The sequence below is a fragment of the Nelumbo nucifera genome, chromosome 6 (genome assembly GCF_055504915.1).
Source record: "Nelumbo nucifera cultivar China Antique chromosome 6, China Antique-T2T, whole genome shotgun sequence".
Lineage (NCBI taxonomy): Eukaryota > Viridiplantae > Streptophyta > Magnoliopsida > Proteales > Nelumbonaceae > Nelumbo > Nelumbo nucifera.
Genome location: NC_142654.1, coordinates 12630408 through 12702139, shown reverse-complemented (window position 1 = coordinate 12702139; position 71732 = coordinate 12630408). Strand labels below are relative to the sequence as shown.

The 71732-nt window shown below is 36.9% G+C and overlaps 5 protein-coding genes, 1 long non-coding RNA gene and 1 pseudogene across 7 annotated transcripts; 2 read left to right on the top strand and 5 right to left on the bottom strand.

The window, feature by feature from the left end:
* Positions 1–1730: 1730 nt before the first annotated feature.
* Positions 1731–5809, bottom strand: LOC104588441 (shikimate O-hydroxycinnamoyltransferase-like). Its single transcript, XM_010246381.3, has 2 exons — positions 5172–5809; positions 1731–2730 (listed from the first exon to the last, which is right to left on the bottom strand). The coding sequence occupies exons 1-2, from the start codon at positions 5580–5582 to the stop codon at positions 1819–1821; spliced, it is 1323 nt and encodes a 440-aa protein (XP_010244683.1). The 5' UTR covers positions 5583–5809; the 3' UTR covers positions 1731–1818.
* A 3201-nt stretch (positions 5810–9010) lies between these two features.
* On the bottom strand, positions 9011–12613 carry LOC104588431 (shikimate O-hydroxycinnamoyltransferase-like). Its single transcript, XM_010246369.3, has 2 exons — positions 12179–12613; positions 9011–10016 (listed from the first exon to the last, which is right to left on the bottom strand). Exons 1-2 carry the CDS (start codon positions 12611–12613, stop codon positions 9129–9131), a joined length of 1323 nt encoding a protein of 440 aa, XP_010244671.1. The 3' UTR covers positions 9011–9128.
* LOC148790610 (uncharacterized) lies at positions 12559–13734 on the top strand. Its single transcript, XR_016077472.1, has 2 exons — positions 12559–12697; positions 13118–13734. It is a non-coding gene; the product is annotated as an uncharacterized LOC148790610 (long non-coding RNA).
* A 12239-nt stretch (positions 13735–25973) lies between these two features.
* LOC104588425 (diphosphomevalonate decarboxylase 1-like) lies at positions 25974–35466 on the top strand. Its single transcript, XM_010246357.3, has 11 exons — positions 25974–26561; positions 27951–28183; positions 28291–28489; positions 29631–29694; positions 29903–29966; positions 30083–30163; positions 33067–33153; positions 33512–33669; positions 33818–33866; positions 34735–34859; positions 34967–35466. Exons 2-11 carry the CDS (start codon positions 27968–27970, stop codon positions 35187–35189), a joined length of 1266 nt encoding a protein of 421 aa, XP_010244659.1. The 5' UTR covers positions 25974–26561; positions 27951–27967; the 3' UTR covers positions 35190–35466.
* An 11310-nt stretch (positions 35467–46776) lies between these two features.
* On the bottom strand, positions 46777–49457 carry LOC104588419 (uncharacterized). The gene is made up of 5 exons (XM_010246344.3): positions 49116–49457; positions 48372–48625; positions 48047–48258; positions 47684–47948; positions 46777–47357 (listed from the first exon to the last, which is right to left on the bottom strand). The coding sequence occupies exons 1-5, from the start codon at positions 49204–49206 to the stop codon at positions 47058–47060; spliced, it is 1122 nt and encodes a 373-aa protein (XP_010244646.1). The 5' UTR covers positions 49207–49457; the 3' UTR covers positions 46777–47057.
* Positions 49458–55552: 6095 nt separating this feature from the next.
* LOC104591326 (uncharacterized) lies at positions 55553–61268 on the bottom strand (annotated as a pseudogene). Its single transcript, XR_016077231.1, has 5 exons — positions 60963–61268; positions 60168–60338; positions 59862–60073; positions 59466–59730; positions 55553–56054 (listed from the first exon to the last, which is right to left on the bottom strand). The product of XR_016077231.1 is annotated as an uncharacterized LOC104591326 (transcript).
* A 6527-nt stretch (positions 61269–67795) lies between these two features.
* On the bottom strand, positions 67796–70424 carry LOC104588412 (putative lysophospholipase BODYGUARD 2). The gene is made up of 5 exons (XM_010246330.3): positions 70152–70424; positions 69539–69792; positions 69249–69460; positions 68303–68567; positions 67796–68183 (listed from the first exon to the last, which is right to left on the bottom strand). Exons 1-5 carry the CDS (start codon positions 70201–70203, stop codon positions 67887–67889), a joined length of 1080 nt encoding a protein of 359 aa, XP_010244632.1. The 5' UTR covers positions 70204–70424; the 3' UTR covers positions 67796–67886.
* Positions 70425–71732: the final 1308 nt, after the last annotated feature.

The window sequence follows — 71732 nt, the reverse complement described above, 5'->3', positions numbered from 1 at the left end:
CGAGCCAGGCCGGGCGAGCGGGCCTCATTCTGGGCCTATAGGTTTTGTGCAAATATAATCTACAATGTGACTATAAAATAAAAAAAAAAAGTTATGTGGGTGGGGGCTGGGCCTGAAGTATTAGTTCCAGGCCTGACCCTGAGATTTGCGGGGCTTGTTCCACGTACAAGAGCTGTCAGATCAGGCTGTACTGTTGTAGCTCCAAATACTCAATGGTTGATCTCAAGTATTGGAGCAACGGCACCAGATCAGCGCCACATTGGAAAAAATGGTGCTCCAGGAAACAGGCATTTGTTTGGAACCATTTTTTCATAAAAAATGATCCTCCAAGTCATGCTTCGGAAATCAATAAGTCATAGCTTGGAGCAATGTCAAATTTGGCGTTTCCTAGAGCTGCGGCTCAATGCTGCCATCAGGGCAGTGATGTGACATTGGATAATGGGTATCAGTGCTAAAAACGTTTCCTAGAGCAATGATTTCAAACAGAAAAAGTTATTGCTGCTCCTGGCAGCAACGATTCCAAACAAAAATAAAGACACCCTCCAAGCCACGCATCAGCAGCACCATTTTCTCTGTAGCATCGATTCCAAACATATATTTAGTCGTTCATATAGCGCTCGCTTAACATGCGAGAAGTCATTACACACTGACACACAGCAATGAGCGTGGTTGTCAAAACCCCCTAATTTTTAACTTGTAATCTGATGTTCAAAAGTTGTTTATATTTGAGAAAATATGAATGTAATTTATATAATAGGGATAGGTGGCAGTTATTAATATTTTAATTTGACATTTTTATTACATTTATTATTTATGTAGCCATGCATATTATTTGGGATTTCTAATTGGGTTAAATACAATGGGATGACCCAAAACTATATTAGGAACCAGAATTTCTATACTAATATAATTTGGTTTGGTCTAAGAATTTTTCAAACCGTAATTTACTGGTTTGGTATGAGATCTTCTCCAAACTTAATCATGAATGCTCCTAGTTGATGTTATTCTGTTTGGTTTATGGGTGCAAGTCAAGTACTTGATTCTAGTCCCCATGAAACCTAAACATATGCTTAACCCAAGCCCACTCAAGTACGATTGGCAACCGGACAGGGATCATATTCCCCATCCCTAACCCCGATTTTTAAGTAACTTGCTGTTCCTAGCCTTGATCCTTATCGAGGAGAAAAATAAAATTTCATCCTCAATTCCCAATAGATGTGGGTTGCTCATTGGGGACTCGAATCCCTGATTCTTTTTTAATTAAAAGCTTCCTTGGAAAAAAAAGATTTACTTAAAAGAACAAAAAATATTAATATGAATTTGTTTAGCATTTAACTAACAATATTAGTCATCAAGATAACATAGAAGTTGAAATTTGTCCAATATATGTAGTGGTATTATGAAAGTTACACAAAGTATTTTCACTCCCTATCCTTGTTCCGGTTCCCGATCAAGTATCCCAAATACTCTATCTCCGTTTTTAATTGGGATTTGTTCCTCATTAAGCGCACCTCACACTAACCTTACAGCACTATCCCACCATGTATTGAAAACATCTTCCTATGAATAACAAGAGATGTTTCCAATGTACAATTGGAGTCACTGTGAAATTTGTGTGAGAAGTAGATCGGGACTCCCCCATTCTTTCTGAAACCGTCTCCATCCTAATTTCATTTGGTTGGAGTTCAAAATGAAAATTGTCATCCCTACACCCAAATGGCATCCACTAATTTGATTGAACTCAATTTTGGAGCCACTCTGGAACAAAAAACAAGATTTGCAAAAATAATTTGTTGCTAAAAACACATAGTTAAATAACTAATTATAACATATCCTTAGTCCCTTAAAGTCGTAGAATATCTTCTCAAAGAGTTGCATGTGATCCGATTGCAATGAAACGGCCAATGTGGCGCTCCCATCTTGGGCTGGGCTGGGTAGGATATATGCCATACCCTCATGGAGAACAGTAGCTGGGCCCATATATATGGGCCGGCCCCATCCAAAATCTGCATCATATATTGGTAGTTGAGTCCAGTTCACAATCCCCATATTAGGGCATCGAAATGTATCGGCCCCACGTACGAGGGCCGTCAGATCAGGTTGTAACTCTAAATAATCAATGGCTGATCTGAGGTATTCGTCGTTCATCCGCATCAGCTGATCATGGATTCTTCCCACAGCATACGCCAGAGGCTTGGACCGGAGGTCACCGGCCACGCCAATGGGTGAAGTTACCAAGGTTCCATTCCCGAAATAACCCTGAGGGAGTGGGGGCCGCAGCCTGGACCGCAAATCAACGGCCATGTAGAGTTTGGTATCTTGATCATCACAGAGGCCACGTGCCTTACACACGCAGCGCCACACGTGTCCAACGAGCACTTCGTAGGAGCTGTAGTTGAGTGTGTTGCTATCCTCTTCGGCCTTTGCTTTGAGGGCGTTGATTTGATCAACGGTGATCTTGAGCTTGGCCACAGCAACGTGGGTGGGACCGGATTGGGATGTGGGGGTTTTCATGGATGGAGGGGGAAGATACTCGATGTGGTGGAAGGCAGGTGTGGGTGGGTGACGCGCGTGTAGCTGGGATCGATCCAATGAGGATGGGATTTTGAGTTGGAGGCCACGTGTCAGTTCAGACCATGAATTGATGAAGTGGATAATGGAAGCTCCGTCCACCAGGGAGTGGTGCATTGCCACTCCAAGAGATACTCCACCACACCTGAATCGAGTTACCTATAACAATTGGGACAATTGAGAGAGTTCAGGCGGTAAGCTTTTTACAAGGAAATAAAAATTTAGGATAGTTTAAGCCTTTTACAAAGAAATAAAAATTTAGAATAAATTCTTTAAAATAATCTTTTTGTCACATTCCCTTCTCAAATTTTGTATATTCCTAAGGGGGCATTCTTTTTTTGGATTTTGAGAGGCCGAAAGTCGGTTAATGGGATTTTGGTTCCCATTGATTAAGAATCCCATATTTTTTTTTCATATTTATGTGGAGACTAGTGAAAGTTTATTTTCTTGGGTATCACTTACCCGGATAAGTGATACTCACCTGAGGGGAAAACTGGCAACACTTGAATGGGACAAAAATGCCCCTTTTAATAATGAAATTTTATGGATAAAATGACCATTACCTTATTTACATGGAAAATAAAAGAATATGGGTAAATGTATTTACCCGGGTAAGTGTTTCCCAGGAAAAACTTACCTAGGTAACTACATTTACCCGGGTAAATAACTTACTGAAAAGCGAATGAGGCCTAAATGTTTTAAAAACCCATTCATAACTAGAACTGCTTTGATCACCAGTTTTTGGGTCTATAAATTATTGATCCGGTTTCTGGGTCAATGGTTTTTGGGAAAATAAAGCTTTGGGATTGAAATGAAAGCGGTATATATTCACCAGTTTCTGGGCTGAATGGTCCAACCATCCGAATCAATCACAAAATTGCTCATTTTCACCAATCCTAGTCATTCTAATAGTTTTTTTTTTAATTAAAAAAACTACATGAAATACAGCCACGAAAATGAAGTACCAAATAAAATTTTTACCTAGATTAATCTAGACCATCAAAATGGTATCATAATATTAATGAATTAGGGTCTATTAGGTTTACGGTCCAAATCGGAATCAAAATTTTTCAGAATTGGAATTAGGAATAGTCTATTCCCATAATCTGTTTGGTTCCGACAGAAATGGAAATGGAAATTAAATTTAGAATCAGCTGAAATAGAACTTCATTCCCCAGGAAAAAAGGGAGGGAGGGGGGAGAAAGTGAGGTGCAAAATTTTCAATTAATCTAAGCCTTGCAATTAAAGCATTAAAATCTCCAAAAACTCTAGGTCATCTAAACTAGAGTGACTTTAGACCATAAAAAAGGCTTCTTAAAAAATCAGTTCATGAATCTCAACCATCGAAATGGTGTATCAAATTAATCCAAAGATCCAGGTGTTCTAAATGGTCTTTAATATCAGTGAATTAATATGAACCATCCAAATATGCCACATATAACAAATTAAATCAAGGCCATAAAAAGTGTATCAAATCAACCTAAGAGGTTGGGCCATTAAAGCAGTCTGCTATAGTAGTGTATTAATATCATCCATCCAAGTTATGTATTGATATTTTTTGCTAAAATCTAATGACATTCCAAACTTAAGTTTGTTTGGTAAACAATTTAAGCTGATATATCATTTGCATATTTTTACTTATAGATTATAGGCCTTTTCTAATACACTATTTACATAATTTTATTTTAGAAAATTTCATGCAACAATTGAATAGTTGACATCAATTGAAATATTGATTGGTTAATGATTAATTCACTATTTAAAGAGACCACTTTGATAGCATAGAGCCTCAGAACATCACTTGGATAGTTGAACTTAAATCACTAATCTTAAGAGATTACTCTGATGATTTGGATCACTGGGTTGATTTGGTATATAAGTTGCATGATCTGAATTTGATACAGCACCTTATTTTTTTCTAAGAATTTGATATAAAATTTGTAGGAGAAGTACTATTGGATAGATATTAGGACACCTAATGATGTTCATGGTCCAGTTCGGTGTGGTTTGGAGAAGATTTAGACCAAACCAGTAAAATATGGTTAGAGATTTGCTCATACCAAATCAAATCAAACGGTTTTATTTTGGTGTGATTTCTAATCTTGTTTAAGCCATTTTACTGGGCTTTAATCAATTGGAAAGCCCAACCAACATTTATGCCTGTATAAATAACAAATATAGTCTTTTAATTATGGCAAAATCATTTAGTCATTGATAATGGTATCCTATGTAAGCATCAAGTTTGGTTAGAATAATATATTTTTAAGAACTTATGGTCAATTCTATTGATCATCAAATATTGTTTTGAGAATATATATATATATATATATATTTATATATATATATATATATAGATAGATAGATAGATAAATAGATAGATAGAGAGAAATTCACGGACCAAACCAAACTGCCAATTTCAGTTGGACCATATAATGAACACCCCAATCGGTTGATTGGGGTTAGGGGTTGTAATTTGAGTTGGGTCATGGTTAGGGTTCTAATTCTTTGGATTGATGATCTAATTCCAATCAACTATAGCCTGATTTGCACCCCTAAATTCCCCAACTACAATTGCTTTGCTTCTATAATGTAAAGTGTACCTGTAACAGAAGGAGAGGATAAGAAGAGATGTGTTGGGAGTAATCCACCACCGGAATGAGCTGCCTGAGTTCCTGAGTAGCAGAGAAGTCTCCGAAATCATCGATAGTGGAACCTGTTTCAGCCTCAACGAGTAAGACGCCCTTGCCATTGCAGTTGATCTCGAGCCGACCACCCTCATTATTTCCGTTCAACCTTCCGGCGACGGGATAGAAAGGAACAAGAACCTTGCTCAAAGCCTCCTTGAGGAGATGAAGGTTGAAGAAGTCGGCAGAACCATTGGACCTGAAGAAGTAGACAATGGGAGTGTGACTTCTTCGCACCACCAGATCCGCGTTAGAGATCCATAGGGTCTGCTCCGGTGTAGACTCGGCTGGCCGCACCATTGTCGACTCTTTCATGTTAATTATCATCTTGTGAGCAGAAAATTTCGTTGAATCAATAATCAAGAATAACAATTGCCACAAGACTCTCTCAAATTAGGTTGGTATGAAGAAACAGTCATACTGTCATACATGGCTGATGTAAGAGTATGGGTGAAATTATTGCAAAGTTTAAGAGTAAATAAGTTTCAATGAAGGGGAAGCATCTCAAGTTGAAGAAACATTTAGTTTAGTAAAGGCAAGAGGGGTATATGTCCAAGAGTTCTGGGCAACCCCAGAGATTATTGAAAAACGTGCTTGCAACCTTTGGAATCTTTTGTATGATTTCACTTTCACTGTCAAAATTATAGAGGAGAGTTGGGGGACAAAGGCACAGAGCTGAGCTGTGTTTTCGAAGAAGTTGACAAAAACCACTAAAGAAAGAGGACAGACGAATAGTTGCCCATATCAGCTATAATCCTTTTATTAAAAACCAATCAATAAATGGATCACATAATACAAATAGGTTTTCCTTTTTCCTTTGAACAAAAAGAAAAATATATCACCGAATTTCAGGTAAAATTAGTTGGACCCATGAAGTATTATGACAATTCTAATCAGTTTAAGTTAAATTAAATTTACCCTTTTTTTATATAGGAGGGAAAAAGGCTCTAAAATAAGGGGTAAAGCAACTCCAATGATCAAGGGCAGAGCCAGGGTGTCTCGGGTGAACCATAATCCCCACTTAGTACTATTCCTTTTCATGTAAATTTTCTCTTTCCCCCACTCATGATTTGCCCCCTAATGCCTCATCCATATTTATCATCCTATCCCCATCTATTTAATTATGTTTTGGCCCTGGTAGACAAAATTATGGCTCCTCCCCTACAAAAAGTCATTAAATTACACTTGATTTTGGTCCATGGACCTTTGATCCAGGTTGTATAATTATTGAATTGACCCAGACAGTATAATTATTGAACTGTTCGAAGTGGATAACTATTGTTTATAATTTAAATATTTTGTTATATTTATGATGTATGTCATGGTTTTCGAATCATCATTGACCTAGATGGTTGGACCGTTCAGCTCAAAATCGTTGAGGCAACCGGTTCCTTTTCACTTTTAACCCATATTTTGGCCAAAAACCATTCACTTGATCAATAACTCACTGACTCAAACAGTAGAACCATCAACTTGTTCGACCTGAATAATGGTTTTTGGTTGTTCTTTTTTATTTTAATTGTTTTATTTTTTAAATTGAAATGGGCCATCAGTTTGAACCTAATGGTCGAATTGCTAACCCAGAAACCTGTGGCCAAAGCGATTCCAATTTCAAGTCGGTTTTTAAAACAATGATGAATATCATAAGTGACCCATTTCAAATCCAATGAACCAAAAATGGTTCCAATTTCGGTTTGACTTTTAAAACATTGGGCTTTGAGGTTCTTCATTAATGAGGTTATATAGGTTAACGAGGGTAACTTAATTTAAAGTTGATTAATTACATTATTTAATTTAAGTTCATTTAACTTAATTAAATGAACTAATTATGATAGTTATGTTACTCATTTTAATAAGGTAACACTTTAATTAGCTAATTAAATAAATTATTTATTAATTAGTAATTTTAATTAATTTGCTAACTAAAATAAATTAGTGCCTTAATTTAATGAGGTAACTTTACACGTAGTTGATAGTATCAAGAAAAGATTAAACTTGAATTAAGTTATTATGTTAATGAAACTTAGTTAAGATAATTAAATTTAATTATGTTAATTAAATTAGCTCTATTTAGGGAAGTTTAAGTTAATCTAAGTTAAACTTATGTTAATGTTAATTTAGGGTAGTTCAAGTCAATTGTGTAATTTTACATGTAGCACGTGTAATCCTACATGATTAAAAGCAATAATTATGTTTAATGGGCCATGCTTATGTTTTAAAAATGAGAGAGAGAGAGAGATTTTAGGAATATTTTTAGGTAATTGAAAAGTGATGATTAATAGAAACAAACAAATTTAAGACAACATGTTTCCATTAGGGGTGGGAAAGGGTGAGGGAGCATGTTGAGGTAGCAACTCTAGAGGCTTGGAAAGGGAATAATACACCTCCTCTTGAATTGCAGGGTTAGGGTAATGGAGCAAGAAGAGGCCATTTATGTGACCATCCTTGTATTAGTGTATGTATTGTTGGAATTAGGATGAAAAATATTATTATATGTTGATTGATCATATGTTATATAGTTGGAATCAATGTTTTGAAAACTGACCTGAAGGTTGAACTGGTTTTACCTCCGAGTTGCATGCCACCGGTTTGACCATTTGGATCGAATGGATCAAACCATGCCACACCAATATATGTATGTATGTATGTATGTATGTATGTATGTATGCATTGTTTTATATTTAATTTATATTTTATTTGTAAAGTCTATTAAGTATTGTGATTTGAGGCAAAAAAAGGGTTTTGGCAAAAACAGTAAAGCAATGCATAGACCTTTAAAAGTAACTCAAAAAAAAAAAAAAAAAAGATTGCCCAAATCAGACATGGAGTACACAGTTATGGCCTCCAAAAATTTATATACACATTTAGTATGCAACCCATGATCCAGTCACTGGGTTGAAAGGCCAATAATCCAACCACCTGGCCAACGGATTTTGTTGAAATCAATAATGTGTAGCCAATTTTCAGGTTTTAGTTAAACTAGATCCAAAATCATAGCCAGATAACAATTCAAACAATTCAACCAGTTGGGTCAACCATAGGTTTAAAACACTGGTTGGAATTATCATTGAACTTTCATGTATTTTTGAACTGTCTAATTGATGTACTCTATAGATAGAGAGTTGGTATGGGATTTTGATTGATTAACTATATAAATATGAGTATGTTGTTCTAATGCGTTAATAATATGGATCATTCATTTGTCTCTTGGGTCACTTTGGAATCACCTCTTCACACCTATATATCACACCCATGGTCTAGGGATCTAATCATCTTCATTAATATCACATATATGGGGCCAAGAGAGAATCAAGGTGTAATTTTTATTTCTAGGAATCAAGGTTCAAATTTTTGATACGATACATTTTATATCGGGCATATCATATCGTATCCTTTGGGTCTTGATACGTCTATTACGAGTATTTAGGGACCCTAATCCTTTTTAATAAAAAATATGTGTATTTAACTTCTTAAAAGCCAAATTTTGAAAATTTACTAAAAATATATGTTTTCACGTGTACCTAAGTACCATATACGATACACAAAGACATATAGATATTTTAAACCTTGATAGAAACAAAACCAAAGATCAATAAATCCACAACTGTGAGGCCCTAAAAACAGCACAGATGTTTCACTCTTGGAGTTTCCACTCACCAGTATTAGAAGGGAGATGAGGAAGGAAGAAGGTTATTTGTTGGCAGTTTTTGAGAAATAAAATTTGCATTGTTAGTAAGTGCAAATGGGACAATAAGTACAAAAATTTATATCATATAAGAGTGCAAATCACAATTAGAAGCACATAGATACCAAACTGAATTTAGAAGATTTGCAAACAAAGCGCTTTGGCAGGTCCATCCGTTCTCCCTAAAACTAAAAATCATACAATATCTTCCGAAAGACTTCCATGTGATCAGATTGCAATGAAATGGCCAATAACACGCTGCCATCATTGGTCGGGCTAGGTAGGATATAAGACAGACCTTCAGAGTAGACAACAGCGGGGCCTACATGGATGGGGCGGCCCCACCCAAAATCTGCATCATACAGTGGCAGTCGAGCCCAGCTCACCATCCAGAAATTAGGGCTTCGGAACATGTGGGGCCCACGTACGAAGGGCGTCAGATCAGGCTGCAACTCCAAATAATCAATGGCTGATCTCACGTATTCGTCGTTCATCCGGGTCACCACATCATGGACTCTTCCCACAGCGTATCCTAGGGGCTTGGACCGGAGCTCACCGCACAAGGCATTCGATGTAGTTAACAAGATCCCATTTCCAAAGTAACCCGGAGGGAGTGGGGGCCGCAACCTGGACCGTCCATCAACGGTGATGAAGAGGTTGGTATCTTGATCATCACGGAGGCCGCGTGCCTTACTCACACAGCGCCAAACGTGTCCAGCGAGTACCGCGTAGGTGCTGTAGTTGAGAGTGTTGTCATTTTCTTTGGCGTTGGTTTTCAGGGTGTTGATTTGATCAACGGTGATCTTGAACTTGGCCACAGCAACATCCGTGGGACCGGATTGGGATTTAGGGGTTTTGATGGATGGAGGGGGAAGAAACTCGATATGATGGAACATAGGTGTGGGTGGTTGACGCGCGCGTAGCGAGGATCTATCTAAGAAGGGTGGGATTTTGGGTTGAAGGCCACGCGCCATGTCTGACCATGAATTGATGAAGTGGATGTCGGAAGTTCCGTCCACCAGCGAGTGGTGCATGCCCACTCCAAGACAAACTCCACCACACCTGAATCGAGTTACCTGTAACCATTGAAAGTAACTGTAAATTAGGGTAAATACCTTATAGTTTGTGGGGTCCATTGGCGGAGCCAGGAATTTTTTTTGGAGGGATTAAGTTAAACAATAAAATAAAATAAGAAGTGTAGGTAGAGTTTCAAGGGAAATGGGTCGGGAAAGTTTGGGTATAGAAAAAATAAATAATTTTTTTTTTTTAATTTTGGGAGTTGGAGGAGTATTGGAGAGTGATCATTAACATCTCAGTTAAAAGTTTTTTTTTTTTGTGGGGGGTGGGGAATATCCCACTTTAGTGTTTTTTAGCTCTGCCTTCATTTACTATTAATTATATAAAGGGAAAATTCTCCAATTTTTTTGAATGGAAGAATCAAAGATTTGAGACGGTTAATTTTTTATCAACGTTTAGATGATTGATAAAGAAAATTAAATGATACTCGAAGGGTATTTGTATCTTTTTAAGATGTCACTTAACGGGTGATTAACAGCTTGTTAACAGCAAGTACTGGATTGTTACATTTTAAAAGTTCGAATACTGAATTGTTGTATTTTAAAGCTTGGGAACCAAAGTGACACTAGACCCAAAATATAGGATATTAATCAGGAAATTTTTCTTATATAAATGGTGATTTTAATTAATGTATTTGATTTAAAAAATGTAGAAAAACCATTACAAATCTAATATAGGTTTCCTACTTTTTCCTTTCTTTCCTTACATTTTCCTTTAAACCAAATATAACCTAAAAGTTTTTTTTTTTTTTCCCACAAGTATACTTGGCTCCGTGTATAATCACTTGAGGTTAAGCGGATGGAAAATGGGCCACCTCGTTGTCTAATCCCATTTACATTTAGAAAAATAAATGGATTTGATTAATACCGGATGGTGGCTGAATTGATAGGATCTTTGACTTATAGGAGTAGAGACTTGGGTTAAATCTCGATACCACAAGGATTGGGGGTCAAAGCCCAAGCGAGGGGGATGGACTATCCTTATCGTATAGCCACATAAAACAATAAATGAATAAATGGATTCGATACCGGAAAGACATAATATCTAAAAATCTTATGACCAATCTATCTTTATCATAAATGTGGTAATCAAGCATGTTTTATTTTTTAAAATTCAAGGGTGAGTTTTGATTGGTTAAAGTTAATACCATATCTTTTCAGCATCATAGATTTTTTTTTCTAAATAAATAAAATCTTTAATTTTTTTTTTTGTGTGCCCAGCCCGTTTTCTCCTGATTTCCAATGCAAAAATTAAATATAAATGCAATAGACATACACACAACCATATCAAACAGCCCCTAGATTTTGAGCATCCATTTTAATGGTTTAGATTCACATCTTTAATTAAAAAGATAACAATTGAAATTGTTTAATAATATTAATAGGAAAGGGTAAAGGCATCCTATAAATTAGGGTTTTGTCCATTCCTATCAGGCATGTGAGCGTACCACATTTTGCTCACATGTCTTTCATTGAATGACAGAGTGGGCCCTAAGTTACGAGGCAATGATCCAAGGCCGGGCCCAGGCACGATGACATTTTGCTGCCTTTTCCTAGGCACCCATTCTATGGTGCTGGATTTGTTGTTTTGGTTAGGGTTTGTTTTTTTTTTTTATTGATAACACAGTTGTTTTGGTTAGGTTAGGTTTGTGGAATTCTAATTTGAGTTGGGTCAGTGTTTGGGGTTCAATTCATTGGATTGACGGATCTAAACCCAACCAATCTCTAGTCTGATTTGCATTCCCTAGTTTGACCATCATCGTTTCCCCAAAATCTCATGAACAATCCCACCCTATCAAATTTGCATTTTTCATCTGTCTGATTTATATCAAATTCAGTGTAAAATGAATTTAATATTGTATTTTATGAACAAAATGAAGAAAAAAAATTCATGTTGTAGCAGAGACTTGGATCATTTTCCATTGTCATCGAGGTTAGGCATTCCTTATTTTAAGATTTATCTCCTTTTTACAGTTAAAATGCTCCTATAAACATAAATTTTTAACAGAAAAAAGGAAATAAGTGATGGAGTGCCAAATGCAGCATTAATCTTGTTGTTTGAGGTTAGAATTCAGATCACCCTGCCCTAATTTCCCTCACTACAATTAATTGCTTTTAATATGTAAACTGTTTACCAGGAGGTTAACCAACGAGATCAGTACCTGTAAGAGAAGCAGAGGATAAGAAGAGATGTCTTTGCTGTAATCCACGGCCGGAATGAGCTGCCGGAGTACTGGAGAAGGTGTGAAGTCACCGAAATCATCGATAACGGAATTTGTTTCGGCCTCAACGAATAACACGCCCTCGCCATTGCAGTTGATCTCAAGCCGACCATCCTGATCATTTCTGTTCAGCCTTCCGGCAGTGGGATAGAAAGGCACAAGAACCTTGCTCAAAGCCTGTTTAAGAAGATGAAGGTTGAAGAAGCCGGTAGAACCATCGGAGGTGAAGAAGTAAACAGTGGGAATGTGAGCTCTTCGCACCAGCTGGTCTGCGTTAGAGATCCATAGTGTCCGCTCTGGTGTAGGCTCTGCTGGGCCCACCGTAGTCGACTCCTTCACGTTGATTATCATCTTCCACAGAAAACTCGAGTGCATCAAGAATGACAATTGCTACAAGCTTTTCTCCCTCTCTTCTCTCACTTAGATTTTCCCTTCAGTTCTCGGGATCTAGAAAAAAGGGTAAATTACAAAGACCCCTGTACTTTCTTTTGTAACAAAGACTCCCTTATCCTACGACGGGAAAACGTTAAATTATCAAAATATCTCATTAAACTTTTTCTTGCCCTTTTTCTCTTAAAACCTTTTTAACCTAGGAAATGAATATCTGGTCCTGCAGAAGAAATTGCTTCTGAAAAAAGGAAAAAATAATAAAACAGTAAGGTAAATTGTCTTACCTAGCCATTTTGAAGAAATTGTTCAGTTCATCCCATCTATACATTGGTAAGCAGTAAGCAACCCTGTGTGAAGCCAAATAGCTCGGAGGGGTTGGTCACGAAGGAGAAATATTGAAAAGTTATGTCTACTCACATAGGCTTACTGAATGTTTACCATTGGTTAAAAGGACTCACCTTCCATCTCGATCTTTATTTACTTTTGCAGTTTGTAGCGATCTGTTCTGTTCCTATCTGTATCAGTGGGTGTTTTCTGTAACGAAACCGCTTGGGAGGATTGTTACTACCGTCACAACAAACCCAAATCCATGCCATCGGAGAGCAGCAATAGCAAGCCATGTCCCATCAAAACAGTGGTGGACTGGTGGTTTTAGTGCAAGAGAACCGCTCCTTCAATCACATGTTGGGATGGATGAAGTCCCTCAATCCTGAAATAGATGGCGTCACAGGACAAGAATACAACTTGTTGTCCACAACCGATCCCAACTCAACGCGTATTTACTTCGGTGATCGGTCGGAGTTCGTTGATCCCAACCCTGGTCACTCATTTGATGCAATATACGAGCAAGTGTTCAGTGTCCCATGGGGGCAGTCATCTTCTGGTGATGATAAGGTTGCGACGACGAATGGGTTTGCTCAGCAAGCAGAGAGCGTACAGAAGGGGCTGTCGGAGGTAGTGATGAATGGGTTCAGACCAGAAGTGGTGCCGGTTTTCAAGGAGTTGGTGATGGAGTTTGCTGTGTGCGACCGGTGGTTCACGTCGCATGGTATAGTCACTCTGCAACATCGCATGGTATAGTCAACAATGACACCAGGAAGCTGATCCATGGGTTGCCACAGAAGACCATTTTTGATTCGCTTGATGAGGCCGAATTCTCTTTTGGGATATATTATCAGTACCCTCCTTCCACGCTTTTCTACAGGTGAGGGTCAGCTGCCTCTCTCTCTCACAGAGTTGGGTGGTATGAGGATTAAAAAATGGTTATGAAGATTAAAAAATATTGCAACCGTTGATTTTTCATCTTTTTTGGATGGAAGTCTAACGGAAAGGGCCTTTTATCTCACAATCATAGGATAGGTCTTTGTCACAAAACAAAGTACAGAAAAAATAAATCGGATTTATTCTTCACACCATATTTGATAGCCTCTTGCAGCTGTGTGCTTGAAAAGATCTTATTATTTCTATGTTTTGTTTTTATTCATAGAGAGATATTCTTAATAAACGGCTACAAGGGATGTAAGCATGGTTTTGTGAGGATCCTGTAAAGTGGTTGTTTTGGCACAAGCAAATAAGCGATGTAAGATGGCATTCGGCATCCCGCCACAAGAACCATATCCATAGTTCCATACATGGTGGGTTACAATTACATCTAGCAATTGGGTTGGGGTGCATCGGGTTCGGGTTGAATTTCGGGTTGGGCTGTTAAATGCTACACCCTAACCCTAAATATTCGGGTTGGGGTTGACCTATGGGTCAATTCGGGTCATCCCAAAAAATAGCTGAAATTAAAAGAATAAAGAAGAACTACATATAAAATGTCAAAATTAAAAGAATTAATCTTCAAATTCCAAATATAAAATAAAAAAACTTGAATATTTAATAATTTAAAGAGTAAATAATAAAGAATAAATACAATAGAAAAAATAAAGAGTGGAAATTTCTAATAATGCATAAATAGTCCCAATTAGACTTGACAATCGGGTCAGTGGGTTGACCCATGACCCAACCCAACCCAACCCAGTTTTTTTCTAGGTTGGGTCGGGTCAGGTCATTCTCACATTCAGGTAGCTAAATATGAGACGCTAACCCTATTTTTTCGAGTTGGGTTGGGTCAACTTTCTGCCAGGTCTAGTTACAATCATACGTACATAGATGAAGTTGGAACATTATGTAGGCTATACAGTACAACCATACAAAATTCTAAAAAGTAAAGGTGCCCAAGATTCAATTAACTAAAGAGGGTTTCTCTCTCTCTCTTGGTGGGAAGAGGGTTATTCTTTGCGCGAGGGTCTCTCTTGGTGGGAGGGTTTCTCTCTACATGAGGGTCTTTCTCTTTGCGGGAGGGTTTCTCTCTTACATCTATAGATGTGTTTTTCTCTCACACTCTGCGTAAGGCTTTCTCTCTTACACCTATGGATGTGAGTTTTTATTTATTTCTCTTCATATCAGTGTTTGTTGGAGAGGTTCTTTGGACAGATTTGAGAGACGACAATTTTGATCCAGGCCTATGGAGCAAACTTGGGATCTTTGGTTCTATTCATTCTAATCTCCATTTTCTCTTTGCTTTTTTACTTATTTCTATCGGGCCTTGGTCGTAACGATGTTATCGTTCCTAACAAGCCTTTTTCTAGCAATCTTCGAGTTCTCTCCGGCAACGTTTATGCTCCAATTGTTTCGGTTTATATAACGATATGGATGGATGGTTTTTTTGCACAATTTATGCCCCTATAGTTATAGGTTACAACTTCTTTTGTGCACGTTTGGCTTTTTGTGGGGCCCATTCCTTGAATGTTTGGAAGGTGGAGCATTAGGGAGAGTTTTGTAACAAGAGGCGATCTTGGGTGCCATGGTACCTGTTTTCTCTATACCCCTTGAGGGTTTTGCGTAGATTCGAACTCATTTGGTAGGGAGACACACTTGCTGACTTCATCTCTATTGGAGGCATTTAGCCGACCTTTTTGGTGTTTCTTAAATTTGCGTCAATTGTAGAGATTTTTCAAGTCGTTTTTCTCCCAATGCTTGTGGTTACCTGTTTTTTTGTCTCAGCACGCTTAACATGTTTTTTTCGTTGTATTTTTCATTGTTGTTAATTTTTCTACTTTATAACCTAAGGCTCAGTTTAGAAGTAATACAAATGCAAATATGTACAGTGTAAATACATACAAAATAATACAAAATATAATGTTTTGTACTCTACATATTTGCATTTGTACTCCTTTCAAACTCAACCTAAGCATTTATGAATGAATATTTCCTTTAGGTGTAAAGAAAACCAAATCTTAGCACATATTTAAAAAGGGTAAAACACTTAAACCTGCCTTGGTTTTTCATATAAATACTTAGACCTCCCCTCATTTTTTAAAATTGACTATAACATCCCTTATTGGTTGATGTCATCAAACAAACACCTCCCCTTCTTTTAATTATTTATTAAGATCCGAACAAATTAAATTTTTTTAAATCCCAACTTTATCCCTCTAAGATCCTTTGATCATGTCTAACCACTAAAATGAAATCTAAGAAATAGAGATATCTGAATAGATACAAGGAGATGCAATAGCTCAATAACAATTATTCTTTCAAGATTTTTGTTCCTTGTAGACCTGGTGTTATTAGGTAGGACCTGTCAATATATATATATTTGTATTCTGGTTCACTTTTGCTCGTGTTTGGCAACATAACATTTTTGCATTGACAAATGACAGATCAATGCATATTTACATTGATAATAAAATTAAAAGTGCATCAATAAAAAAGAAGTAAATTTGCATTCAAGTGGGCTTTTGATAAAAAAATATATATATGCTTTATTGGAATTCGTGTTTGCATCCATTACAACTAAAAGTCTGTTTGGTAAGAAGGTAAATTTGTCAATGCAAAACTAACACAAACTTTACAATTTATATGAACCATTTTACACTCTACATATTTGCATTATTTCCAAATGTAGTCTTAGACACAGGGGAGGATTTAGTTTAATTTGAAAAGAGAGGGGAGGTATCGGTATTTATAAAAATACTAGGGGAGGTTTAAGTCTTTTACCTGTTTAAAATTTAATTGAAATCAAACCAAACCAGCCAGTTAATTAATCGATTGGTTGATTTGTTTGTTTTATATATCAGTTAATTTCGATGATGATTTCACAGAAAATGACACTATGTAACATCAGAATTTGAAAAACTAGTGATTTTTTTTTCTGGTTTTTGGGAAATCAGCCAAAAATCAATTATTGAAATCAACCCTTTTCAGAGATCACTTTTTCTGGTGATTTCCTGATTTTTATCTGATTTCGATTTTTTGAGGATGATATGGCATCCAACATAACATTGAATAATAACTCTAATACAAAAATAATCGGCCCTTGAAAATCAGTATCAAACAGACTCAAAACTGATTTTTCAAAAATCAGCTTACGATACCAAACAACAATTTTTGATGATTTTTCAAAAATCATTGATTCCAGAAATCACCTATTTATAATTTTTGAATAATCGGCAAAGAGAAATCATCATAAACGGTGCCAAACATTACCTTAGTTAAACAGATTTTAGATTCAGATTACTAATCTTTTCGGTTTGGTTTTTCAGTTTCTCAGTTTGCAGCTGTAGTGTCATGTGGGTGGGAGATATTAAGGCATAAAAGGGTAAATTTATTGAAAGAATAGTTCGATTGTCCAAGTTTGTTACCAGCAAAAAGCGTGATAACACGGCATCCGTGGATTGGGAACATCTCACATTATTGAAAAATCTGCTGGAAACATTTGTAATCTAGCAAATTCATTAGACGAGTCTGCTTAAGTTGGATATTGCTCCATGCACTAATAGCTCTCGGATGAATCAGGAAGAAAATTTTGGATGTAGAAATTGTGGCTCTAAATCCACCTCATTCCAATGCCACACAGCTCTATAGAGGTTTATATGTAAGAATTCAAGTTTAATTTTCTAATTCAAAGACAAGATTCATTCTGTTAATTACAAATTAAACCTGATTTAATCTCTTAAATTAAAAGCTTAACTATAATATTAGAAAGGCACCGTAAGTTAAAAAGGAAATTCAACCCAAACCCAAGTTCATTGCATGAAAAATAGATCCCACACAAACAAACCAACAAACAAAAACTTACTGAGTGACAAGCATTTAGAAAACGAGATCGAACGAGTCCCAATTAAGAGATAGCTTACACCCCAAATCAACAGGATTAGATTGTCATTAGACCACTTGATTCATGCATCATCACTTTCAGAGCTTTTAAGGAATTCAAATAGAGCATTTTACCAATCACCACTGTTCAAATATTTGTTTTAGAAACATGACTTTTAGATAATATTTTTTAAATCAGATCGTTAAAGAATAAAAACATATTCAAGAACCCTTCCCAACAATTTAACCTTTTAAGTCGAATGATTCTTTGATCTGTTTGATCAAGTGGTCTAGTGTCTAATTTTCACCACCCCATTATAATTAATTAAATTTCAGTATAAGAAATGGGTAGTTTTACGCTTTATCCCGTTCTAAGCCTGATTGGCTTTCATATCAGAGGGTGTATTAGAGAATAAAGGTCTATTCATGGACCATACCTAATAGATTAAGTTTTTAAGTTGAATGATTTTTTGAAAAATATCCCAATTCAAATCCAATGGACCAATCTGATCTTAACAACATTGGAGATATTCCCAATGTGTGGCTGTAGTATCCTTTGGGTAGGAACGTGAGAAGAGTTTGTGGGTAGGAGATCTGAGCTCAATATTTTTAGATGAGTTGGATTAGGCAATAGTGTTGGTATCTTGGCCTGACTTAAATCATTTTGGTCAATGGGATTTTGGTTCCCATTGACTAAGAACCCCATGCTCTATTTTCAGATTTATATGGGGACTAGGGAAATTTTATTTTCCTGGGTATCACTTACCCGGATAAATGATATCCATCCCCTAGGTGGGTAAAATGGTCATTGCATTTTTTACCTGGGAAATAAAAGAACATAGGTAAATGCACTTACCCGGATAAATGTTTTCTAGCAAAAACTTACCCAGATAATTGCATTTACCTAGTTAAATAACTTACCAAAAAGCGAACGAGACCTTAATTCACAAGGATTAGTTTGGGAAGAGAGTTTTGCACTTAACATATTTGTATTTGTACTCTTCCTAAACTGAGCCCAAGGAACTGCTATGTCTGTGATGTAAGGATTAGTTTGGATGCAGCAGATCTGAGATGTAAGGATTTGAAGTTTGGTTCTATCAACTAGGGAACAAAGTTGGGTTGTGTTGAGCTTTTTTTTTTTTGAACTCTTAATCGGCCCAAACCCTAATCAGGAACCGATGTAATTGAAGTTCTTTGGTTTGGGTAATCTGACTTTCACCCCTAAGGCCAACTTCTTGGACACTCGCATGCACAAAGACACCTTCTGTAGTGTTAGTGAATTAGGTTTGGGTTGGACCAGTTCAAATCAAAATCAATATGAACAGGTTGGATGGTCCAATAAAACATTGAATTGGACTAATCTAGACTTAATGGTCTAAAATATTTATTGGATTGGATTAGATCTGGTCCATTTGTAATGGATTTGTATTGGACTGGGCTGGGTTGAATCAATATCCAGTCCATTAACAAAAGATAAAAAATAGGGATGCCACGATGTCTGGGTGGGACACAATCTGAATTCGGACCAATTTGAACAGATTGGACAGTCCAATAAGACATAATAAACTCATGTTGGATCAGATTGGGTTGGCCCAATATCCGGTCCATTGACAGTCCTAACCTTAAGCAAGGTTAAAGAAGCATTGAGGTGGTTGGGCCCAATGCATTTTGTTTAGGGGTTTTTATCATCTACTCCATCTCAGAATTCATAATTGATCGTACAGTTTGGGTCAGTGTCAAAGGGGAAAGATGCCAAATTCACGGGAAGATGGTATTTATAGGAGGAGTTGGGAATAAATACATTTGGAAAAATAATTTCTCAATTCGGAGGTGGACTGAACACTAAAAATCCCTTTTGTTTATTGGGCCCATAACAGGTTTGGTTAATACGATTTTGGGATTTTACACATGTTAGCTCATGCAGCTGATCCCTAAAATTGATTGCTCAGATGATATTTATTCATGCCATTCCGTTGTACTGTTGGGTTTTGGTTGGTTAAGTTCTAAGAAAAAGATGGTAAAGAAAAGAAATCAAGAATTTTTTTTTGTTCTATTATAAATAGAGTCTCACTTGAAATGAGAGGATGCTCTAAGAACGGTATGCAATGAGCCATTTAAATCGAGGTCGGATATATTACCCATAAGACCTATCCACACAGCTTCCAACATGATCTACAAACCCAATCAAGGTTCAAATTTATCATGTATTGGTCTGTATCTTCTAATACGTATTATAAGGGGTTTTGGGTAGAGGGGCCTAAAGCCTACCCTTGATTTATTTTTGAAAAGAATTAAAAAAAAAAGATAGGCATAAGATACTTGTACATACATTGCATCATATCGGGTGTATCGATATTTTGAACCTTGAACCTATTCAATATTAAATGAAAAAAAGAAATTGTATGTACAAACATGTTTGAAATTATGCAGCTATAGATCAGTTATCCCCAAGTCATTGGAGCCGCAAATTGAGAACATCTCTCAATGAATGACAACATGCAATTAGGGAGATGTTCCCGATGTATAATTATATTATTGTGGGTAATGGCTTTTTATAAAATCATTCTTTGAATAACAATTATTTAGAGTAGAATTTTGATTCTATTTCTCAAAATTTAAGGCTGTATTTGATTTGAAAGAAAAGATGAAGAAGGGAAGGAGTACAAATAACAAAAGCGTAGAAATGTGGAATTGGCTTTTGCTCATCCATGCAAATGAGAATTTCCTTGTATAAACCAATCAGGCGGGTACCCAGTGGTTTTGGAGAGTCCTCTTTCAGTAAGTTCCCTTTGCACTAGGTTGAATAAACACAGAAATTTCCTCCACTACAGAATAAAAGAAAACAAACTCTGACTAATGGTGGATTGGATTTTTCTTTTCCGGGTTGGGTTGTGCTCAGGTTGATCTAACCCAAGTTGCATCACTTGTCACTAGGTAGGTATCCCCTTGATTCAATTTTGGATATTGGATTATTAATATGTCCTCCAATAAGACTCTTTATTCATCTATCGTGGACAAGTTTTAAGCAAAAGAAAAAGAAGGGTAAATTAGCAAGAATGCAAATCTATTGCTCTCTAGTGAGAATTATCAAAATCTGCAATCCATCCAACAGCAGATCCTGAGAGATGGTTGTGGGACTTCCTTGTGTGCTTGGTTTATTGTTTGTGAACTAAACAATCTTATAGAATTGCACTTTAATAAAGTGTGTAGAGTTACTGTGCCCATACCCTTTTCATAGAAAATGTCAACCATTTTTTTTAATACAAATTAATTAAGCTTGCATGTGGAAAGGTGAATGAAAAAAGTGAAGTTTTAAAATCTTAAAAAAGGAGAAATGGACAAAAAATGTTATAAGTACTGGCATTTAATATGCTATTTATTTTGAGAATAAATTTGTTAAGGAAATTTATGAGGAGAATTTCATGATAATGATATTAAATTGGCTGGGCAAAATTGTCCTAAAAAATCATTAAAAGCATAATTTGTTGATTATGCTTTTGTGTAAGTTAATTAGAAATAAATTGTGCATCAGCTATCAAGATTCTTTTATGTAGTATTGACATTGTTTTTGTAATTAATCACAAATTCACATGATCCTACCAAACTATTTATATTTGATGGTCATATATATTTAGAGCCTGCTTACCCTGTTGTAGTTTTATAAACTATTTGTGACATCTTTTATTTCTGTTTCTTAACTACCACATAAATTGGAACACTTTGTAAAAGGAAATAAAGAATTTAGGTTAAACCCAATCCAACCTGAAGTTTTTAGATTGAGTTAGGATTAGGGGGGGGGGGGGGGGGGGGGTCACAGCTTGGGTTGGGTTCGGGTTGACCTCAACCCTACCTAACCTGGCCTGACTTGTGCCCCTAAAGCTTCATGGTCCCTAGACAAAATGTTCAGACACCTAACTTGGCTCTTTGGCCAAGTGGGAGGGGTAGCCCAGTTGGTGCGATAGATGGATTGTCTCAGCAGTGGTGTGGTTTCGAATCCTACTATTGTCAAAGAAAAGAGCTGTCAATTATTGAAGCTGTTATCAATAATATGAGGTTGGCTACATGAACCCTGTTTTTCCATTCCCTTATATTTAGTATCATAGTGGAAGCATTTGCATTGAGCTGAATCCTTTGAAATATAAATGTTATTAAACTAGGCCTTAAATTGGCATAAAGGTGCTAGCTATACTGTTGGTTATTAATGAATGAAAACTTATTAAGAGACCTCACTTAACAATTTAAACTTTTAAGTTGAACAATTCCTTAACATGGTATTAGAGCCTATTTGATCAATTGGTCAAGTGTTCGATACTTCAAATCTAATGGGCTTTTCGTATAAGAGAGTATATTAGAGAAAAAAAAACCTATTCAGGAACCTCACCTAATGGCTTAAGAGGGCAACTAGGGGGTTTTGGGGAAACTGGCTAGTTATGTTTTGTATAGTCCACTACCAAAAGAAAGGAATTGACACCAAGAGGAGTGGGTGGCCAAAGCAGTATATAGCTTCTTGGCACTGTCAAGCTATTTAGGTGGACCATCAGCTGATTGCTGAAGCAGTTTTAGCAGTTAACCATTTGTTGCATTCGTAGGTAAAATCCAATCTGTTAACTCACTTCCCTTGTGGGTGTGTGCCTGAGAAACTTGTATTGGAATTGTTAATAGCCCTCCGGATTGTATTTTCATCCTTTGAAAGTTTAATAAACAACAGTTTTCTTTTGTCATTTCTATCTGCTAAAAACGCTGAAAAGCGTTCAAAACGTAGAATGGAATGACTGCAATTAAAGGTCAACAAAGCACAGGACAAGAAGCAAGCAACCACCCTCAGCTGCAATGTTGAATGGTTCCTCAGTCGTGAACCAAACTAAAAGTCAACAAAATAAAGCCTAGAAATCAGATACATTTACAAAATTTGACTGGAATAATTTGGTTTCACTTGACTAACATGCAAGTGATCGATTAAGCTAGAATTAAGAGGAGGTTTCAAACACGTTCCTTTGACTTTTTAGGGACAATTTGTCAATTTCCACAAAGAAAAAGATGAAAATTAAAGAAAATAGGTGATTGCTTGGTTCAATGTACTGGAAAAAGTATTTTTTTTTCTTTTTGAAAATGATAATATATATATTTTTTGAACCAGAGTTAGCAGACAATACAAAAGAGGTTGTTCTTCTTGTAGTTTGGCCCAATTATACAGTAAATAATATACAAAGGCCTCCTGCAGGTTTTGTAATTTTTGTTATAAATTATGTTTAAAAGGTTAATTTCATAGGCAAATTAACATAGATAAACAATTTACTATTTAATGTCATTTTAAGGTTGTTTTTATCAAAAGTGAAGTTCCAAATTATTATAATGTTATAATTATAGATGCCAAGTACAATCAAGTCTAGTTGAGTCAGGCCCAACTATCCCAATTAATAACTGGTCCAGTTTCCACATTATCTTGTAGAGCTAATTAATAATCAATTTGAAATTGGTACACCCTTTGATGAATTCGAACCGGATTAGTTGGAAGCAAAATCATGCACATTGGGCTGGGCTACCTATCATGAGTGAATACACCGGTGTTTAGTACAGATGGGGTCTATAGTGAACACTGATATATTCACTCGTGATAGGTAGCCTAACCATGATTTTGTTTGCAACTCATCTAGTTACTCATGAATTAGACAGGTTGACAACAGCACACTTGGGTCTAAATTTGAGACACACCATATAACTGCCATGTTATGCTTAAATTACCTATTTGATAAAAAGATTTGTTTTATTTTGCTAGCTATAACACTACTTCCCTCTATATCAGCATTTTTGGACAAGATGAAACCCAAATACAATGAGACCGGATCTACTCCCCACACATGGCACCTTACATCAGCCTCACAGGCACATCCCATCATGCATTGGGAACATCTCCTATACTTATATATTATTATTTAGGAAGAATGACTGGTCAGTCTAAATTAGAATTTTATAGCTTCAACATACAAGGGGATGAATCCTGACCGTGAATTAATATCAAATTCACCGACAGGATGTAGTTTATAGGAGGGAGGGGCTACTAATAGACTATGGGGACTGTCATTCAGAATTCTGCATTGAGTTACAAAGTAGTTAACCCTATTATTTAGGAGAAATGTTCCCAATGGTTAGTGGGATTTACTATAAAATCGTTGTGAGGCGCCCAATTCAAATACAACTATTAACTAATCACCATGCTCTTGGCGAAGAGTGTGCTGTGCTTTAGAAGAAAGAATGAGCTCTGTGGACATCTGGGTAAAATTCAAATTAATTTAATAGTTCAACTACCATGCGTTCACTAAAATTGGATGTTACGTGAATTCCAAATCTCAACCAATCAATCACATTAATTTTCATGTTTAAGAAATGAAATTACAAATCTCAACCAATCACATCTTTGGATACACCGTCCAATGAATGCATGACTTAAAATAGGGAAAAGAACAACTTTTTTCTTTCTTTGAAAAGACAAATTTTTAGTTATCAAAATAAAAGATGTAAATTTTTAAATATATTTTATTCTATTTCTTTTTTAAATGAATAAAATCTAGAGTTTTTACTGTTCAGTCCCCATTAGAATTAAATAATTCTAACGGGATGTTGACGTTCACACAAGATTCTGATTTTTGAGTCTAACATAAGCAGAGAAAATGTGCAAAGTGTTCCAGCCGTCCGGCGGCTCCCAACCTCCCTTCCAGTTCACAAACCAATTCCGCAAGGAAAGCCTTTGTCAAGTCAGATCCTATTGTTATAATATGTAACTTGCTAATTAATGGTCAAGATGTATCATCAAACTACGATGTGCACCACTCGATCTAATCTTGTTTATTATTATTTTATTGAATTTTCCATCAAATGGCCCCCCCTCACCAACCACGACTATGACTACAACTTTGTTTGAGTTCACATGATTCCCAACTTCACATTCCAAATAGACACAACACATGTTCTCACTCTTGGTGGTATGAGATATGTTAATGTGTTTGACAACGCTATCCACTTCTATGGACCGTTGTGATGGTTTTGCATTTAAGTCTATCGGTTTTGAGGTATGACCTACCCAAAACCGACGGATGGACAGTAGCACTTACATGAGAAAAAAAGTTGGTGAATATTGCGGGTTGTTTCTGGTTTTGGAGCTATACTAATGTGTTTGACAACGCTACCGACTTCTATGGACCGTGGTGATGGTCGTACATTTAAGTCCATCGGTTTTAGATATGACCTACCCAAAATCGATGGATGGACAGTAGCGCTTACGTGGAAAAAAAGCTGGTGAATATTGCGTGTTGTTTCTGGCTTTGGAGCTATGTTAACGTGTTTCACAACGCTACCCACTTCTATGGACCGTGGTGATGGTTGTGCATTTACAAAACCAACGGATGGGTAGTAGCGCTTACATGGGAAAAAAAAAATCTAGTGAATATTGCGGGTTGCTTCTGGTTCTGGAGCCAATGACGGATGGGCACCAGGGGTTCACACAAATTTTCCAGTATGAGCGCTCCTGTTGGATACTTAGGTTTCCGTTATTGAATTTGGTCTATAGGGTTGGGTTGGGTTGGGTTGGGTTGGGTTGGGCAGGTTTTTTGTGTGAAGACAACAAGAAAAATAGACTAGAGGGAAATTTGGGTGCTAAATTACAAAAACATCCCTATCGATTTGCTGAAATGATGACAGGAGTTGCCCGTTCAAACATGGAATCCTCTTTGGAGTACAAGGACGTCCAAGGTCCAATCAATAGAGCCCATTCGGTTGAAGCAACATCAATTGGGCCTATGAAGATGGCCCATTTCTTTAAGAAGAAACACTTGATGAGGCCCATATGTAGTAGTTCCTAAGCCCATCAGTGAAAAATCTCTCATCTCTAAAATAGTCTAAATAACTATTTTTCTTTTTCTTTTTCTTTGTACAAAAGAACTGTCAGGATCTATGCTCAAGCTCTTCTAAAAAGAAATGACAAGATGTAGTTCCTGAGCCCAACAGTGTTAACTCAGGAAGCTACTTTTGGGTTGACAAATTATGTTATTTTATTGGGCTTCACCACAAAAGGATTTGATGGGCATCAGTGGCAACGGAAAATGGACTCTATTTTCTTTGTCAAATCAATGTCCAATTGAAACTACAAATTGGTTGTAGTTCGGTAATTTTGCTATATAAATGAACCACTCACGAACCCGAGTCTCCCGTTGTATTTGTCTTGCTCTCGAGACTGTGGAGTCTGAGTCGAGACTTGCTGTTTCCTTCTTTCAATCCTTAGTTGATTAGAGATATATAGACCTCAAGTCATCATTTTTCTGCAATTACTCTCTGACATTCTGCTTTTTCTTCACCATTAATTTCAATTAGTTTAGAGATTTGGAACCTTGAACAATTGGGTTTTTGTTTCTTTTTCTTTTTATTTTCTCGTCTCTAAAACCGATTGGAATCCGTTTTTTCTCTTATTTATAATTTTTAATTTTCAAATCAGTAAATTATCATCTTTTACGGTCCGTTTGGTTGTCGAAAAAGAGATGAAATAATTATCTTTAAGGAATATTCTCTTTGTCTTTGTGATGTGTTTGTTTTGAAAAAAAATGGAATGAGGAGAGAAAATTTTGAGACGCGAGTTCCAAAAGCCTTTATATGCGAGGTCACACCAAAATGGTGCGACGCCACTGAGAAAGGGAATAAGTGAGAAAATTTTGTCGAGAGCACCATTCCGAGCGTCGTCTTCCTTCCACACGCCGTTCAACAGTCTTCTCGTCGGTGCCATCACCGGTGATTTCTTTCGCCGGTAAGTTCAGATTTGCAATCCTCTCACTGTCCTCTACCTCTTCCTGTTCGTCCAAACCAAACTCCATTGCCAGAAAACACCTGAACTGCCGTTCAAAGTGTTCATTTGAACGTTGGAGCTCTAGATCTGCTTCCGGCGTTTGCCTCGTCCGGCTTCCGACGTTTGTCTCGTCCACATAGGCTTCTTTTCATTTCAGGTTCAGAATCTTGATGTGGGATCTTGCCAGTTGGGCCCCCTTTTTCCAGCTTGGCTTGAAACCCAAAGTAGAGTCATGTATTTGGAATTGGATATATCAAATGCGTGTATTCAGGTCCTATTCCCAACTGGTTCTGGGATCATCTATGTTATCTTTGTTAAATGTTTCTTTTTAACAACTCTTCTAGCTCTCTCTGTAACTTGAAGACTTCTACTAAATGTTGATCAGGGTGTTTAAGATGCTCTACTTCTCCACAATTTTCATTTTCTCAGTAATTTTCTGATAAACCATACTAAATCTTCAAAGATTTCAAACTTTTCAGCTTGAGCTCCATTTTGGGACTCTATAGGAACCACTATACACTATGTGAAAATCATAGAAATGTACTTCTTCGTCACAGCTCTGAACCTTGTAGACAAAACCAAGAACTTGATTATCCAGCAAGAAAACAGAGAGAGAATAATCATGACAGCATTATATTTCATCAAGGATAACATCATCTTATTTTTCTTTAATAAAAAAGTCTACATTTGTCAATAATGTTATCTATATTTGTATCAGAGAGCAAGCCAAAGAGGGGCTGGGGCAGGGACTGGGAGGAGGGAGAATGTGGCATCATCAGTCTATTCCTCCTTGTAGCAACTGGGTTCTTCTTTTGAAGTGCAACTTCTATCAGGATCTTACTAAAACGTGCAGTTGTTAGAAGATAGCATCAATTTCATGGTTATATATAGGGAAACCAACCTCATATCTGAAATAACAAAAATATAGGGAACCATGAGAATGGTCTTGGACAAGGAAACCATGTTCAAACTTAGATGGATCCTACAATCGTGTAAAATTGTCTCAGCAATCAAACACTGGGAAACAAATTTGACAGAATAACTGGTCTTAGCAACCAAACATAAGTGACAGGATTGAAAAAAAAATTTTTCCCTTCTCATCACATCCTTTCTCATTCCATCTCATCCCATCCCATCCTTTCTCAGAAACCATTATTTTCTCTGTTTCTGATCGGAAAAAAACCTAGCCCAGCTTCTCCCTTTAAATTTGTTGAAATTCCAGCTTTCTGGTTTCATTTGATCATTATAAAACTACATTTCTCAGCTTAAGTAGGCGTTTTTTCGTAGTTGAAGAGACTTCTTCAGATTTTGTCTTGAAAGGAAAGAATCAATAAATATCTCTTTTTTCAGATTTCGGTGTGGTCCAAATGGCGAATGGATTGCAGAACTGGGTACTAATGGTGACTGCTCAGACTCCAACGAATATCGCGGTCATCAAGTACTGGGGGAAGAGGGATGAAACCCTAATTCTTCCTGTAAACGACAGCATCAGTGTAACGCTTGATCCAGAGCATCTTTGCACGACGACCACTGTTGCTGTTAGTCCCAGTTTCGAGAATGACAGGATGTGGCTCAATGGGAAGGTGTATTTCATGGATATCTCATTTGTTTGTCTGGTTGAGGTCTGATTTTTTATGCTTTTTAGTATTTGCTCACTCCAGGAAATTTTAACTTTTTCTGGTTAGTGTAGGAGATTTCCCTCTCTGGTGGTAGATTTCAAAACTGTCTGAGGGAAATCCGATGCCGTGCAAACAGCGTTGATGATGAGGACAAGGGGATCCACATTAAGAAAGAAGATTGGGACCGATTGCACGTACATATTGCTTCCTATAACAACTTTCCGACTGCCGCTGGATTGGCTTCTTCTGCTGCTGGTTTTGCTTGTCTTGGTAAAATTGCATGCAACCTTTGCTCTGTGGTGTTTTAAATTAAAAGTTGTACATCTTGTTTGGTGACTAGGAAAAAGTTTACAGGAGTAATAATTGTAGTTAAGAGTAGTTTATATTTATTGCAGCCAAAGAAAAAGGTAGTTTATATGTATTTCAGGAATGGGGGCTAGACGAATTCTGACTAGCATTGGTGTCTGATCTTGTTATTCTTTTAGATAGGAAAATGTAGGTTTATTGAGGAAATAGTTAGATAAAAGAACTGGATTCGGGGTTTGGAGTGATTTGATTGATATCTTCACTAAAGATGTAGGCTGGCAGAATTGTTACACATATGGGAAAGAGCTTACACCAAATGACGAGGATTTCCATGGAAGAACTGGGTTTGGGGTTTGAAGTGATCCGGTTGATACCTTCACTAAAGATGTAGGCTGGCAGAATTGTTACACATATGGGAAAGAGCTTACACCAAATGATGAGGATTTCTAGCCTGTAACAGGGTGTTTGACAATATGTATGACATTGTCTTTTAAACCAAAAGAATAATTGTTTTTCTTTTAAAGAAACAAGATCAAACGTATTGGTGAACAACCCTTAAATTGTTCAAATTAAGATAATGCAGTAGAATTGCCATTTTTTTTATCAATAGTAGAATTGCCATTATTATTCTCAAAATCTAAATCCTTTCAATTTCTTGTATTCAGTGGACAAGAAAGTTTCTACCTTTATAAAGAAGATAAGAAAAGATATAAGCAATCATGTGATGCCAAGGATGACTTAGCATGGTGACTATAGTTGCCATTTGGATTTATCATTCATGTTTATGATCTTTGGTCTATGACATCCATTTGCTTGTGCTATGCCAAAAATTTACCTAATATCAATGTCTCAATGACATTTGCAACATTGGGCCAATATCTATTCCTAGGATTTCAGAATGTGTGTTCACTAAACATATAATTCTGTTACTTTTTTTTTTTTTTTGCATCCTTGTCATGATGTCTTACTAATGTCCTGCCTAGGGCCTCCTTTATATCAGTTACCTTTTGTTGTACTGTGCAGCTTGAACTAAATGGTAATGTTTGGTCTATTTATTGAAACCATTTTACATGGTTATAATATGCTATTTTGTTCCCCTCTGCAGTCTTTTCCCTTGCAAAACTAATGAACCTAAAAGAAGATCAAGGAGCACTTTCTGCTATTGCAAGGTTTGTCTTTGTATCTTGAAATACATTTTTATACAAATCAATTGAACAAAGAATATCTTTGAGATGCTTGTCAATCTATCTGCATGATACTGGTATGATTGCCTTCGTGTTTCCTTGTTCCTACGTATTCATATTTATGGATTGATGTATTGCATATTGTTTGTTTGTAATACCTATATATAAAAACAACTTGTTCGTACATATACAGGCAAGGATCAGGCAGTGCTTGTCGTAGTCTGTATGGGGGATTTGTCAAGTGGGTGATGGGAAATGTAAGTTTGATTTATGAGTTTTTTTTTTTTTTGTGTGTGCTTTCTGTTAAAGAATATGTGCATGATATGTTCACTCAATATTCTCATTCTTTTTCTTTTATGTGTCAATTGTCAAGGATGATAATGGAAGTGACAGCATTGCTGTTCAACTTGCAAATGAGGCACATTGGGATGATCTTGTTATTATTATTGCAGTGGTATGCATCTATCTTACAATTTCTTCTGCCAATTAAATAGTTTACTAGTTGTTAGTTGTTACTTGGTACACAGTAATTTCTTCCCCAGATATATTGGGAATTTTTTTTTTCAATTTTCAACTATTTTTCTATTCCATTTTATATCAAAGTTAAATGATATCATTATTTTGTTTGCATATGATCTACACATCCTATTAAATTGTGTTTTAGACATTATGATTTACTTGAGTTCTTATTGATTATAAACTTGAAGTAAGCCAGCTTTTCTAGAATTATGAGTGCACTAATATCAAACAAATTCAGAAGGGGAGGGGGGGAACTGAACCACACCAGAGAACCATGTTCTTTAAACTCCAAACTACCTGCTCTTACTGGCACAACCTTTAGCAGAAACTGTCCTTATCCTACACAACCTGACTTGGTCTCCCTCTCTCTACTGATTCTAGTTCTTCACCTTCCTCTATTAATGAATATCCTTTGTCTTAAACATCAAAGAGTAAAGTTCATAAACAAATAAACATGATATTTGCACAAAAGGCTCTCCAGTGTAACATCAACCACCACTTGAAATTCATGAATAATTATTGGTTTTTGGTATCCTGAAAATAGAGTATATCAAATCTATCCTGCCATTGTCAATTGCCTCATCCATGTTTTGCAATTTCCTTGAGACAGAGTGGAAATTTCCCCATTTCCCAAATCCCAGGATGGAATCAAAAAATTCCAAATACGTCTCGAGATTTACCATATATCTAAAAAAGTTTCAATATATTAGTGAAAATTTCAAGTTATGTGAAAATATTCCAAGTTTCAAAAAAGGGAAAGTTTTATCAGTTTTGCCATAATCAATTGGAAACAACAATGAGGTATATACTATCTGTTTTTTTTTTTTTTTTTCCAGAATGTAAAGATCTTTTAAAAACTTAAGTAAAAATAATTAATTTAAAAACAACACCTATTTCTTGTAATTATACAACAGTATTGTAATCATACCAGTAACTAACATTTTTATATGATTATATGGCCAAACTATTGATGATCTTGAAGAACCTTCAGGGAAAGGAAGCAGGATATAAAAGTTATTTGGTTTTTAGGCTCCATTTGTTTCCCAAGTCAGACTCTGAGATGCCAACTGGATCCATGTCTGTTCTATGCATCACTGAAACAAACAAGAAAGAAAAAAGATACAAAATCACAGAATGTTTCCAAAGTATTTTCTTGAATATTTTCAACTATCAACAAATTTTCTTGAATATTTTCTTGTTGGCATCTTCTAGGTTGGGCTTGAAGCACTTGGACTCAATTGTTTCGTAGAAAAAAGCTCATTGCTCTTAAGTTATGTTACTGACCCCAACAGAGATGGTAGGGCCAGTTGAACTGGGCTTGGAATTCTGGGCTGGTCTTGCATAAGCATTTAAGCATTCAAACCCTTGCTTGTTGCTAGTGCATGATTAGAAATAAACATGGGAACTAGCTTTCTACTCTTTGGATCCAGCAAATGGAGGTTAAAGGTGAAGAATTTCTAGTGTAGCTTTACATTTTCTTCACTGGATATATCAAGCAATGGATTAGGCAATTGAGCTTAAACTGTTGCATGATAACACATTTATTTTCTTGCTGTTAGATTGTAATTGCTTATTTCCTCAAAATTATTGAGTCCATTAATGTGCAACAGCCTCAGGGTGTGAATGCTCAAGGGAGGAACAAGCAACAAAATGAATACCTAACATTTATAGACGAGCTTTAAAGATTTTTTCATCTTCTTGTATATACGTGTTCACCTTGTTTTTACATAAAGTGCATTCACTGTTTAAGTTAGCATTGACATTCTTTTTATATTTTTCATCTTTTTGAAGTCTTTGTTTTCTTTATTTTGACAGGTATTTCCAGAAAAATAATGAAGGTTTAAGTTTGTAAAGTTAGGTAGATATTGTAGCCTGCAAACCTTTGCCTTTCATTTGAATATAATTTCCATATATGGTTAGGGGTTCAAGTTGGTTATCCAACTTCAATAATTTACACATCATCACTTTTGGGCCTATTCAAATTTTAGCAAATGCTCATCTTGAGCCTGCCCAAATTGCAGCCCTAGATATGCCAATCAAGATTGATAAGATCGTCCTCTAAATGCCATTTACTATTTCTGGCAATCATAGGGGTGCTGTTTTATCAAAGATGGTGTGACATGCATTAGTTTCTTCATGTCTTGATTAACAGGCTTTGTACATGATATCATGTTCATCCAAGTTCAGTATTAAGGCATTCGCATTTTTTCTATTTGAGGGGTAGGATGGTGTTGTTTTGTCCAAATCATTGCTTTGTATTGGCTCAATAAAGATGACATGGCTACTATCTCTCAATTCCTTGTCTGCCATAGAAGCACATTTTATGTCTTTCAGCGTCATAGTTTCTGATGTAATAATGTTTCTATTTATGAATTCATGTTCGCTTACTAGTTGTTTCTTCATTTTGCATTTTGTGGTATTAACTTTGATAATCCTGAATGATAAGTCATGGTTCTTCTGAATGTGACTCACCTAATGGGTTATTAACTTGTTTAATTTATGGGGTGCCATATTGGTATCAGTTTTTTTTGTTTTTTGTTTTATGAAAATTCTTACATTTTACTTTTATGAACTTCTATTTGTATTGGGAAGTTGGGAATTTTGTCCGTCCTCCCTAGCTAATTTGTCCCTAGCATTATGTTTCTGACATGAAACTTTGTTATTCATCTAGACCAGATCTAATGGGTTCCATGAATCTGGCAATCATGATAGAACAACATTATCCTTCTATAGGAATTGTCTTCTCTATTTCGTTCACTGTATTGCATCTTTAATAGATCTCTTGTTCATTTTGCAAATTCATTGGATCTGTAACACTTTTTCTTTTTGTCATTCCAGGTAAGTTCACAGCAAAAGGAAACAAGTAGCACTACAGGAATGCGTGAGAGTGTTGAAACTAGTGCTCTTTTACATCATAGGGCACAGGTATTTATTTCATCAGTTGTATGTTAATCAATTGCTTCTTTGATGATGCTATAAAGCTATGCGCGAGAGTTTTGAAACTAGTGCTCTTTTACATCATAGGGCAAAGATATTTATTTCATCAATTGTATGTTAAGTATTTCAATTGCTTCTTTGACAAAAAAATATATCTTTAGCATTAGAAAGCTGTCTATATAATCATTTGAGAGTCATTATCATACTATAAGATTTTACAGCATCCATCATCCATGCCCTCTTATTTTTGAGGGGATTTCTTTACTATACAGTCTTCATTCTTTGTGGTTGAAGCCTGAAGGTAATTCTGAGTTGTGAGAATTCATTCTTTCTTTGATTGTGATAGGAAGTAGTCCCAAAGCGAATATTGCAAATGGAAGAAGCCATTAGAACACATGATTTTCCATCCTTTGCAAGATTAACTTGTGCTGACAGCAATCAGTTTCATGCTGTTTGCTTGGATACTTGCCCTCCCATATTCTACATGAATGATACATCCCACAGGCATGTAAACTTTTCTGTTATTCCTAATTCCATATCAAAATGATCACCAACTCTTTTTCCATTTTTTTATCAGTATTTGCTACTCTTTGGATTCATTTAGATTCCCTTAATATTTAAGGCCTAATATTGAGAAATTACTATATTTCAGGATTATAAGCTATGTGGAAAAATGGAATCGGTCTGCAGGAACACCACAGGTATGGTCTTTCCCGGTGCTCTATGGGAGTGATTATACATCTCTCAACAAATTAGACAAAACATTGAGGGGCAACTCATTATGACATTATGATTTTAAACGAGGAAACTTTAGGGGGTGTTCAACAACATGGTTGGTTTTGTTTTTGAAATAAAAAATAACTGCCACATCAGCAGAATTATGTATATATATTTTTTGCTGAGGCTGCAGTTATTTTTGTTTTCAAAAACAAAATCAACTATGTTGTTGAACACCCCCTTAGTGGTTGCTTTTAACAAATTTCTGTAGACCACCTGAGATGTAGGTGAAATTTATAGTTTAATTGTCTGCACTGCAAGGTGTGCAGGTATATTCTGTACTTCATCCTGTTGTTGTTCTTGATCCAAATCCTTCCATCCCTTTTTGATCATCCACACTATGAATGAGTCAAATCATCATCATCGTCCACTTGTGTCATTTTAATCTTTTAATCAGACATGTAGGGTGCTATTAATTTATTGTGTGAAGAGCTAGTACGAGTCACCCATGTTCATCAAAGCACATGGACAAACACAATCAGCAAGCAGTAGTCCTTTGATCATGGATTGCTCCCATTATCTGTCTTTAAATGGATTATCCATTTGTATCATTCCTATCTTAATTTTATATAGAAATTCAAGGCTTCTGATAAAACTTACCAGTTTAATTTTCCAAAGAAGTTGTACGCCTTACTACTTTCTCAGCTGTGATCTTCATACTGCTCTTTGGTCTACCAACATCTACACTTTCTTGGCAACCTCAAGTATTTAGATCTATCCAAAGTGGATCTTTTTTTGAGGTTGTTTGCAATAACAAATTGAAGTTGATTAACTTTTGGAACACTTTGACAGGTGGCTTATACCTTTGATGCGGGGCCCAATGCAGTTCTAATTGCACGTAATAGAGAGGTTGCTTCCCTTATGCTTCAGCGGCTGTTGTTTTATTTTCCCCCACCTCCCGCTACCGAACTCACTAGGTATGGCATTTACATATACTATGAATAAAGTCAAAAATCTTGTGGAAGATAGGTCATTACGATATTACTTGCTTGAGGATGATTGGTGTATTAAATTTCCTCGCCAGTTATGTACTTGGTGATAAATCAATACTAAAAGATGCCGGTCTTGAGATGAGGAAAGATGTTGAAGCTTTGTCACCACCTCCAGAAACCAAGGACAATATTCCTTCCCAAAAATATGCAGGTGATGTTAGTTATTTCATCTGCACAAGACCAGGGAGAGGTCCAGTGTTGCTAGCTGATGAAAGTCAAGCTCTTCTCCACCCTGAAACTGGGCTGCCGAAGTAAGTTATATGAAGAAAATAACTTGTGTTGTCATGTTTGAGTCGTCTTCTCATGGATTTGACAAAGATCCTAAGGCTCCTGCCGGGTTGCTGTTGGATACCAACATAAAATGCTTGCAATATTGAATTTTCTGTATTGTGATACTAGTCCTTGAAATGTAGTTTAGAATTTCTCCTTAATTCTGTCAAGATTCCGGTATCCATCTTAGTGAGGACAAAGTCAGAACCGTTTATGTCATCTTTTAGTGTTTTGAATTACAATTCAGAGTTTGAGAGCGTCAGTTCCTGTTTTGTGCTCATTTCATTTATGGACAGGGTGTTTTTCTTGATTTTTCCATATTTTGAGGAATTAGAAAATAAAACCCACTATTTATTTTCTATTATGCCCCAAATATTTTAAAATGTTCCGGATCATTAATAGCAGCTCCTTACAATTAGTATTAATAAGTACTAGAACCATCTAAGGGTAATCTTAGTACATGGTCTGGGAAGACCATCTTTGTTGTGATTTTTTTTTTTATCAATAACACTTTCATTAAATCATTAGTAGAAAAATTTACAAGTGGAAGACAAACACACTTATCTTCCAAGAGCCACAAAGAGCCTCAAGAAAGGAAGAAAGAAAAAAAAGACACTAAATTTACAGTTTAGCCCAAAACAGTGAATCCCTTTTTGCCCCTTGTTTAGTTAAATCGTCAGGTAGGGAATTAGCCGATCTTTTAATCCAACATGTCTTAACTTCCATCTCCTGCACTAACCACTTGAATTTCCTCCTCTCATTATTGTACTTCCATAAACCATTTTGATATTTAGTTAGTCACCCTATCACCACCTCTGAATCCCCTTCAATTTTGATTTTTTTGATGTTCAACTCCTTAGCTTTCCAAACTCCTTCTATAACTGTAAATATCTCAACTCTAAGGGAATCACCCACTCCAATTGGGCTTGAGAACATGGCAGAGATGACCCCATTTTCATCCCTAAAAACACCCCCAATCCTTGATTGTCCCGGATTTCCCCTACTACACCTATCAAAGTTTAATTTCAAGAATCCACTAGGTGGGGGGTCCAAGCCACATTCATTATTGACTTGGTCTGTGTGCAATTTGCAATCTCACCCCACTTCCTCAACATGTCATCCACAATGTAATCTGTGAATAGTTTCAAAGATTTCAGCCACTGTACCGCCCTAATATGTATGATAGCCCTCAGATCTGCTGCTCCTCTCTGAGTTTATGAGAATATCTTGGAGTTTCTTTCTTCCCATAGTGTCCAATATACTACAACCCTTAGTCCTCTCCACGTTGTCCTTCCCCTTTTTATCCGTCACCTGAAAAATAAAGGGGAGAAAAGGCCCTGCAAGTTTGATGGTGGATTCTAGCTGCATCCAAATAAGGAGAAAGCCCAATCCCAAAATGACATCGTAAAGTGGCAAGACACTAGTAGGTGAAACCAATCTTCCCATCCGCTTTACTCAGAACACACCACTGAGGTGACAAACAAGTATTGGGTCTCTTCTTTTGGAGTAGATCACCAGCGTTGATTTTTTCCAGATAGGCTTCCCAACAAAAACTACCAACCCTAAGAGGTATTGATTTGCATCAAACCTCACCAACAGGGAAAGGGGGGAAGGTAAGACTGGTGGACTGACTTAAGACTTTGAAGAACGAAGCACAAGAGAAAGTGCCATTGGGGGTAGGTGTCCAAATTCTAGAATCCGCCCTAGTGGGGTCTAAGAAAACATTATCAAGAAGTGCAATACGGCTCGAAATATTGTCGAAGTCTGAGTCCCTCAAATCCCTTCTTAGACCCAAGTTCCACCCAATCCCAGAAGTGGAAGAGAACGGGGTGGTGAAAGACGAGATCGGCTCATAAATTAGAAAGAGTATACAAAGACGGAAACTGATCCTTTAGAGGGGCACTCCCCACTCAGGTTTGTTCCCAAAATTTTATGGAGTTACCGGAATTCAAGTCATACCTGATATTAGAGGAGAAAACTGGTAACAGGTCATGAATGGCTTTCAAAGGAGAATTGCTTGTGGTCCTAGATCTGATTCTAGCGTCCCATCTATTGTGCTCCAGCCCATGTATACTTGCCATTATTCTAGCCCATAGTTTCTCCTTTTCCATAGGGAACCTCCACAACTACTTCCTCAACAGAGTCATATTCCTTCTCCTAATACTCCCAAGCCCCAAACCACCACAAGACTTACTCCTACACACTATCTCCCAACTAACTTTACGATCCCTCTTCTCCTCTCCCAACTCCCATAGGAAATCTCTCATTAGCTTCTCTAATCTGTTAGCAATCTTCACTGGGATTTTAAACACAGATAGGAAAAAGATGGGTAAGTTAGGAAGCGTGGCCTTAATTAGTGTAATTCTCCCACTAAGAGAGATGTAGTTCTTTTTCCAGGGTATCAGTCTTTTTTCAAACCTTTCCACCACCGAGTTCCAAAAGCTCTCTCATAGGATTATCACCTAATGGCAACCATAAGTAGTTCAAAGGCCACCCCGAAACTTCACACCCCAGCACTTCAGCACTCTCCTTGATCTCTCCCTCCTCCAAATTCACCCCCACTATACAGCTTTTCCCAAGGTTAACCTTCAAGTTGGACATTTGCTCAAACAATTGTATCACCGACTTCAAGTTCCTGATAAAGCTCACATTACCGCCTTCACAAAACAGAATCGTGTCATCAACAAACTGTAAGTGAGTGAGGGGGGTTTCCACCCTCCCAACTCTCCAGCCTCTATGAGCCCCCTAGAATTTGCTCTGTGAATCAGTTTCCCCAAAACCTCCGCGATTAGAATGAACAAGAAAGGAGAAAGGGGGTTTCCACCTCTGCTGTGATTTCTCTCCTTGCAATTAGCTTTGTTTTGGGCACAACAAAAGGTGCACTAGTATTATAACTTTAGATTTCTAATGCGGATAAATTCTTAGTATGGTTGTCCATTGAGGAATTTGGAATGCATAATTAAGCAAAAACAAATCTGCATGCAAAGCTCACTCCATTATTTCCTTCTCTTGGTGATAAACGAAGCAGTTTTAGAAGAAAAATCTATAGGTTGTTCTGTAAATTCCAGCTGATATCAGGCTATTGGCCATATGACAGGGAGCTCTTCCTAATCCAAGTGTCCTTGTGATCATATCGGAGAAACCACTTTTAGGTTTTAAGTCCAAACAAATGCCCACACTATCACCGACCTCATGATATTGGATCCAGGGTAAACTTTCTGAAACATATTGCTGCAACTTAAAGTGTATGGGCCTATCTTCTAACCTTACCAAATGTGAACAGATCATTGTCAGGGAATGGAGATCCATCGGACCAAACTCCCAAGTCCCATAACCAATTATATAGTTTTGATGCAGTGAATCATAAGCACCTTACTGTTGTACATTTTCCTGCAAATTTGACATTACTTGTCTTCAAAGATGTTTAATCCAAAGAGGACGGCTGAAATTGGAATTATTATATGACAAAATCTATGGTACCATGCAGTAGGGGTGTTCACATTATTTGTCAAACTAATCAAACCGACCAAAGTGGCCCGGCCCAACCCAAGTTGGTCAGTTTTACAAAACCGCTAGTCGGTTTTGATTTGTGTGGGAAAATAAATTGAAAATTCGCTTTTGGTAACCGAATTGATCCTATATGTTTAAGTAATTATTAATTAGTCTCTACCCTATTATATGTTAGGGTAAAATACAAAAACCTCTCAAGTTTTTGACAATAATAAAAATCTCCTCTCTAGTTTACCTTTAGCAAAATCCTCCCTTCTACTTTAAAAAAAGTGATAAAAACCTCCTATCCTTTAATGAACCTAACGGAAACCAAGGAAAACTACATTTTTATCCTCATACCACACCTAAGCAATTTGCAAAATATCAATTTTACCCTTACTCGAAAAACTCACTATCCTCTCTTGAGAAAAACAATCGAACCCTAACCCTAACCGTTGCAAGCAGACAGTGCTCGGAATATTCCACTTCTCAGAATATTCCGGTGACAATTCTTCACTGGATGATGGCTAGTTTCATCTTGTTGGCCGATTTCTTCACCAAAGTTTGTTTTCTTCACGAGAGTTCCTTTTCTTCACCGGACATCTGTGGCTTTCCAAACATTTCTATGACTATTCTTCACCGGACGACATTTGTGTTTTCCATAACAGGTTTATTTTTTGAATCTATGCAGCATGTGTCTATTCAAGTGTTCCATAAACAGGTTCATTTTTTGAATCTGTGCAACATGTGTTTGTTCAGGTGTTCCATAACAGGTTTTGTACATGGATTTCCATTGGTCTCACAAATAATAGGGTCAAGTCCAACTGCTTTACCAGATGATGTAAATGAGATATGTCGGGTGTTGAGTGATTTCCGTTGCATTCATCATGACCTTGAATCTGCACTTGAACGTTTCTCAAGCAAGATTTCTGCTAATTTGGTTGAACGGGTGTTGAAAAGGTGTAAAAATCTAGGGATTTCTGCTCACAGGTTCTTTCTCTGGGCCCGAAAGTTGTTGGGTTTCAGTCATAGCAAGGAAAGCTACCATATTCTAGTAGATATCCTTGGCTATAGCAAGCAATTCCCTCTGATATGGGATTTTCTTTCTGAGATGAAAGATAGTGGGGATTATGAAATCAGGCATTTTGGTCAATAAAAATTAATTCTATGGCCAACAGAGCACAATCTTTGCTTAGTATTCGGAATCAGCTAGAATGGATTTTCATTCCCAAGGAGGAAATGGGAATGGCCCATTCCGATTCTAAACCCCATTTTTACGAACCAAACAGATCTTTAATTCTTAACTTTTAATTACATTTGGATTGAAGACCTCATTGCTGATATGAATTCTTAGGATCCGAACATGGAGTTAATTGAGCAGTTGACCTATTTTTTTAATAAATAAAAACAATTTATTAAAGAGAAAAAGAAAACGATTACAATAGATTCCTAGAGGGAGGGACCTGGAATAGAAGCTACATAATGCAACTCAAAATAAGGACTGAAATCAACAAATAAACGTGAGACGAGCTTATTAGAACAACCCAAAAACAAAGACGTTGAAAAAACTGAGCAACAACGATAACAATTCTGTTTCCCTGAGCAATCTAGCTCTCAAACACAAAGCCCTCACATCTAGGCATGCCAAACTCAGGAGAAATAGCCTCTGTCCATGTGTGAAGCTATCTTGACACTCGACCTCTCCCTCATTGAGACATCTATGTAAAAATCTACCAATATCCTCAGTTTTTTGCTACCAGGGGGTCCCTAACTTGAGCTCATCGTCCACTACTTCAAGAGAAAAATTGCTCTTTAACTCTTCTCGAAGACTGTTCTCTCTCTCTCTCTCTCTCTCTCTCTCTGGATTGAGCCAATTAAGAAACCAAGAACAGAGATATGGAAGATAGGATTGTGTGACCGAACCAAGAACAGAGATGAAACGGTTTTACATTTTTTCCCATGCGACGCTATAAGAAGTTAAGCGACTCTTACCTAAATCCGACAAAACTTTTTGGCTTTGCAGTTCCTTGGTTTTGCTGCTGACCAAGAAATCCTTCTTCTAGGTTCACTATTCTTCTTCCTGGTTCGTTCTCCAGTTGCCCTCTTCCTTTGTTCCTTCCTTACCCATTCTTCAGGATAATAAGAAAATACAAAGGGTATTTTAGTAAATAGATGTACAGAATAACTCGTACAGGGTTAAAATGGGTATTTAAAAAAATAGTATTGATTTAACGATTTCTGTTAGATTCATTAACGGAAGGGAGGTTTTTGTTGCTTTTTTTGAAAGTAGAAGGGAGGATTTTGTTAAAGGCAAACTAAAGGGGAGGTTTTTGTATTTTACCCTAAATGTTAATATATTTTATTTTTGAAAAAATAAATTGGTTATTTATGATAAAAACTAGAAATGCAAAACCAATACAAATATAATGCAATGATATAATATTTAATTTAGTTTTGTATATATATATTGACAAAAAAATTGGTTTTGCATAAAAAATTAATTGGTTTAAATATTTCTTTTTTAGTTTTGCATAAAGATTAAAAAGAAATAAACTTAAATATAAATAGATATTTCAGCTTAAAATATATATAAAAATCGACTAAACTGATAAACCGACCCTTCATGTTTGGGTCAGTTTTGTTTCAAGGCTGGTCGATTTCAATTTAGTCAATAAATAAACTAACTAGGCCTTGAAGAAAATGACTCAAACCAGTCCAACCCGACTTGTGAACACCCCTACTATGTAGCATTGGTTGAATGTGATGGGAAGTACACCTTGTTAAATACAACCAATATTAATGAATACACCGTATTAACTCTTATTATATCAGTGAAAGCTTTGTTACTAATAAGATGCTACCAATAAAGCTTATAGCTTCCAAAATGATTTATATCCGCACATCTCAAACATTTTTAATACTTATATGTTGTCACTGATGGAATGGTACTTTTGTGATAGAAATCATGTTTGAGATGTGCACTTAGGCTGCATTTAGCATTCCTTGTTTTAAGGATTTAACTCCTTTTTGTAGTTAAAAACTTAGTATTTAAAAAAATATATATGGCCATTTTATGCGGTGTTTGGCATTGATGTCGTTTTTCGAGTGCTGACACAAATTTCGTGTATTTTGATTAACACAAAATATGGAAATAAATTACAAAAATAAAATTGTAATAAATAAAATACAATGGAATTGAACTCTCTTTGATTTTTACTCGATGACGTGAGCAACTTTTGATTAATAGTCGAATTTGGTGAAGACAAAGGGTTGTTGGCATGTTTCTCATATTTCTTAAGGTGTTGATGTAGATTTCTTTGAATTTGATACTTTTGAAGAATTGATGTAGATTTCTTCACTCTAGGATTCATGCTTGATTGACTATAAAGGATGCTTCTCTAAGAATGACCCTTTTGTAGTGGCTTGATCTTCTTTGGAGAACTTGAATCTAAGTGTGTTTTAGAAAACTAAGAATCTTTTTCATTCTTTCTTCTCTCTTGATCTTGAAATTGATGGAGTTTGCAGGAGCTTGTGGTTGCTTGCAATCCTCGATGTTGGTTTATGAGAGCTTCTTGCAATGCAAGCATGTGAAAAAAAAGGGGAACCTCTTTCTTCCTAGGCAAGGCTATTTATAGCCAATGATGAAGACTGCCACTTCAACCCACTTTGCTAACCAATCCCATGTGAGTGTGTATTAGGTTAGGCTTAACTTCCATACATGCACCATTATGTAGGAGTTTAATTTTGCCAATGGGACCACTCTATTATAATAGGACATGGGCCCAATTTGACTTGGTACATTTGGATCCTTGGGCCACTAAGTGATATTTATATAGACTTGGGCCTTGGTCTCATAGAGGCCCATATTAATTTGTAAAGACTACCATATAAATTAAATCCACTTATTTGGCTTAAAAATTCACATGAGGTGACAGAGCTCCATATGGTGCCAATGTCCTCGATGATATTGATTTCAATGTTGGATGGGAACTTGAGTTGAATGTTTGTGGAGATCTTGTTCAGATTGTGGGTGTTGAGAAGATACCCGACTTGCATGACATGCAGTTGACCATAGTTCATTAAACTGAAAATTTCCAAGTCGTGCGACACGTACCAATTTGTTTGGCACGGAAGTTCACATATGTGGATAGATACATTCTTTCATGCTATGCTTTGTGGAGTAAGATGGATTGCCGACATGCAAATCTTGAATGTTTCTAGTAGCTGAGCCAATCCGTCATGGGAGTCTCGTATGAGTTTGTTCTTAAAGGAGTCCCATAGGTTGCTGAATTCCCAAGTACAACACAAATACTATTTAAAAAAAATAATATGCAACCTTCTATGGGGTTTTGACATTGCTATGGTAATTCTCTATTTCTTTTCAATTCTTAAAGCAACACTTAGTTATTTTGTTTCCTTCCTCCATAGCAGAAAAAGAATGGTGGGATCATGGTATCATCTAATTAATTAAAACCACTTCTTCATGATATCAGATCACGCTTTGAAAATCAGGAAAGTGTGGTCTAAAGAAATGCCAAATTCAATGTTTTCTCAGAAAACAACCCATTGCTGCCAGCGGTGCAATGATAAGGCATCATCTTGGACGTTGGATAATATGACCAATGCTAAATATTAATACTTTATCAGTTTATATAAATTATTAAAATATTTAAAATATTGATATGCACAATACAAAAAAAAGTTGCACATTGTGCGAAGAAGAAATATTATATATTTTTCTAACTTTTCAGTATGATAATTCGCAAAGAGATAATTGAGGATGGGAATTAACATTTGGAACCATTTATCGTACCCAAGAATCTCGATACCAATACAATAATCACGATATAATGCGATAAATATTGATACTTAAAATATTTCCGCCATGTCCCCAACTCCCCATAACCCATATGCATATGCAAAGCTTGTCAGATACCCATCGATACATTTATTAATCCCCAAACTGCATGGACAATCGAAAATTATAGAAGGATAAAATGGTGGCGCTCTTCTGTTGACAATGTGCATATGAAATAGGGGGTTTGATTTCTATTTGGAAAATCAATTTCTTGTTCAATGGAAGCATCCACCATTGATTATTGCCGAGAGAAAACATGGGCATTCCAGGCGTACTACCACAATTTTTTGTCCAGTTCCATCACGCCGATCAGGATGTTAATAAATCGAAGATTGGATAACCCACATTTCAATTGGTCCCCGTTCACTTACATGGTTAATCAACTTACAACCATCGACCACCAAATTCTTAACAATATCCCAAACTCTGACCCAATCTTACCAACTCAGCCTGGAGGTGGTATACTGGTATAACAGACTTCCAAACAGATCTGAGAAGCAAGATCCAACCTGATATTCTAAATTAGGGGGTTCAATCCAATCCAAAGCAGTAAGACCTGGATTGACTACAGATTGAATCATCCAATCCAGTGCAATGGGGACTAGGGGGTAGGTAACACCTGATACGTTCAAAAACCATCTGGTTTGAAAAGAATTGGTTCTTAAAACAAAATGCAAAAAAAATAATAATAATAATAATAATAATAACATCTGTGGTTGTATATGTGTTCTTTATTTCCAAAACCAAAACCGGAAACATCTTCTTGAGTTTCTGGTTTGGAAAACATGTTTTCATCTGATAATCTGTTATCATGTCTAATAAATCATATGATCTTTGCAGTCAAAAATTTATTTTTAAAAACAGTTGAAGAACGTTTTCTTTTTTTTTTTTTGCTGACGTGGTGGTTTTAAAAACAAATAAAAACAAGAACATTCATGTTGTAAAACACTCCTTGAAAGTTCTTGCAGTGTAAGAGTTTGTTTGAGCAGGGGAAAATGGGCAGGAAGATTTTTGAATTGTTTGTTTCAGAATGTTCTTACAGTCTCAGGAGTATCTCATCTTTCCCTGTATGAGAAACCAGAAGAGATAACATATTTAATTGACAAAGATAAAGCACCACATCAGCCACCAGATTGATGCCTCCTTGACATGACAAATATTACACAGTAAACCTGTTAGCCTGTAGATTCAATCCCTCTCAATCATATCTTCAAGCATATCTCATGCCCTTCTCAATCATTTCTGTGATCAAGAATAATACTATAACAATTGCTTCTAGCATATACTAAATGCTTCAATTAACAATTCCCTCAAGCATGTATAATGCTTAATCCCATCACAGAATTAGAACATGTGAAAAAATCCATATAACATGCCGAAGTCAAAGTGTTAAGTCTTTGTCCCTCCAGAACTCTAGTATCTCAAACATGAAATGGAAGCATTTGGGTTCAAATAACATAGAAAAAGAGAGAATATAAAATTTTTGGAAAGAGGTTAGAATAAAGAACATGAAAGCAATTTTTGGGAGGAGAGAGAGAGAGTTGGATTGGGAAAAATTTGATTTGTTTGACAAGAGAACAGGTCATATTCTAAAGTCCAAATTCAATCTGATTTAGCTTCAAAGGATATCCATCTCAATTAACCAGAATGGGTTGGAACTATATCTGCCATTGATGGACCCACTTGTCCATATTGAGCATATGTCTGAGAAACCAATACCAATCATATACGAGTCTCACTCAATGTTATCTATTCAAAGAGTATGTATAAAATATTGGTTTTCTAATCTCTATTGATCCATTTCTTAAGATAACCTTTTATTGTTAGCACCTTCAATAGATAACACCATCTGCAATATTGAAGCAATGCCACTTTCACTCACTCCGCCCCACTACAAAGCCTTCCACTGAACCTCCCATTGCTGCTTACTTCACCACATCTTGTTCAAGGCTCTATAACACAAATGAACAAGAATGGAGAAAGTGGGTCCCCTTTTCTAATTCTCTAGAACGTTTGATGCTTCCAGTTGCTGCCACATTCATCAAAACTGAAAAAAGGGGAGTGGAGATGCACACCTTTATCCATCCTCCATTTAGAGCCAAAATTCATTCTCCTCAAGATATAGTCAAGAAACTACCAATTCACATGGTTGTATGCCTTCTCTAATTCAATTTTGCATAACAACACGTTCCTTCCACTTTTATGTATAGCATCAATCATCTTATTTGCTACCAACACCCCATCAACCATCGGCCTACTGTCCACAAAAGCCCCTTTATTGTCTGAGATTTTTTCACTCAATACATTCTTTAGTCTCTTAGCTAAAACTTTGGCTACAATCTTATAAGGCTTATAGGCCTGAAGTCTTTCAATTCCATTGCCCCTTTCTTCTTTGGAATCACATATTCACATTGATGAATGTATAATTTAAGCTTCTCTCTAAGGCTGCAGAAGAATGAAATGCTTCAAACAACTTTAGTAGATTCCTTTTATAAATTCCCAGCAACGCATGTAAAAGGCTATTGTGACACCATCAGGACCGGGAGCTTTATCTCCTTCCATCTCCTTAAATGCCTCCCACACCCCCTCCTCTTCAAAACAACTCTCCAATTCCTTGGATTGTATCAACATAATCATTTTTATTTAATGTTATATTATCAAAAAAGATTAATTATAGATCTCAAGTATAATCAGGTCAGATCCAATTGTTCCGATTAATAAATGGGAAGGTACTGGGTCAACCAATTATTAATTGGTTTGGGACTGGAACAGCCTGTCCTGAACCAGACCCAACCCAATGACATCTCTAGGCTGATCCAGCATATGTACTGCAAGCTAAGTTAATAATGCTAGAAGACAGCACCAGCATTTTAAATTAACAAGTCTCATCAAGGTCACCTAAGTCAACAATCAGCAGAATAATTGATCATAGCATAACAAACAGCTTCATATGGCAAATAACGGTTAGAAGCAGAGATCAATAAATTAATGGTAAGAGTTCTTTTATGAGATTGAAGATATTTAGTTGGATATAGGTACTGGTTCTCAACCTTTTCCTATCTTCTTAGAATTTGGCAATGCTTGAACCTATACAAGTTGACCCACTGATCATAATAAACCTCAATTATGTAAACCAAGTAATGGACTGGGTCTCTAAGCTCAACAGCTATGTTTCTGTATAAGCTGTAAAGAGTAAAGACATGTATCTTTAGTGGAATATTCTCATCAGAAAAATAACCATGCCATCAATCAAAATGAGTTCATCAATACAACAACAAAATATCAAATTTGACTCATCAATTTTCACATCCCATTTTCATTCAACAACAGATATAGGAGCTATACCAGCTAAAACATATCTCATCAAAAAAGATGGGAAGAACACTAAATGGAAGTCAAAAATTGATAAGAGAAGGAAATGAAATACAGACATGCAAATACAAAAGAAAAGAAAAGAAAAGAAAGAACTAAAAAAGGATGATCTAGCCTGGTGTACCTGAAGTAGCCTATTTATCTCCAAGTAAAAGTGACCTTACAATAGTATCACTCATACCAGGAATCAGTGGGAATATGTGACCTGAACCTGGTAACTCATGGTAGTGAATCCATGGGAGTTTTCCAGCGATGTAACGTTGTAGACTTATAGGCACAAGCCTATCTTCATCTCCCATCCATAAGTGGACTGAACCCTCATTGTTTGAAAATGGGTTCTCAAGATCCACAGGGTCAAAATTCCAAGTCCCAAAACTAATCATCATATCACGATGAAGGGATTCAAATTCACCTTGCTGCCTGACATCATGTACCTGAGATAAAGAATATTTACAATTATTACCACCAGAGAAAAAAGTTCAAATTAGGAATATCACTAAAAATTTTCTATCCAATGGACTACATAGGGTGCTGATGGGATTTCTCTAAGATCATAGACTGAACAAATCTTTTCTCTTGCAGTGCAAACACAAAGGACACACATGCCTGCAGACAGGTTATATGTGTTTTCAAACATACAATGATTCTCTACATAATTCTCTATGTAACTAATTCTTAGTTTATTATTTTTCTTATGGACATTATCTTTTTGTCAGAAGGTAAAATAGATTAAAAGGGGGATGTGTGTAAGAATAAATACCATGCTCTCTTTCCCCGTTGAAAGCTTAGATAAGAGATCTTTATCTTGTCTAGAAAAAACATCAGGGTTCTGGTGTATAACGCTGGAAGCAGGAAACCATTTCTGAGTGTTCCACCAGTATGTAAGCCACGGAGCATAATGAGCCACCCTAATTGCCCATTGGTCCTGCGGATGTTGCTGTTGATAGGCCTCCTTAGACAAATTGGCAGGAAGGCTAGGCCACCAGTAGTTGATAACTGGTGCAACTAGTGCTGCTCCAGCCAACCTAACAATATCAAAGTTCCCACATGAGAATATAAAGTAGAAGCCACACTACTATGGAGATGGCAGACATCCAAGTATCCATTAACTACAAATGCATACCGGTGAGGAATGTATTTGAGGCAGGTCCAAATCAGTTGTCCACCCATAGAAAATCCTATTACATAAAACTTTGATCCCAATCCTAACTGATCAGCAAGTTCTTCAATATCCAAAGCTATACTCTTCACTGTTCGTTTTGGATTAGGATCACTCTCTCCATATCCAGCTCTGTCAAAAGACAACACATAAATTCCTAGTTCTTCAACAACTTCCTGGAACAAAACCACCATGAAATTAATATAACGTGACTTCATATCATGAAACCCAAAAGAATTAGCAATGTGGGAATAGAAAGGAATAGAATAACAAAAGAACAAATACAAACCGGAGATATCGGTATAGCATGATGTCTGCAAGAATCAAAGCCATGAACGAAGATAATCTTATACTTGGCCTTATCTTTTGGGACACCAATCTCTTTGTAAGCCAAATGCCTACCATCACTGAGTTTTATTCGAGGCGCTGTAATAGGTGGGCCATCTGGAGAGCCACAGATCTTCGGAGGTGGTGGTTTGATGGCCTGATAAGCCCATGCCAGAAGTCCAACGAACAAGACAACTGATATTTTCTTAAGCAGACCTGAAAATGTTGATTTTACATCATAACTACATAACTAGTAACTTGAACCTTGAATTTTTTGTTGGAGGAAATCCGAAGTTCAGTATTAGATTAATATGAAACAACGACTTCACTAGCTCAGAATTAAATAAAAAATAAATAAACAAAGAAACCGCGATTCTGGAATCAGATTCTATCCCTCCCTAACTCGGCGATTTGACATCAATTTATCTTCAAAAGAGTCAGATTAGCATGAAAACAAGTGGAAAAACACTAAGGTTAGCATCAAATCAAAACGGGTCTTCTTTTCCAAATATTCTGACAGGTATGGTAAATTCAGACAGATTGACATATCCCGAAATTAATAAAAAAAAATTAAAAATGAAAGTGAACCCACGAATCAGATAGAAGCTCAGTGACAGAACGTAAGAGATTGATCTGAAAAAACAAGAATTCAATGCGACGCAACATCAGAAAATCGAAAGAAACATGAAAAACAAAGAAAACCCACCTGAAGGAAATCGGAATAAGCTACACTGCTTTGCTTTTCTTGTATGTGCCCTAGCTGATGCAGCTGATATCTTTCTACTTGCTCCCGCCATCTCCTATAATTGCTCTCAAATACCTCTTATGATCGAAGTTTTGGCAAAACCCAATAGAGAGTAGCGAGTGATCCCAAAACCAGGGGAGGCAAAGGAGAGACCACGGCCGGGCTCTCTCAAATCCGCTATCCTCTTATGTTTTACTATTCAGAAGTCAGAACTGAGAAGAATGTATTGTGGCCTTCCATAGACGCCGAGACGCAACCCGTTTTTCTTTCTTTGCTATGTAATCCGAATAATTTCCAAGTCTGGGCCTCACGTCCAGACGACCATTCTACAAAAATCCAACCCTTCCTTGACCGGAGGTCTAAATCGGGCCGTGCTGCCCGCGGCCCGATACGGCACGATGGTACAGTGGCACACGGGCGTGCCTACGTGCCGTGTCAGGCCCAGCACGATGGTTACTGGGCCTGGGGTTCCAGGTTCACGGGCCGATACGTCGTATTGCTTGTGGCTTATGTATCGGCATGACCCAATAAGGGTGTTCAAATTCGACTGATAAACCAAAAATTGAACCGAACCAAACCAAATAAGCTAATTCGATTTGGTTAATTCGGTCGGCTATTGGTACAATTCGGTTTTTTGTTTCAATTCGATTTGACTAAAATTTTCAACCGAATCGAACCAAAAACCAAATTAATACTGTTATTTGGTTAAGTTAAACATTAATGTTTTATTTAATAATTTATGCTAATTAATTATTATATTTTCTAATAAACAGTTAATAATAGTTAATTAAAACCTAGACTCAATATTAATTGTTTATTAGTCATTAATCATTAATTATTTTTTAAAATGGCCAATTCGTCAATTCCCTATTACCATAGGGGGCCTATTTTAGCTTTTAATTAATAATAGCTAATTAATTAAAACCATTGGGCTTTGGAGTCATTTTAACTTTTAATTAATAATAGTTAATAGTTAATTAATTAAAACCATTGGGTTTTGGGACCATTTTAACTTTTCATTAATAACACTTATTAAATGATGGTCATTTTTGTGGAACCAGGGTCCAACCAAATCGAAAACCAAACCAAATCAAATCGAATTCGGTTAGGGTCGGTTCAGTTCGATTAAAGGAAATGATAAAACCGAATAGTTGGTTAGGTTCTCGGTTTAAGCCGAACTGATCGATTGTACACCCCTATGGTTCTCGGTTTAAACTTTTTGGGTAGTTTTTTACAGAAATACCCCCAACAACTATAAATAGCTATATAGGGGGGTATTAATGTATTTTGGTTTTGGGGGAGAAAGAATAACATAAATGCCCCCCAAACTAGCTATATAATAATAGCTAGTTTGGGGCATTTTGGATAAATTGATAAATAACTTTATAAGACCAAAATACCCCTCCCAACAACTAAAAATGACTAGTTTTTAGGGTATTTTGGGCAATTAAATTATTTTCAATTCTTACAAATAGTCATATCCTCCACCATTCTCATCACATCAATTTAACAATTCTCTTAATATCTTCTTTATTTCTCATACTCTCTCAAGTCTCAATCTCTCATATATTCTCTGATTCTCCAATTCTCAACTTTATTGAAGTTTCAACAAGAAGAACGCTTGATCAATAGCTTAAGTATCTCAAGTTAGCAATTTGGGAGGCTTGGATTCTTGGAGTTGAAAGGCTTCAATCGTTGAAATCAAGTTGGGATTCCGAACCAACAATTCAGGTAAGTGCAACTAAATTAATTTTTATTTTTTTGAATTAAAAAAAAAATGGTCGGCTCCTCCCTAGACCAATTCCCCAACATGTTCAATGTCGACGATATTTAGTCACAACATGGTAGTATTAGCACCAATATGGATGCTATTGATATTGACAGAATTTCCACCCCTGGTACTGATGCTAGGGGAAAGAAAAAGAAGGCCACTAAGTTGACTAATTCGGTTTGGAAAATATTTAAAGTAGAGGAGATTTAGGGGAAGGGAAAAAGAGTTGTTTGCTAAAAACGTAGGAAAGATTTTAGCTATTATAGAAAGGGTGGTATTGGCCATTTGACATTTGCTCACCCATGAGAAGAAGAAGAAGAAGAAGAAGAAACAACACAAACATAAATTGGGCACGGAGGGGGGTACTTTTAAATATGCTAAAAGAATGAGGCAATAATTAGCAAAATACTTTATACATGCTAAACAATCATTTTTGTTAGGTGAAGATACTAAACTTAAAAAATGGTTACATAATTCTGTAAATCCATAATTTAAAAAAGTTTCTAGGAATACTATTAGGTTATATGCTTTAAAAATTTTTTATTCATATAAACAAAATTTAATTTATATGTTATCAAATCTTAATTCCAAAGTTGCAATTACTTCTAATATTTGGACTTCTAAATTTAACATAAGTTATATTTGTATTACCAGTCATTTTATTGATGAAAATTGGCTTTTAAATAAAAGAATTTTAAGTTTTATTAGACTTGAATGACCACGGTCCGGCCTAAGAGCCCGTTTGGGGAGGTGATTGAGCTGTATTGATTGAGCCACTCTTAGAAATTACATAGTATGTAGCTTCACCAGAAACCTGATTTTTTTGGGGGGCTTATGTAAGGCTTCTTTTTTTTTCGACTTTCCAAATTTGTTGGCTTAAGCAATGCCAGAAGCCGCTGTGTAAAAGCCTCTCAAACGGGCATCAAATTGCACCCCTAATTTTTTTTTCTTTCTTTCTTTGAGAAATTAATTAGGGGTTTGCTTTTGTTTTGAATTCATTTAATACAGCAATGGGTTACCATTGCTTAATTTGAAATTTGAATGCAAACCAGAAACCTGTCCGAAGATATGATAAAACCAGTAGAGTTAAAGCAAAACAAAACTGAATTAAAAAAAAAAAAAATGCTTTGAATGCAAAGGCACTGGATCCGGAGTCTGGAATCTGCTATTATTAATTTTAATTGGTTGATCTTTTTAACTTCTATTTTAAAATGGTTGGTGGGTGACTCCTGGGGACCTTGCAGCTGTTCTTCTTGTGCGTGCACATGCATGGCTTCCTTGTTTCCAACTAAAGCCATTCTGTTCATCAGCGTTCCTGAGTTCATATAAAACTGGCATATAGTTGGCCATATTTTGAATTTTAGACTGGTTGCTTATCTGTAATGAGAGTAAGGTCAGTTCATTTCTACTATTCCAAAATTTAGACTGGTTACTTAATGGGTTCTGTTCTCAATTCTCATGGTGCCCACAATCTTATCCTACGGCTCATTTGAGAGGGCTGAACCACTTTGAAGAAATTATTAAAATAAGCTTCAGTGGAAAGCCATCTTTTTTGGATAAACGTCTGTGTATTTGGGCTTTTCTTTCCGGGTTTTCACTGAACATGGCTTATAAGCTGTTCATGTGGGGCTCATTTTTCAAAGCCAAAGCCTCTGTGTAAAAAAAAAAAAACCCTCCCAAACATTCACAAGCTTTTTCTTGTTCATCATCACATTAATTTTTTACCAATACTCTAATTTTTCATTGAAGGGAAGAAAATCAAGGAATTCATTTCTTTGTGGCAATCAGGCACTTGAAGAAGAGGAGAAAGAAGTTAGTTAAGGGTGTCGTTAGTTTGCAGTTGGACTTGGAATTGAAATCTTTGGGAATCGGAATCAGAATGGTTTATTCTCATAGTCTGTTTGGCCTGCAATCAGATTTGGAATCAAAATCTTTTGGAATTGAAACCAGAATGGTCTATTCTCATAATCTGTTTGGTTCAGACAAGAATAAGAATGGGAATTAGAATAAACAAGAATAAGAATGAGAATTAGAATAAACAAGAATAAGAATGAGAATTAGAATAAACAAGAATAAAATTTCATTCTCAAAAAGGGGCAGAGAATGGCATTCCAGCAGGAATGAGAATGAGATTCTAATTCCACTCAATCAAATAATTGAAATCAGAATGTCCCATTCCCATTCCTATTCCTACATGCAAACCAAACGGAGCCTAAATTCATATGACCATAGGAGTTTCTCTGAAAATTTTCATTTTGTTGTAAGGTTCCTCTGTTACGCTAGTTAATCCGAAGTTGTTCGAATTCGAATGTTACCACATGGACTCATTTTTAATTGTTACTGGAATTGAAGTTGATCCAATCTCCCTACTCATTACTCTGTTCAAACTATCAAAACCATCATTTAACAGGGACCCTGAAAGGTCACTGGTTCAACCGTCTGCTCCAACCTTCGAGTCTTTTATCACTAGTTCAACGGCACTTTTTTTTTCCATAATCGAAATCTACTCAAATATTTTTCACAAACTCGATTTGCAGCCCATTTAGGCTGCAAACGGATCGAATCGGATTTGGTAAGGGCATGCCCCATCCAATCCATTCATATACTACTGTAGCATCGATACCAAACATATACTACATGTATGTTACTATGTTACTGAATTAATGAGAATGAGCTTCCTCCCTTCTTTATAAATTTCTGGATTGGCTCTATTATTAACATACAGTGTTAAAGGAATGTGCCCAAGGTTCTTCACCGTGAATTTCTCAATTTTTGGGGTTCGAGTTTTTGTAAACCAGCAATGCAGATTTCCTATATTCAATAAGTTGGCCTGAAATCAAGTGGGCATTAATCCTGTAATCCATTTGCAATAAGCATGCAATCATCCAAGAATTGAAGGTGAAAATATGCATCATTCCCAATGACTTTATATATTGAAAGTGTCAATCTTTTAAATCTAAATAAATAAAGGATTTTTAACATCAATCAATTAATCTAAACCAAATTAACTTAGCTCGTCAAATTGGTCTCCATGAGCGGAGCGGTGATCTAGGTCATCCAAGTAATGTGTTAGAGTGTTCACATATGATATCACATGATATATATATATATATATATTTCAATTTTACCCTTTTTCTGGTTGGTTAAAGATGGATGCCCTTTGGAATCTTGGGCCAATTCTTGTTTAAAAATGACCCCTGACAGTGCATCTAGAGACCTAAATAGGAACCAGCTGGTACCCCGTCTTAAGGTATTAAGATGTCTAGAAGTCAAACCCTTGCGAGCAGCGCCACTCCAATGGCAGGTGGCCGCTGCAAGTTCCGGAAAAGCCTGAGGTCACACTTCCTTGTGTGTGTGTGTTTTTCTAATGATTTAGGCTTAATTTGGAAGAAACATAAACCTGAGGTCACACCCCCTTGTGTGTTCAAAACGAAGCGGAATCTGTTCCTCACAAATAAGTGCCTCACAGTCACATCCACATGCATACAAAACATTTCCCATAAATAATAACTAATAAGAATGGGAGATATTCCCAATGCATGATAGGATGTACGTATAAGACGCCAGGTGTGAGGAACAGATCCGGTCTCGTTCAGAACCTTGTATTTTATATTTGCACTTCCTACAAACTGAGCCTTAATAGCCTTCGGGGGTTTGGCTGTCAGCTTACATTTATATTCACTGTTACCTTGTTACAAGTTGGTCAATGGTTTATGGCATTATGGCGCATGTATTGAACTTATGACTTTATGAGTGGCGTACTGGGCGACCTTAGTTTTGATTGATTGACTCCACCCTCATTTCGTTGAACATGAAACCATGAGTGTATTAATTACAACTAGGTTTTGATGGATAGGTTCCCTTTCTGCTTTGTCTCTGCCATCTCTCCTTGAGGCTTGAGAAACCAAACCGAAAGTATCCAGTTGTGAGTTGTCTCCTTTTAATCAAAGGATCGTGCCAAAAGCCGATAGGAGGATCCATCATCCGTGTCAATGCTAAGGTTGGATCCAAGCAGTTAAGGGATCCCAATTCAGCTTGATAAACCAATATATCGGGACCCCACCACCGGCCACTTGTTTGTATGGGTGCTGTTTAATTTTTTTTTTCATTGAATTATTTATTTTGAAAATTTGAAAAATAATGGAAGGCAAAATCGACATTTCATCATCTTTATAAAAAAAAATTGATGTACTTTTAGAGATTTTTCAAACAATAGAATAAGTTTTAATCCATTTTTTTTTAAAATTGGAATGAAATATAAATAAAATGAATTTAACATCATTAAAAATGGTTGGGAGTGGGGATGGAGATGGGAAAAACGTGTCTCCATTGGCGGAGACCGAGATGGGGAGTGGCCTCCTCGTCCCTGGCCCCATTGCCATTCCCTAGTCAATTTAAAAAGATTCACCTTTACTTCATATGGAGAGCACAACTGCTGCCACCATGGTCACAGCATTCCCTTGTGATCCCAATGAAATACTGACAAATCAGTGATGGAATTAAATTCCAAACATCACTTCAACTTCTTTTTAATTCCCATTGCTGGTGTTCTTGTGTTTCATTGGGGTTGGGGGAGGTCACAACAGAGTGTTGCAACCATGATCACAGAAGATATGAACTTCACATTTTCGCATGTTAGAAGCCAAAAACCAACATAAAATAGTGTCTGGAGAAACAGCAGCAAAAGGATTTCCTTCACATATATAAAGAAGCTTTTTCCTTATTATATATACCTCATCAAAATTCAAAATTAATAAAGATGGAAAAAATGTCCAAAGAAAAGTCACAATCTGATGAAGCTCATTACATCTGGAGTAGGCTACTTTTCTCCAAGCAAAAGAGACTTAACAATGGCATCATTCATACCATCAATGTATCTGATCATGTGACCTGAACCTGGCAGCTCGTGGTAGTGAATCCAAGGGAGCTTTCCAGCAATGACTGCAATGTAGCGTTGTAGGGTAACAGGCACAAACCCATCTTCATCTCCCATCCATAAGTGGACAGTTCCCTCATTGTTTGGAAATGGGTTCTTAAGATCCATGGGATCGAATTCCCAAGTACCAAAACCAATCATCAAGTCACGATGAAGGGAATCAATCAAATACACCTTGCTGCCTGGCCTGTGCCTAAGAAAGGCAAAGAAAAATTAAGGGCATTACCACCAGTGTTCAAATCATACATATCACGGTACAGGAAATCTGTATATCAAATAAACTGAGTAGTAAAAAGAAGATATTAAATCATGCAAGTTTCTCTCTATACTTCATAAGGAAAATAATTCAATCCTGAACAAATAAGACTGTAAAACTATACTGGCAAAAATATTATATAAGTTAACTTATTGGGTATTTTGCAGTAAACCAATGATTTAAAACTGAGTACAATCCTCATCCTTGATCAAGTTAGGAAACTAGTTTCATTATTGGTCCTTTGTAGGACCAATAATGAACTTTACCAGAAACTTCTGGTTCTTTGTTGGACTGTGGAAGTTAAAGGCACCTATTTTCAATTTATCCAAGTAGTTATTGCACAACCAAATTTTGAAAATTAAATTAGAGAAAGATGTCATTAAGATTAGTTACCTACATAGTGAAACCCAAATGAAAGGACTTTCCCTGATATGGAAAAGTTATCCAAACACAATATTGCTATCAACTCACCATGACCCTTTACAACTACAGGTGCTGGCCCTATTCCATTACCGTCATATTCAGGGAAGCTCTAATAATATTGATTTTTTCTTTTTCTCCTAAGCACATTCTCTTTCCTTACCTTGGTTCTACTTGGTAAAACAACTGGTAGAAATTCTGAGCCAGTCCTATTTAAGGTGCTGATAGGATTTCTGTAAGATAAATTGAACAACTCTTTCCTAATGTAGCACAAACACAAATAACTGCATACACATACATGCCTGCAGACAAGTAGGAAATTCTTAAACATACAGTAATCCTCTATGTAACTATTGTTTGTTTACTATATCATCTTCTGCATATTGTCTTCTTATCTAAATGCAAAGCAGATTGTTTTGTAGCTAAGGTTCCTCATAACAGCTCCATATGGTGGAAGAAGGGCTCAGACTGTAAGCACAAAACAAGCCCTATCTACTATGGAAGCAAAGTTGATGCCTTCAACGATCCATATGACAGCCAAATGTGAGTCAAAACAGACATTTAACAACAGACAACAGGCAATTTCTATCTCTCTCAACTTAGATAGAAGTTTAAACCCTTCAACAATACTGTTCTAAAATGTTATTAAGAGCATCAAGCAAATTACACTACAAAGAGAAACCACAGGGGACAGGCTTATTTGGGAGAAAACAAGTAACAGATCTTATTCAGCCTATCAACTCTTCATAAGTGACAGACTAACCTCATCATCAAGGTTTTTTAAGTGGTCATTCTTATAGAAAGCACAAATCCTATTTCAATTCCAGATCTTCCTTATGCTCTATGGGATGGCATACCAACTCAGGACAAATATCACCACTTGGCAACCACAACAGATACATCATGTGTAGGGGTGGCAATTTTTAACCCAACCCGCTGAACCCGCTGAACCCACCCAACCCGCCCACTTGGCGGGTTGTGTGATCAACCCATCACCCAACTCACCCATTTAAATGGATTGGGTTAGGTTGGGTTGTGGATAACTATTGGGTTAACCATTATAGACATAAGTATTAATTCCTTAGCCTTTTTCTTAAATTTTCTTCATTTGAATTAAATAATTTATAATTAATGCATTAATTTTCTATTAATAATTGACTAAATTTAGTTTTGTCTTGAATCAATACACTTCACCCAACATAAATCCAAATCAATTTGACCCCGAGTCCGGACCAGTTCAATGCAGTATGATCTGATCCGACCTATACTGATCCGGGTCAACCCGAATCCGAAACGGGTTTGGTTGGGCTGATTCACACACTCCGACCCGATCCAGCCTATACTGATCAGGGTCTGTCTGAACAGGGCCATCCGGTCCAATCAATATTCACACACTCTGACCTGACCCACTACAAGTTGATCCGGTCGACCTGAATCTGAAACGGTTTTGGTTGGGATGATTCGTCCTCCGCGTGCTTTGCCCAATCTGGACCGTCCATCCGACCAATATCCACCCGACCCGACCCGAATAAGAACAGACCCAATTTAGCTACATTGACCCACTTCGGGTCAGCCGTTCCGGTCCCGAACCCGTGCACAAACCTGATATGGCCCGGTCCAAGTCAATCCACCATTGACTGAACCGGTCCAGATCTAAACGGTTCAACCACCCTTGAACCTAAGTGGTTTAAGTTGGTCTGACCAGTTTGAACCTAAGTGGTTCGGTCAAACCCGGAATCCGAACATAGTCAAATGGCTTCGTCGCTTGTGTAAAAGTAACATGCATGTAAAGTGATTTGAACCTTCACCACTTATGTAAATAATAACTACAATAACCACCAAGACTGGGTCATTAATGGGTTGGCAGGTTATATGGGTAGGGTTGAAACTCAACCCAAACCAAACCCAATCCAACCCGCCCAATTGCCACCCCCAATCGTGTTTTCTCTGCAATTCTCAGCTTGAATCTTTCCATCACTTATTCTTTCATTGTGCATTTTCAAGCGTGGTCTGGTGTCAAGCACAGTTGGGGATTAATCCTCATCATATACTCAAAGAATCCTTCACAGAATAATGGCAAACTGGTTACATGATACTCATCAATATCTCTCGGAGCAAGAGCAAACTCTCTACCTTTCTCTTAAGGAACCATTCAACCTAAAAGCTTAGGCTGTTAGGTGAGGTTCCTGAATAGGTTTTTATTCTCGAACATTAAATTTAGCTTACTTATGAGACTACCATGGGATGAAAGGAATCAAAAGAAACATCAGAACAAAGTTGGTAATCCACAACATATCATCACTCAATTATATCATTATTTCAATCCTGATGATATGAGGGCTCAGGACCAACACAGATAGACCACACTTCAAAGAACACAATCTGATTGCATCAATATTTATACTGATGGATCATTTAATTATTTCAGAGAGCATGCCAACTATGCATATACTATTATACAAAAGATAACAATCTTATTGCTGCAGCAAGTCTTCCATGCAAAACAGATGGATGCTACAAGTCAGAACTCAGAGCTTTGATTGCAGGGCTAGAAGCAGCTCACCAAATGGGATACAAAAAAAAGTTCATCTCTCTTCTGATGAAGCACAGGTTGTTTAGTGAGATACAACAAAAGGGCAAATCAGGAAGTTGGCTAGAAGTTCTACATTTGGACTCCATATATCAACCGATAAATAGCTCCGGAGTCTTTATTATAGACTATATCAGCCTAACTCAAAATATTAGCTATCTTTTTGCTTACCAGTCATGTAAATATAACATATACATAAGCTACAACTGCAATAGTCTGTATATATCTCCTATTAAGCAATGAAGTCTGTGCTGCTTTTTCCTGCCCCCCCGCCCAAAAAAAAAAAAAAAAAAAAGTAAAGCAGATTGATTAACAGGAATGTTGGAAAAACTAAATACCTTAAACTTTTTCCTAACTGCAAACTCGGGGGAGAGCTCTCTATCTTGTCTAGAAAGCACATCAGGGCTGCCATCTATAACACTGCTAGCAGGAAACCATTTCTGTGTGTTCCACCAGTAAGTGAGCCATGGGGCATAATGAGCCACTCTAAGCGTCCACTGGTCCCTTGGGAATTTCTGTTGATAGGCTTCCTTGGACAAATTGGAAGGAAACTTAGGCCACCAGTAGTTAACAACTGGTGCAACTAGTGCTGCCCCTGCTAACCTGCCAATGTATCAAACATCCCACTTGACATTAGAAGGAGAAGTTGCACATTACTAGAGATATGCCAGAAATAAAACTACCTACTAGTTATAACAGAAATGCAGGAAAATAGAAATCCTACATCACCATACCGGTGAGGAATGTATTTAAGTTAAGTCCAAATCACTTGTCCACCCATAGAAAATCCAATTACATAAAATTTAGATCCCAGTCCCAACTGATCAGCAAGCTCTTCAATATCCAAAGCTGTACTCTGCAATGTCTGTTTTGGATTAGGATCACTCTCTCCATACCCAGCTCTATCAAAAGACACCAAATAGATGCCTAGTTCTTCAACAACTTCCTAGAACAAGTACATCATGAAGTTAGTGCATTGTTCCTTCAGAAATCCAAAGACTTAGCAGGCATGAAAAAGGGAAAAGAAGAGAAACACAAACCGGAGATATGTGCATCGTGTCATGCCTGCAAGAATCAAATCCATGGACATAGATAATCTTATACTTTATCTTTTGGAACACCACAGATCTTCGGTGGTGGTGGTTTGATGGCCTGATAAACCCATGCTAGGAGTCCAATGAACAAGACAACCGATATCCTTTTTCACATACCTGAAAAAGGTTGAATATACATCACAAGAGATGTCCTTGTTGGAGGCAATTTCCTACTAGAATGATACCTGATCTAACATGGTTAAATACTTGTGAAATTCACATAGAAGCTTGGTTGAGACAGCTCTTTATTTTATCAATAAACAATTGTTAACCACGAAGCAGGGGCTTCACTTGTGAAAAAAAAAAACTAATTTTCATTAAAAATAGAATGGGAGAAGCTAAAATTAAGAAGACCCTTTTAATCTTCTGATTGAAAAAGAGTACTCTTTATTTCAAAGCATGAAATTTATATCAAGACCCAATTTTCTACACAAGTCAATATGTATGAATCAACAAAGCATCAAAATGGACTTTAAAATAAACAAGTTTTGGCATGAAAAGCAAGGCAGAAGTTACTAAAATGAATATCGAAATGGTACTTTTTTTACTATGAATTTTCCGATAGGATTGGTGAAATTCAAATACATTTGGGATTTGGAAATTAATAGAATTAAGAAAAGTGGAAAGTGAATCTATAAACAAAGACAAGTTCAGCACAAACGAATGCAGTCAACAATAGCAAGTATGCAATGAAACTTTTCAACGTAAAACCAAATGAAGCATGAAAGAAAGAAAACCCACCTGAAGGAAGTTGAAATGAGCTACTCTGCTTTCCTTTTCTGGTGTGAGCCCTAGCTGATGCAGCTGATATCTTTCTGCTTGCTCCCGCCATTTTCTAATTTCTACGGTTGGTCCTACTTATATCTTTCTGCTTCCTTCGTATAATGAAAATTTGGGTATCCACGGGAGAAAACGATGTAGAAGTGACGAAATTAAGAGTTGATGAGAGAGAGAGAGAGAGAGAGATGGGATGGTTTGTTGATTTGTTTCTTTGTGGATGAGAATTAATCCGGCTTTGTTCGTAGCTTCTGATCTGTTTCACTTTTAACGAGGCTGTCCTTAAGGGATTAATTTATTTACTAATTACTTGAAAAACGTGACAAAAGGAATTCGAAAGGCTGCGTTTGGTAGCGATGCAAATGCGTGCTTTAATGCACTCCGGTAGCCATTTAACTGTCATTTTCAAATTTCGATACATAAATGTATTCTTATCAAACACCAACTTTGCATACATATATACCAACGTTTTGAAAAACGACCAATAGAATCGTTTTTGCCATTGGTTTTTGGGTTGATAGTTTAATAGTCCAGTTTGAACTGATAGACCGTTTTGATAAATAAATTAAAAATAAAAAATGGTAAAAAACTGTTAAATGGGTTGATGGGTCAATGGTTCGACTACCCAGGTCAACAGTTTGTTGACTTTTTCAATGATTTTTGACCAAAACCGAATTTTAGGTAAAACGAAACCGATTGCCCGAATAATTCTCGGGCCAAATAGTTCAACCATCTAGGTGAACGACAGTTCGAAAACCTTGATATATACACTGAGTTTGTATTTGCATTTCACAAATAGAGGAGACATATAACCTTGTTCGATTACAATTAAAAGCCTTAGAGAGTTAGAGGGGACAACCCCCTTACAAGATAGCCGCTATGTAAACCTTCCCAAAAAACCAATGAGCTACTGTGGCAGTTACATTAGTACATTCTCTTTCGATTTCAACTTTGGAAGGAACCAATTTTCTTCCTTAATACCCTCTAACTTTAGTTGGCGCTGGAATTTGTAACCAAAACAATGAAACAAAGGAAAGTCAGAACAGAAACACTCGCACTCAGACCCACGGTTTTCAAAACCGGACTGGATAGTTGGATTGGAAAAATCAGAAATCGGTCAGGTGATTGGTTCCGGTTTTCCTCAAAATTGAATTTTTACCAAAACATTGATTTGGTCAACAAATCATTGATTCGGGTGGTTGAACCGTTTGAATCATTTAACGGTTTTGACTGTTTTTTATTTTTTGTTAAAATGGGTCATTCATTCAGTTGAAACAGTCCGACTGTTTAACCCAAGAACCAGACCCTAACCGCTTCATTGTCCGGATCGATTTTAAAAACCTTGCTCAGACCTTTGTAGTGAAATAGCAATAGATGAGTGGGGAAATCAAAAAGCTGCTTTGAAAGTTGAAGAATATGATGGCTATAGTGGTAGACACCTACCATGGTGGCGGATTGATCAGCTAGAATGGTAGACTAGTGAACTTCATTCATTGCATGGAAGTTTAGGGCTAAAAAGAAGTCCATATTCCTTCCCATATCCTTCATGGAACGAACAATAAAGTTGATGGTGATGTCTTTTTTTTTTATTTATTTTGTTTAATTTGGATGGTCGGGATTAATTAAAATCTTAGTACATAGATGCTAGTGCTATCATTACATGTGAGTACGTACAAAGATACTGGAAATAAATACTGGGGCGTGGGGCTACATCGTCAAAGGGCCTTGTAATTTATCTATATATGGTATACATTTGTTTCCCTATAAACTACAGTTTATTTTTTCTGATGTAAATATTACAGCTATTAGTTCTACCCTTTTACTATGCAAACTTTGTTATGATATAAGAATAAAAATGGAGTTTAAATATTTTAGCCAAAATATATTTCATCTCTTTTACATAAAAACAAATGGATTGATAATGCCTCTAGCTCGTTCATTGTAGTTAGAGGTGTAAATCGGGTTGTATCCGGTCGGGGGTTTTAGATTTATGGGTTGGCATGATACGTCATGGCACAACTGTGTGTGTCATGCCATGCCACCTGCAACCCATATGTTGGTAGGGCTCACATGTATGTATATATAAAATATATTAATATATGTAATATTTTATTTTTAATATTATTATACTATTTCATTTTAGTATTGTATATAGAAAAATTCATATAAAATAAAAATTTAAGACTTTTTTTTTAATTTTTTTCGTCTGTTTTGTTAATTTACTTTAAATCTTTTTATTATTTTTTAATTTTTTTAAATATACCTCCAATGGCTTGGCCTGGTCTATGGCCCAACCTAGCCCAAGGCTCGACCCACAGACTATCCTAACCTGTGGCACAACATGGGCTTGTGAGGACTTGGGCCATGGGCTGTGCCAGGCCGACCCCCCAAAGTATCCCAGGGGTAGGGGTGCTCACGATTCAATTAACCAAACCGTGGGGTTTTTTCTTGAACCGAACTGATCTAATCGTTTTTTTTAAATATGAGCAAAAACTGAACCGATGTAATCGGTTAATCGATCTATCGGTTAACCGGTCCACTGGTTAACTGTGGTTCAGTTTTTTGTTTTTTTTTGCACCTAAAATTTAAAAAACAATACCTGAACAAGCATGGCAAAGGGGCGAACCGGCGTGGGCGAAGTGGTGGCCAATGATTTGCCGATACCGGACTGGTTGGTGGTTGTTGTCGCCTGAAGTGAAAGCTTGAGAGGTGGCGGAGCCACGAAGATGAGAGATGAGAGAGACAAAGATAGTCAAACAAAGCTTGGGAGTGGGAGGTGGCGGTTTGGCGGAGTCAAGGCGGTGACCGATGTTGCACACTTGCACTGTTGCTGTGTGCTTGTTTGTTTGATGGTTGGCACGGCGAAGACGAAGATGACAGACAACAGAGAGTGAGAAAGAGACATAGGGATTGGGGAAGACGAAGAGACAACAGACTCAAAGAGAAAGAGACATAGGGATTGGGGAAGACGAAGAGACAAGAGTCACAAGATTGAGAGAGTGAGAAAGGGGAAAGTGGGAAATAAAAAATTTGAAAATTTTGAAAATCCATTACTTAGACATATGGGGAAAACTGAAAAGAAGAGTGTGCGCCCAGGCCTTGGCGAGTATGCACCATTTGAAAATTGTGAAAATCCAATTTTCACAAGTCACATTAACTAAGCCTCTCTTTCTCTCTCTACTTTTTCACACAGGAGACAACTGACAAGGGTAAATAAAAGGAGAGAAGGGGGAAAAATTGTGAAGCATCTCATTTTTCGAAGAAGGGGGAAACCGAAAAGGTCTATGCGTGCACAGGCCTGTGGCTGCCGGTTTTTTCAAAAGTACAAATATAAATATAAATATAATATATTATATATATTATTGTATATATACCGGTCAGTTCGATTAACTGTCGATTTTTTTTATAAGGTTAATCGAAACCGAACTGAAATTTTTGATTTTTAAGAATAACGAACCAAAATCGAACCGACCAATTCGGTTAACCGATTTTTCGGTTCAATTTTAATCGATTTGATTTTCTGGTTTTTTTTGCTCACCCCTACCTAGAGGAGGGAAGCATGACTCAATTTACACCTCTAACTATAGTGAAATGTGGAGATTTCAGATTGATTCCCACTATCAATAGGGTTTGGGCAATCGTGAATTTGGAAGGCAAACTACCTTTGTTTCATGTAATCCCTTGAATAATAATAATAATAATAATAATAATAATAATAATAATAATAATTTTTCAGATTCGAATCGATGGATGAGATTAATGTATTGGAGATCTGAGTTAAAAGTGTCATATCCTTTTTTGCTTATCAACGCATTGCTTTAAAGCAGTGAATATACTGAATAGGGGTGATTTGATTTGCAGCCAAAGTCCTAAAATATAGGCCAGGCCCAATCTTACTTGGGCTGAAATCAAGCACCCAAGCTTTCTATACCGGGTCAGGCTGAAATCAAGTCCCCGACAAAGAATGATTACTGGGCATCATTTTAATTTACTATAATCTTTTATTCATGCTTTTCTTTTTTGATAATTGAGAGGCTTTCCCCGCTTCTGATTCAGGGACAAGAACAAGTAGCTCGAATTCTGTTCCATGTACTTCAATTAAGAAGTGAGTAATTTGTTCTCCCAAATATAGTAGTCTTTCTCTCCTGTCATGTTAAGTCATAACTGTTACATTATTACATATAGGGTAAATTTCTTAAACTATCCTTATAGTTTAGTTAATTGACTAACTGTATTCCTATTGTTTGAAAATTGACTGTCATTATCCCTATTATTTTTAACAATTGTCTAAATCTTTTCTTGCTGTTAACGTCTCGTCATAAGACCTTCAAATGTGTCATCACGTGACCTTTTGACAAATTTCCCTATTTTATTTTGAAAATTTGAAGAAAAGTAAAGGGTAAAATAGTCTTTTTTGTCTTTCTGTTAGCGGATGCTAATGATAAAGAAAGTATTAATTAATTTTCAAACATTAAGGGTACACTTAGTCAATTAGCTAAACCATAAACGTAGTTTAAGAAATTTACCCTTACATACTCCATTAACCTTGACAATAACTATTACCTTCATCTCTAGAACTGCAACTTGGGATGGATTAGCCCTAACCTAACCTGATAAAATCGGATAGGGTTGGGTTGAGTTGACAATCAGGTTAGGGTTTGGGCTGATTGCTTGGGCAACCCGGTCCAATCTGAACCTGACTATAATATATTTTTGTTGTATATATGTATTACAGTCCTGTTACAATCATTTTAATCGTAACTCTTAAACTCTAACCCTAATGACAAATTGTTATAAGTGATTTTCATTTCATAAATTTACGTTCCATTATTATTAATTTCAGGATTTTATATTTTCATTAAAAGATCTATTTTAATTTGTAATAGGGTGAGGGTTGAGGAATTTTAGATTGAGGTTAGGATTGACTAGGTTGGGTGTTTAGAGCCTTGGGTTAGGTTAGGGTTGACCCCAACCTGCTGCACCCCTAATCTCTGGTTGGGGAATTTCATTAAGATCATGACTAGATATTATTGGTTTAAATCCCACCATATATCTATCAAACTAAAACTTAATCTCCTCCTCACCTCTAAACCACAAAATACATGGGCACGCATTCTACAAGGGTGGCCTCGTCTTATATCTCAATGGACCTCGACTGATCAAATTTACATACCGCGCCTCGTGTCATCTTTCATCAATGGGTTCGCTATGATATGGAAAAGATACGATATCTAAAACACAATTGTCAAAACTGTTTCCATACCATATCTTTTCAGTATTATAGATTTTCCCATCAACATACTCTTGAACCTCCCTTGAGCTCTCGGATAAATACTGATGTAGGCGCATTTGACTGGCCTGTACAGGACTGACACATGTCGGATCAGAGGGCGCCAGCCTGAGCTTACAGGAGGACACTCAGGGTTACTAGGCGCAGATTGGATGAACTCAATGACAAGGGGCTGCATGGCCCTAGCAAAAGATCTTGCCAGGCCCAGGCCCTCGTACAACTCGCATCTGAACCATCTGAGGCTAACTACTCCCAGGCAGCTCCGGTTATAAATACAAAGCACCCCCCACAAGATAAGGGATTCGAATAAACTGGAGTAATCTCCTAGCATTGCCTCCCTCTAGGGAACTTAAGCACTATTTGAGACCTCGTCTGGACCCTTTGGTTCCAGACCTCAAGCTTACCTTGTGTGCATACTAACTTGACCATCGAAGCCTTCACCTTGGGTACTTGCCCGAGGCCTCTGACACTTCACTCCTTGCAGGATCTGTATCGAAGCCTCCTTCGGACCCCTTGCACGGCACACTCCTCGCTAGCCTTTGACTTTTACAATATCCGAAAGGACCTTCCACCTCGGTTTTCCCCCTTCGGACCTTCAAAACCTTTGACCCCCTCCTTTGAAGCTTGGGAGCAAAATTACTTTATTGCCCTCGGTTAATCCGAGCATCAACAAATACTAAAATCTCTCCTTAGCTTTACCCTAATCGATAAACATCCCCTACCAAAGGGTTCTGCTATTAACTTCGACATAATAGAGAACCACTAAGGACGCCCCTATGGGGTTTAATTTCCCTAGATATACACAGAGATTGAGATTTCTATTAGCCTCTCAAAAGATTTGTATCTGTGAAAAGCTAATTCGTAAGATAAACAGATAAAGCTTGATTCTCATGTTATTGGGTTTCCTACCTGTGGATTATTAAACTTGCTTTTGATGTAGCCAAATTAAGAGCTTCATGGCAGATCAAAACTGCTCATTTTAAAGTCCATCTTGCCACCTGTAAAACATGGGTCTAATGAGAGAAGTGTTGGCATGAAACCCTAAATTTGCTATCTACTTGTAAGGAACAAGGATTGACAAGGTCGGGATGCTTTGAAGGTTGAGGAGAAATGATGGGGTTTGAATGGGAAGGGAAGAAAGTGGCCGGCCCCGGAGGGACTGCACTATGTATATCCTTCAGAAAGGGATCAAACCCCTTTTTTTTGAAGTCTTGTACGTAATTGCGTAAAACATATTTGTATTTGTAATAGGCCCAGTTTTGTATACAAATATATGTAGAGTACAAACTTATTAATACTGTCCATATTTGTATTTGTACACTTTCCAAACGGAGCCTAAGAAGAAGAGATAATTATTAAGGTTAGATAGACTCTTTCAATACAAATCTGAAAACAGCAGCAAACTTATTAATCCCTTACTGCTAAACTCATACTTTCAATTGACCATGCACGGATGTAGATGCTAAAATGGCTGAAACGGAATCTAGCTACCACTCAGCTCAGGAACTGAAAATAACCAGAAGGTAATTAACCCAATAAATTAAGGAGAAGAGAAGATCAAACAGCGAACTACATCGGTTCAAAATTAAGTTATATAATTACTTCAGTCCAACCAACATGGTGTTTATGATGGTATCAGGCATGGCATCAATGTAATGAAGCATATGGCCTGAACCTTTAAGCTCGTGATAGTGAATCCATGGCAGCTTCTCAGCAATATAGCGTTGCAGGATGACAGGAACAAGCCCATCTTCATCTCCATGCCACAAGTGAACCGAACCTTCGTTGTTTGGAAACGGGTTCTCGAGTTCCATAGGATCAAACTCCCACCTTCCGAAACCAACAATCATGTCACGGTGCAGCGTCTCGAATTCGCCTTGCTGCCTTATCTGTGCCTGAGGAGAGCCAAAGCCAAAGCGCAGTACGTGGATGGGCATCAATAAAGCTAGCTAGCTAGAGACATTTCATGAAGCTAATTACCGCATTAATTAATTAAGTGGGCTAAAGTAGATACCCCGTAGGCTTCTCTGCTTTCAAACTTGCTGAAAAGCTCTTTATCTTGGGTGTTAAGAATATCAGGGCTGTGGGCTATGACGTTGGAACAAGGAAACCATTTCTGGGTGTTCCACCAGTAAGTGAGCCATGGCGCGTAATGAGCCACCCCAACTGCCCACCGGTCCGCTGGGAGTTGCTGTTTATAGGCTTTTTTGGACAAGTTGGCCGGAAAACCAGGCCACCAGTAATTAACGACGGGTGCTATTAGAGTTGCTCCTGCTAGCCTGCAACCATATATATATATATATCAAGTCAAATTCTCACTTGGGTGTGTTAACGTTTTGGTAGAAACAGAAACAAGAATATGGAAGCTTGGAATTTGACGACATTGACATTTAATAACCGGCCATAAGATGGCCTTGCTAGTCGGGTCAATCATGTATAATCTCTAATAGACGACCCCACTTCTTATGTGCCACTCCTGATAGTGGGGTCCAGTGTTGGCCAGGTGTCTACACAATAGACCCTTATCCCATGCATGGAGAAAGGTTTAATTTGCCTAGTAATATGGGATGCTGGAACTTGCAATTGGAAGTTTCATCATCTTCTTCTCAATTCAAAAAGAGGGTTCATTTTGGGGAAACAAAACTTTCGATCCATAGGAGCCAAAGTTCTTTCCATTTTGGGATGGTAGGACGGTCTGGTCAGTGAGTTTTTTTATTTCTGCTCTGAGCTAGTGTGAAACTGACACACTGGCAAAAGGGGTTTGTGGGATGAAGCTTGTCGGCCCCATGAATTAATAAATAAAAAAACTATAATCAAAGGAGGGAGTAGGGAAGTGAAGAACATATTAGGCACTTCTTCTGTAGGAGCTCTCAGCTCTGGATGGATAAAGATGGTGTGGTCCAACCAGTGTCTGGACCGGCCATATAATTGACTCTGAATGGCTATATATAACCACTCACCGGTGAGGAATATACTTGAGGCAGGTCCAAATCACTTGTCCACCCATGGAAAACCCAACCACATAGAACTTAGACCCCATTCCCAACTGGTCTGCAAGCTCTTCAATATCCAAAGCTGTATCCTTCACTGTTCGTTTTGGATTAGGATCACTCTCTCCATACCCGGCTCTATCAAAAGACACCAAGTAGATGCCCAATTCTTCAGCAGTTTCCTGTGAAAATTAATCACTTAAAATCAAATAATTTACTCAAAGAGGTACCCTAGAATGGAATCAAAGAACAGAACGTACCTGAGATAGGCGGATGACATCGTATCTGCAGGAGTCAAAGCCATGAACAAAGATGACATTATACTTGGCCTTGTCTTTGGGGACACCGTTCTCCTTGTAGGCCAAATGCCTTCCATCTCTGAGCTTTATTCTAGGAGCTGTAACAGATGGGCCATTTGCAGAGCCACAGATCTTGGGAGGTGGAGGTTGGATGGCCTGATAAGCCCACGCCAGAAATCCGATGAATAAGAGCACAGATATCTTCTTAGACATACCTGCAAAATGTTGAAATTTCATCACAAGCACAAGTATTAAGCATACCCAGTTAACCAAAGCATGAAACTTGGATAAAAGAATTAACACGAATTCAATCATGCAACTTTGTTTAGAATCTGATCTAAAATAACCATATTTTAGCATGGAATTAATCAAGTACATGAAGCACCGATTTTCTGAGAAAAAAGATCAAAGAGATCAAGATGAACATGCATGATGGATTATAGAAGAGAATTAAGAAAAATGAAAAGAAATTAAGCCCAGAAAACAAAATTAAAATAAGCAGTGAGACAGTAAGAGTGTCAAGAGATCAAACATCACAAAACCATATGAAACAGGGCAAAGAAAGAAAACCCACTGGAATGTAGTTGAAATGAGCTGTTCTGCAGTGACTTTTCGGTATGAGCCATGGTTGATGCAGCTGATATCTCTCTTCTCTCCCACCATTTTCACGACTACTCTACCCACCTCTTATACTGAAACATTGGAGAAAAATCCCCTAAAGAATGATATCATTGCCTAGGTAAGGTCTAGAAATTAAAAGTTAGGAGTTTGACGAGAGAGATATTTGAGATTCTTGGAAAGGTAAAGAGACCTTTACATCTTTAATTGTTTATTTGATAAGACTTCAGGAGTGCAGAGATTGGAGGGACAAAATTAATAGTTGACGTCTTGATGACAAATCTGGGCCAGTAATGTGGGTCCCTTGATTTGAGATGAATGGGACAACCCCTCTTAACAATACTGTTTGCAAATTGCAACATAGAATCTTTTTACTCTTTTAGCCTTCTAAACCATTCACAAATAGTACCAAAAAAACCATTCAGAAATAATTTACTTGAAGTTGTCATCCAACAAAGTCCAAAACCACACTAGTTTCAATCAGGGCTGCTTACGTTTCAACTTTCAATCAATTGCTTCAAGTTTCCCAAAAGACACCAAACATCCAGACTGACTTCGGCAAGTTGGAAATTGAAGCCAAGCAGAAATGCAGAATGATTCCACTTTCCACATTTCTCTATTTGCTTCTTAAGGACTTTGAATTCCTATTCGTAATACTGGCCAATCAAGATATGCCCACACATTAGTTCCATAATTGATTACTATTTCAAATTGGTTGTTGTTAATTTGCAACAATTGTTTATTGGTTTGTCACAGTTGAGTATTCATCAATCTTTTAAAAAACGACCCAAAAATAGTCACCGGTTTTTGGGTTGATGGTTTGACCGTCTGATATAAATAAACAGTTCGGTCTAACAGAATAAATTAAAAAAATAAAAAATAATTAAAATTTAAAAATATTCAAAAACTGTTGAACGGATTAACAATTGATTGTCTGAGTCAATAGATCGTTAATCAATTCAATGATTTTTGGCCAAGAATCGAATTTGGGATAAAATGGAACCGATTGCCTAGCCAAACAGTCCAAACATCCCGGCCTATAACAGTTCAAAAACTGTGATATTCATCAATAACAATATGTACAATATATACCAATATGGGATGGATATGATAAAATTTTACTGAAACTGATTATCACCAAAAACAATAAATATAAACCTTGGTGATTAATTATAGACTTATCCCCATCTCATAATAAATATAAGGAATGAATGTAGTAGTATATTTAGGTGCAAAAAACTTTAAATGAGGATGGCTGTTATGGGATGATCCAATTGAAATATATATGGAGCGGCCGGCATGAATGAAAATGAAGGTTTGAGTTTAAGAGAGACCAGGCCACTTTATGCAAACAATGTCAAAGGTTAGAAACTTAGACCTATGTCCAGTCTACCCCTCCCAAGACCCATATAAATAGGACTAACACTGGGTAGTGAACTTTTTATTCTTGATCTAAGACTGAAAATACTATTTGGAAAATTTATTATTTAGACGATTTGAATTAATGAGTCCCACTTGGATAAGAATTTATTATTCA

Bases quoted from the DNA above. Each gene is read 5' to 3' on its own strand.
- LOC104588441 (XM_010246381.3), bottom strand. From the start codon at position 5,582: ATGATAATTAACATGAAAGAGTCGACAATGGTGCGGCCAGCCGAGTCT. The intron at 2,731-5,171 runs GTACACTTTACA...CAATTGTTATAG, and splicing joins ATCCTCTCCTTCTGTTACAG to GTAACTCGATTCAGGTGTGG.
- LOC104588425 (XM_010246357.3), top strand. From the start codon at position 27,968: ATGGCGAATGGATTGCAGAACTGGGTACTAATGGTGACTGCTCAGACT. The intron at 28,490-29,630 runs GTAAAATTGCAT...TCCCCTCTGCAG, and splicing joins TGCTGGTTTTGCTTGTCTTG to TCTTTTCCCTTGCAAAACTA. The intron at 29,695-29,902 runs GTTTGTCTTTGT...GTACATATACAG, and splicing joins GCACTTTCTGCTATTGCAAG to GCAAGGATCAGGCAGTGCTT.
- LOC104588412 (XM_010246330.3), bottom strand. From the start codon at position 70,203: ATGGCTCATACCGAAAAGTCACTGCAGAACAGCTCATTTCAACTACAT. The intron at 68,568-69,248 runs GTGAGTGGTTAT...ATATGGTTGCAG, and splicing joins CTCAAGTATATTCCTCACCG to GCTAGCAGGAGCAACTCTAA. The intron at 68,184-68,302 runs GTATCTACTTTA...GGCTCTCCTCAG, and splicing joins AAAGCAGAGAAGCCTACGGG to GCACAGATAAGGCAGCAAGG.
- LOC104588431 (XM_010246369.3), bottom strand. From the start codon at position 12,613: ATGCACTCGAGTTTTCTGTGGAAGATGATAATCAACGTGAAGGAGTCG. The intron at 10,017-12,178 runs GTACTGATCTCG...CAATGGTTACAG, and splicing joins ATCCTCTGCTTCTCTTACAG to GTAACTCGATTCAGGTGTGG.
- LOC104588419 (XM_010246344.3), bottom strand. From the start codon at position 49,206: ATGGCGGGAGCAAGTAGAAAGATATCAGCTGCATCAGCTAGGGCACAT. The intron at 48,259-48,371 runs GTTTGTATTTGT...GTTTTGTTCCAG, and splicing joins ATGCTATACCGATATCTCCG to GAAGTTGTTGAAGAACTAGG. The intron at 47,949-48,046 runs GTATGCATTTGT...TGATATTGTTAG, and splicing joins CTCAAATACATTCCTCACCG to GTTGGCTGGAGCAGCACTAG.